This window comes from Lissotriton vulgaris, chromosome 7 (genome assembly GCF_964263255.1).
Source record: "Lissotriton vulgaris chromosome 7, aLisVul1.2, whole genome shotgun sequence".
Classification (NCBI taxonomy): Eukaryota; Metazoa; Chordata; class Amphibia; order Caudata; family Salamandridae; genus Lissotriton; species Lissotriton vulgaris.
This window is the reverse complement of record NC_141695.1, coordinates 144,175,963-144,248,051: the sequence shown is the minus strand read 5'-3', so window position 1 is coordinate 144,248,051 and position 72,089 is coordinate 144,175,963.

The following is a 72,089-nucleotide window of genomic DNA, read 5'->3' as shown; positions in this document are numbered from 1 at the left end:
TCCCATGAAGCACAGGGTCAGACTGATTTGCATATGGCCATGTCTGAACTGGGGTGGTGTGGAGTGCAAAACATGATGGATTTAGGCCCAGATCTCTGTACTGGGGTGAATGTATGACATTGTTCTGCATTCTGTCCATCAACTGTGGTTTTTGCATTTGCCACCCGAGTGGGATGGGTATGCTCGGACGAGAGTCCCATGCTCTCCACACCACTGGATTCAAGCAAGTTGGAATGAAGACGGCTGGAATGCCAGAAACCGGTCCTCGGAAGCTTGTTTCGGGTCCAGGGAAGGCATGGCTTGGCAGTTCGGGCTGGACTGTTCCCATGAGGAACAGGGTCAGACTGATTTGCTTATGGCCATGTCTGAACTGGGGTGGTGTGAGTGCAAAAAAACAATGGATTTGGGCCCAGATCTCTGTACTGGGGTGAATGTATGACATTGTTCTGCATTCTGTCCATCAACTGTGGTTTTTGCAATTGTCACCCCGAGTGGGATGGGTATGCTCAGACGTGAGTCCCATGCTCTCCACACCACTGGATTCAAGCAAGCCGGGCTGAAGACAGCTGGAATGCCAGATAATGGTCCAAGGAAGCTTGTTTCCGGTCCAGGAAAGGCATTGCTTGGCAGTTCGGGCTGGACTGTTCCCATGAGGCACAGGGTCAGACTGATTTGCATATGGCCATGTCTGAACTGGGGTGGTGTGGAGTGCAAAAAAACGATGGATTTAGGCCCAGATCTCTGTAGTGGGGTGAATGTATGACATTGTTCTGCATTCTGTCCATCAACTGTGGTCTTTGCATTTGTCACCCCTAGTGGTATGGGTATGCTCAGACGTGAGTTCCATGCTCTCCACACCACTGTATTCAAGCAAGCCGGGCTGAAGACGGCTGGAATGATAGAAACCTGTCCTCGGAAGCTTGTTTCCGGTCCAGGGAAGGCATGGCTTGGCAGTTCGGGCTGGACTGTTCCCATGAGGCACAGGGTCAGACTGATTTATATATGGCCTTATCTGAACTGGGGTGGTGTGGAGTGCAAAAAAAATGGATTTAGTCCCAAATCTCTGTACTGGGGTTAATGTATGACATTGTTCTGCATTCTGTCCATCAACTGTGGTTTTTGCATTTGTCACCCCGAGTGGGATGGGTATGCTTAGACGTGAGTCCCATGCTCTTCACACCACTGTATTCAAGCAAGCCGGGCTGAAGACGGCTGGAATGCTAGAAACCTGTCCTCGGAAGCTTGTTTCCGGTCCAGGGAAGGCATGGCTTGGCAGTTCGGGCTGGACTGTTCCCATGAAGCACAGGGTCAGACTGATTTACATATGGCCTTATCTGAACTGGGGTGGTGTGGAGTGCAAAAAAAATGAATTTAGGCCCAAATCTCTGTACTGGGGTTAATGCATGACATTGTTATGCTTTCTGTCCATCAACTGTGGTTTTTGCATTTGTCACCCCGAGTGCGATGGGTGTGAGAAGTTGGCCTGGTATATAATGCTCACTAATTCTAGTGATCACTTTGTACCATGCCAAGCAACCCTTATGATGATTGGTTGTAATTCAACCTTGTAGACCAGTTATCCTAGTGGTAACGTGGACAAAGCAGTCTTAGGCTAAACTCTGAAAGGCATGTGAAGCCAGCTGTAATACCATACACAACCCCCTTGAATACCAAATGAAAGGGACACCACACAGATATATATTGAAAATATATATTGATTTATTAACTATAAAATCCCCTGGACTCTTTATGAGCACAGAAGCACAAGCGTTAAATCACAAGACAGTTTAAAATACACAAAAGTTGCAAAATATGGATGAGCCCTAGGGGCCACCTAAACCATATACTAAGAAAGTGGTATAAGAGATACCAATGGGAAAGGGAACAGGCCTAGGGCCTTGGGAATCGCTGGAGCTATTCGAGACTAGCAGTGACTAAGTCGGGAAAGGCCCGCGGGACTCGGGTGCAGTGTTCAAAGTGCACGCACTTTCCAATGTAAAGTCTATGGTGCGTAAAAAGTACAAAGTTAAAGAGTTAGGAACCTTCCGAGTGACCTAGAACGCTGAAACTTAAGACACAGGCCCTTGAGATGTGTACCAGTGTAGGAACACCGGCGGAGCTGAGTTACCTCACCCACAGGAAGCGGGTGCACAGGGTCGAAGTAGTGTCGGGTTTCGTCACGCTTGTCGATGGTGCTTGGAGCTGAAGATGCTGCAGGCGGCTCGATATGAAGAGTTCCGGTGGATCCAAGGGTGGATCTGAAGATGTGAAGACCTGAAAGCAGAGGGGACAATGTTCAAAGTCACTAGCCAGTGACTACCGTGGAACCAGATTGGAACCAGGCGATGTCGGGTGCAAACAGGCGTTGTCGGGTAGCTTCTCTCTGCAGCCATGTGGATACCCGGGGTCGAGGACGTCCAGGAGTCGGTCATGAGCTGTCCCACGCAGGCTTCTCGCTGTTGGCGGTGTCGGCGACCTGATCGGAGCAAACAGGCCTTGGCTAATGCAAGCCATGCAGGAATCAAAAGATGCTTAACACTCGGAACAGCAAGGTCAGAGCGGGTGCTCCTTTTTACAGGAGCTTGGGTAGCTCTGGAGCAACCAGACCTGCTGTGTAAATCGTCGGTTTCGTCGCCAAGATGGCCGCTGACCACGTGGCTAGTGGCCGGGATGGCGCGTCGAGCGGCACAATGCAAAAGGGCCCCACGCAGATCGTGGAGATGCTGGGGGGCTGATCTTCAGTGCAAGGGCTGCTCGGTGGTGGGGGTTCTCAGTCCCCAAAGCACAACATCGAGGATGCCTCAGAAGCTGCGCAGTCAGCTTTTCAAGTGTCTTCCAAGAGGTCCGGTCCCACGTCACTCGGTGCCTCCACGGGTCCCTTCTTTGCAGGGACTGTGGATAGGGCTCTGAGAGGTCTGGGAGTCTGGTTCTTGTTGGGCTCTGGGCTCGGGCTCCGGCGGGAGGCAGCGGCAAAGCAGACGTCGAGTTGCTGGTTGGTGCCTGTGTTCACAGGGTGGCCACTCCTAGGCCACAAGGGAGATTCTCTTCAGTCTTCTGAGCAGCAGAATGTCGAAGTCCAGTCTTCTTCTGTATTTCAAGTTGATTCAGGATGATCTGCTGTGCAATGGCACTGCTCCCACTCTTATTCCCAATCTGAGGGGTGGATCACCTACTAGGTCCCTCCTCTGGGAGGAACCAGGAAGGGGGGCGGTTACACCCCCTTTGCTTTGTCCAGCTCCTCGCCAGCCCTGGGTCTGGAAAGTCCCAGGACCGGTTTGGACTGGCCTATGCACCGGGACACCTTGTGTGCCCCGGGCATGTCTGATTCTATTCAGCCCTGTCCTACCCAATACACAAAACCCTGTCTGGGGTGGTGCTCGCACCTCCCAAGGCAGGAAACCCTTTGTCCAGGCCACCATCTGCCGAGTTTCGGTCAGCAGCATGAGGCCAGACTCGTGTCTGTGGTGGCAGCATCCATTTTGTGATGCTGAGGCTCTGCTCAACTTTAACCGCGGTTAAGGCTACACACATGTCGTGTCACTCTAGAAGGGTGGAATGCTATCCCATCGACAGAACTGTCGAGGGGATAGTATTCCAATTCGTATGACAACTTACTCGACATGTTTTGATAAAGCCAAACCAAAGATAGCATTTAACCGCGAGGATTATAATGCACTTAAGAGTATATGGAATGGCAATATCCCGGAACAGCTTAGGGAGTGGTTCCCGACAGCTGCAGACAGGCTCAGCTCATGCTAGAGCACCATCTCACATATTTCCAAGCACTCTGCCTCCAGGATTGATGAGGCCTTCCATAGGAGTGGCTGATAGGAACATATGTGTCCAGTTTAGGGTTAGGCACAGGCATACTGTACCTAAGTAAGAGGTGATTACACCCACTTACCCCAGCTGAGTGATCAGCCAGTTGTGTCAAATATGGAGGCCAGGCCAGGGGTGGCACAATACATGCTGCAGCCCCTGGTAGGCCTTGGAAACACCTATGCCCTGGGTACCTAGGGTACACTAATACAGAGGCTAATAAGGTGAACCAGTTCCAATTCGTAATGCACCTAAAGTGCATTGGTAGTAATTTAGAGAGAGAACAGCAGGCTGTGGGTCTGATTAGCAGGCCCACAGCCACATTAAGTCATAAACCAGTGAAGCAAAAAGCAAAATTTTGGGGTGACCATAGGATAGCAGACCCTACTCTCCTACAATGGGTATGCTCAGACGTGAGTCCCATGCTCTTCACACCACTGGATTCAAGCAAGCCGGGCTGAAGACGGCTGGAATGCCAGATAATGGTCCATGGAAGCTTGTTTCCGGTCCAGGAAAGGCATTGCTTGGCAGTTCGGGCTGGACTGTTCCTATGAGGCTCAGGGTCAGACTGATTTGCATATAGCCATGTCTGAACTGGGGTGGTTTGGAGTGCAAAAAAACAATGGATTTAGGCCCAGATCTCTGTACTGGGGTGAATGTATGACATTGTTCTGCATTCTGTCCATCAACTGTGGTTTTTGCATTTGTCACCCCGAGTGGGATGGGTATGCTCAGACGTGAGTCCCATGCTCTACACACCACTGGATTCAAGCAAGCCGGGCAGAAGACGGCTGGAATGCCAGAAACCGGTCCTTGGAAGCTTGTTTCCGGTCCAGTGAAGGCATGGCTTGGCAGTTCGGGCTGGACTGTTCCCATGAAGCACAGAGTCAGACTGATTTGCATATGGCCATGTCTGAACTGGGGTGGTTTGGAGTGCAAAAAAACGATGGATTTAGGCCCAGATCTCTGTACTGGGGTGAATGTATGACATTGTTCTGCATTCTGTCCATCAACTGTGGTTTTGCATTTGTCACCCCGAGTGGGATGGGTATGCTCAGACGTGAGTCCCATGCTCTCCACACAACGGGATTCAAGCAAGCCGGGCTGAATGCGGCTGGAATGCCAGAAACCGTTCCTCTGAAGCTTGTTTCAGGTCCAGGGAAGGCCTGGCTTGGCAGTTCGGGCTGGACTGTTCTCATGAGGAACAGGGTCAAACTGATTTGCTTATGGCCATGTCTGAACTGGGGTGGTGTGGAGTGCAAAAAACGATGGATTTAGGCCAAGATCTCTGTACTGGAGTGAATGTATGACATTGTTCTGCATTCTGTCCATCAACTGTGGTTTTTGCATTTGCCACCCGAGTGGGATGGGTATGCTCAGACGAGAGTCCCATGCTCTCCACACCACTTGATTCAAGCAAGCCGGGCAGAAGATGGCTGGAATACCAGAAACCGGTCCTCGGAAGCTTGTTTCCGGTCCAGGGAAGGCATGGCTTGGCAGTTTGGGCTGGACTATTCCCATGAAGCACAGGGTCAGACTGATTTGCATATGGCCATGTCTGAACTGGGGTGGTGTGGAGTGCAAAAAATGATGGATTTAGGCCCAGATCTCTGTACTGGGGTGAATGTATGACATTGTTCTGCGTTCTGTCCATCAACTGTGGTTTTTGCATTTGTCACCCCGAGTAGGATGGGTATGCTCAGACGTGAGTCCCATGCTCTCCACACCACTGGATTCAAGCAAGCCGGGCTGAAGACACCTGGAATGCCAGAAACCGGGCCTCTGAAGCTTGTTTCCAGTCCAGATAAGGCATGTCTTGGCAGTTCGGGCTGGACTGTTCCCATGAGTCACAGGGTTAGACTGATTTGCATATGGCCATGTCTGAACTGGGATGGAGTGGAACGCAAAAAAACGATAGATTTAGGCCCGGACCTCTGTACTGGGGTGAATGTATGACATTGTTCTACATTCTGTCCATCAACTGTGGTTTTTGCATTTGCCACCCGAGTGGGATGGGTATGCTCAGACGAGAGTCCCATGCTCTCCACACCACTGGATTCAAGCAAGCCGGGCAGAAGACGGCTGGAATACCAGAAACCGGTCCTCGGAAGCTTGTTTCTGGTCCAGGGAAGGCATGGCTTGGCAGTTCGGGCTGGACTGTTCTCATGAGGAACAGGGTCAGACTGATTTGCTTATGGCCATGTCTGAACTGGGGTGGTGTGGAGTGCAAACAAACAATGGATTTAGGCCCAGATGTCTGTACTGGAGTGAATGTATGACATTGTTCTGCATTATGTCCATCAACTGTGGTTTTTGCATTTGCCACCCGAGTGGGATGGGTATGCTCAGACGAGAGTCCCATGCTCTCCACACCACTTGATTCAAGCAAGCCGGGCAGAAGATGGCTGGAATACCAGAAACCGGTCCTCGGAAGCTTGTTTCCGGTCCAGGGAAGGCATGGCTTGGCAGTTTGGGCTGGACTATTCCCATGAAGCACAGGGTCAGACTGATTTGCATATGGCCATGTCTGAACTGGGGTGGTGTGGAGTGCAAGAAATGATGGATTTAGGCCCAGATCTCTGTACTGGGGTGAATGTATGACATTGTTCTGCATTCTGTCCATCAACTGTGGTTTTTGCATTTGTCACCCCGAGTGGGATGGGTATGCTCAGACGTGAGTCCCATGCTCTCCACACCACTGGATTCAAGCAAGCCGGGCTGAAGACAGCTGGAATGCCAGATAATGGTCCAAGGAAGCTTGTTTCCGGTCCAGGAAAGGCATTGCTTGGCAGTTCGGGCTTGACTGTTCCCATGAGGCACAGGGTCAGACTGATTTGCATATGGCCATGTCTGAACTGGGGTGGTGTGGAGTGCAAAAAAAACGATGGATTTAGGCCCAGATCTCTGTAGTGGGGTGAATGTATGACATTGTTCTGCATTCTGTCCATCAACTGTGGTTTTTGCATTTGTCACCCCTAGTGGTATGGGTATGCTCAGACGTGAGTTCCATGCTCTCCACACCACTGTATTCAAGCAAGCCGGGCTGAAGACGGCTGGAATGATAGAAACCTGTCCTCGGAAGCTTGTTTCCGGTCCAGGGAAGGCATGGCTTGGCAGTTCGGGCTGGACTGTTCCCATGAGGCACAGGGTCAGACTGATTTACATATGGCCTTATCTGAACTGGGGTGGTGTGGAGTGCAAAAAAAATGGATTTAGGCCCAAATCTCTGTACTGGGGTTAATGTATGACATTGTTCTGCATTCTGTCCATCAACTGTGGTTTTTGCATTTGTCACCCCGAGTGGGATGGGTATGCTTAGACGTGAGTCCCATGCTCTTCAAACCACTGTATTCAAGCAAGCCGGGCTGAAGACGGCTGGAATGCTAGAAACCTGTCCTCGGAAGCTTGTTTCCGGTCCAGGGAAGGCATGGCTTGGCAGTTCGGGCTGGACTGTTCCCATGAAGCACAGGGTCAGACTGATTTACATATGGCCTTATCTGAACTGGGGTGGTGTGGAGTGCAACAAAAATGGATTTAGGCCCAAATCTCTGTACTGGGGTTAATGTATGACATTGTTATGCTTTCTGTCCATCAACTGTGGTTTTTGCATTTGTCACCCCGAGTGCGATGGGTGTGAGAAGTTGGCCTGGTATATAATGCTCACTAATTCTAGTGATCACTTTGTACCATGCCAAGCAACCCTTATGATGATTGGTTGTAATTCAACCTTGTAGACCAGTTATCCTAGTGGTAACGTGGACAAAGCAGTCTTAGGCTAAACTCTGAAAGGCATGTGAAGCCAGCTGTAATACCATACACAACCCCCTTGAATACCAAATGAAAGGGACACCACACAGATATATATTGAAAATATATATTGATTTATTAACTATAAAATCCCCTGGACTCTTTATGAGCACAGAAGCATAAGCGTTAAATCACAAGACAGTTTAAAATACACAAAAGTTGCAAAATATGGATGAGCCCTAGGGGCCACCTAAACCATATACTAAGAAAGTGGTATAAGAGATACCAATGGGAAAGGGAACAGGCCTAGGGCCTTGGGAATCGCTGGAGCTATTCGAGACTAGCAGTGACTATGTCGGGAAAGGCCCGCGGGACTCGGGTGCAGTGTTCAAAGTGCACGCACTTTCCAATGTAAAGTCTATGGTGCGTAAAAAGTACAAAGTTAAAGAGTTAGGAACCTTCCGAGTGACCTAGAACGCTGAAACTTAAGACACAGGCCCTTGAGATGTGTACCAGTGTAGGAACACCGGCGGAGCTGAGTTACCTCACCCACAGGAAGCGGGTGCACAGGGTCGAAGTAGTGTCGGGTTTCGTCACGCTGGTCGATGGTGCTTGGAGCTGAAGATGCTGCAGGCGGCTCGATATGAAGAGTTCCGGTGGATCCAAGGGTGGATCTGAAGATGTGAAGACCTGAAAGCAGAGGGGACAATGTTCAAAGTCACTAGCCAGTGACTACCGTGGAACCAGATTGGAACCAGGCGATGTCGGGTGCAAACAGGCGTTGTCGGGTAGCTTCTCTCTGCAGCCATGTGGATACCCGGGGTCGAGGACGTCCAGGAGTCGGTCATGAGCTGTCCCACGCAGGCTTCTCGCTGTTGGCGGTATCGGCGACCTGATCGGAGCAAACAGGCCTTGGCTAATGCAAGCCACGCAGGAATCAAAAGATGCTTAACACTCGGAACAGCAAGGTCAGAGCGGGTGCTCCTTTTTACAGGAGCTTGGGTAGCTCTGGAGCAACCAGACCTGCTGTGTAAATTGTCGGTTTCGTCGCCAAGATGGCCGCTGACCACGTGGCTAGTGGCCGGGATGGCGCGTCGAGCGGCACAATGCAAAAGGGCCCCACGCAGATCGTGGAGATGCTGGGGGGCTGATCTTCGGTGCAAGGGCTGCTCGGTGGTGGGGGTTCTCAGTCCCCAAAGCACAACATCGAGGATGCCTCAGAAGCTGCGCAGTCAGCTTTTCGAGTGTCTTCCAAGAGGTCCGGTCCCACGTCACTCGGTGCCTCCACGGGTCCCTTCTTTGCAGGGACTGTGGATAGGGCTCTGAGAGGTCTGGGAGTCTGGTTCTTGTTGGGCTCTGGGCTCGGGCTCCGGCGGGAGGCAGCGGCAAAGCAGACGTCGAGTTGCTGGTTGGTGCCTGTGTTCACAGGGTGGCCACTCCTAGGCCACAAGGGAGATTCTCTTCAGTCTTCTGAGCAGCAGAATGTCGAAGTCCAGTCTTCTTCTGTATTTCAAGTTGATTCAGGATGATCTGCTGTGCAATGGCACTGCTCCCACTCTTATTCCCAATCTGAGGGGTGGATCACCTACTAGGTCCCTCCTCTGGGAGGAACCAGGAAGGGGGGCGGTTACACCCCCTTTCCTTTGTCCAGCTCCTCGCCAGCCCTGGGTCTGGAAAGTCCCAGGACCGGTTTGGACTGGCCTATGCACCGGGACACCTTGTGTGCCCCGGGCATGTCTGATTCTATTCAGCCCTGTCCTACCCAATACACAAAACCCTGTCTGGGGTGGTGCTCGCACCTCCCAAGGCAGGAAACCCTTTGTCCAGGCCACCATCTGCCGAGTTTCGGTCAGCAGCAGGAGGCCAGACTCGTGTCTGTGGTGGCAGCATCCATTTTGTGATGCTGAGGCTCTGCTTAACTTTAACCGCGGTTAAGGCTACACACATGTCGTGTCACTCTAGAAGGGTGGAATGCTATCCCATCGACAGAACTGTCGAGGGGATAGTATTCCAATTCGTATGACAACTTACTCGACATGTTTTGATAAAGCCAAACCAAAGATAGCATTTAACCGCGAGGATTATAATGCACTTAAGAGTACATGGAATGGCAATATCCCGGAACAGCTTAGGGAGTGGTTCCCGACAGCTGCAGACAGGCTCAGCTCATGCTAGAGCACCATCTCACATATTTCCAAGCACTCTGCCTCCAGGATTGATGAGGCCTTCCATAGGAGTGGCTGATAGGAACATATGTGTCCAGTTTAGGGTTAGGCACAGGCATACTGTACCTAAGTAAGAGGTGATTACACCCACTTACCCCAGCTGAGTGATCAGCCAGGTGTGTCAAATATGGAGGCCAGGCCAGGGGTGGCACAATACATGCTGCAGCCCCTGGTAGGCCTTGGAAACACCTATGCCCTGGGTACCTAGGGTACACTACTACAGGGGCTAATAAGGTGAACCAGTTCCAATTCGTAATGCACCTAAAGTGCATTGGTAGTAATTTAGAGAGAGAACAGCAGGCTGTGGGTCTGATTAGCAGGCCCACAGCCACATTAAGTCATAAACCAGTGAAGCAAAAAGCAACATTTTGGGGTGACCATAGGTTAGCAGACCCTACTCTCCTACAATGGGTATGCTCAGACGTGAGTCCCATGCTCTCCACACCACTGGATTCAAGCAAGCCGGGCTGAAGACGGCTGGAATGCCAGATAATGGTCCATGGAAGCTTGTTTCCGGTCCAGGAAAGGCATTGCTTGGCAGTTCGGGCTGCACTGTTCCTATGAGGCTCAGGGTCAGACTGATTTGCATATAGCCATGTCTGAACTGGGGTGGTTTGGAGTGCAAAAAAACAATGGATTTAGGCCCAGATCTCTGTACTGGGGTGAATGTATGACATTGTTCTGCATTCTGTCCATCAACTGTGGTTTTTGCATTTGTCACCCCGAGTGGGATGGGTATGCTCAGACGTGAGTCCCATGCTCTCCACACCACTGGATTCAAGCAAGCCGGGCAGAAGACGGCTGGAATGCCAGAAACCGGTCCTTGGAAGCTTGTTTCCGGTCCAGTGAAGGCATGGCTTGGCAGTTCGGGCTGGACTATTCCCATGAAGCACAGAGTCAGACTGATTTGCATATGGCCATGTCTGAACTGGGGTGGTTTGGAGTGCAAAAAAACGATGGATTTAGGCCCAGATCTCTGTACTGGGGTGAATGTATGACATTGTTCTGCATTCTGTCCATCAACTGTGGTTTTGCATTTGTCACCCCGAGTGGGATGGGTATGCTCAGACGTGAGTCCCATGCTCTCCACACAACGGGATTCAAGCAAGCCGGGCTGAATGCGGCTGGAATGCCAGAAACCGTTCCTCCGAAGCTTGTTTCCGGTCCAGGAAAGGCATGGCTTGGCAGTTCGGGCTGGACTGTTCTCATGAGGAACAGGGTCAGACTGATTTGCTTATGGCCATGTCTGAACTGGGGTGGTGTGGAGTGCAAAAAACGATGGATTTAGGCCAAGATCTCTGTACTGGAGTGAATGTATGACATTGTTCTGCATTCTGTCCATCAACTGTGGTTTTTGCATTTGCCACCCGAGTGGGATGGGTATGCTCAGACGAGAGTCCCATGCTCTCCACACCACTTGATTCAAGCAAGCCGGGCAGAAGATGGCTGGAATACCAGAAACCGGTCCTCGGAAGCTTGTTTCCGGTCCAGGGAAGACATGGCTTGGCAGTTTGAGCTGGACTATTCCCATGAAGCACAGGGTCAGACTGATTTGCATATGGCCATGTCTGAACTGGGGTGGTGTGGAGTGCAAAAAATGATGGATTTAGGCCCAGATCTCTGTACTGGGGTGAATGTATGACATTGTTCTGCATTCTGTCCATCAACTGTGGTTTTTGCATTTGCCACCCGAGTGGGATGGGTGTGCTCAGACGAGAGTCCCATGCTCTCCACACCACTGGATTCAAGCAAGTTGGAATGAAGACGGCTGGAATGCCAGAAACCGGTCCTCGGAAGCTTGTTTCCTGTCCAGGGAAGGCATGGCTTGGCAGTTCGGGCTGGACTGTTCCCATGAGGAACAGGGTCAGACTGATTTGCTTATGGCCATGTCTGAACTGGGGTGGTGTGAGTGCAAAAAAACAATGGATTTGGGCCCAGATCTCTGTACTGGGGTGAATGTATGACATTGTTCTGCATTCTGTCCATCAACTGTGGTTTTTGCATTTGTCACCCCGAGTGGGATGGGTATGCTCAGACGTGAGTCCCATGCTCTCCACACCACTGGATTCAAGCAAGCCGGGCTGAAGACAGCTGGAATGCCAGATAATGGTCCAAGGAAGCTTGTTTCCGTTCCAGGAAAGGCATTGCTTGGCAGTTCGGGCTGGACTGTTCCCATGAGGCACAGGGTCAGACTGATTTGCATATGGCCATGTCTGAACTGGGGTGGTGTGGAGTGCAAAAAAACGATGGATTTAGGCCCAGATCTCTGTAGTGGGGTGAATGGATGACATTGTTCTGCATTCTGTCTATCAACTGTGGTTTTTGCATTTGTCACCCCTAGTGGGATGGGTATGCTCAGATGAGAATTCCATGCTCTCCACGCCACTGGATTCAAGCAAGCCGGACAGACGATGGCTGGAATACCAGAAACCGGTCCTCGGAAGCTTGTTTCCGGTCCAGGGAAGGCATGGCTTGGCAGTTCGGGCTTGACTATTCCCATGAAGCACAGGGTCAGACTGATTTGCATATGGCCATGTCTGAACTGGGGTGGTGTGGAGTGCAAAAAAACGATGGATTTAGGCCCAGATCTCTGTACTGGGGTGAATGTATGACATTGTTCTGCATTCTGTCCATTAACTGTGGTTTTTGCATTTGTCACCCCGAGTAGGATGGGTATGCTCAGATGTGAGTCCCATGCTCTCCACACCACTGGATTCAAGCAAGCTGGGCTGAAGACGGCTGGAATGCCTGAAACCGGTCCTCCGAAGCTTGTTTCTGGTCCAGGAAAGGCATGGCTTGGCAGTTCGGGCTGGACTGTTCTCATGAGGAACAGGGTCAGACTGATTTGCTTATGGTCATGTCTGAACTGGGGTGGTTTGGAGTGCAAAAAAACGATGGATTTAGGCCCAGATCTCTGTACTGGGGTGAATGTATGACATTGTTCTGCATTCTGTCCATCAACTGTGGTTTTTGCATTTGTCACCCCGAGTAGGATGGGTATGCTCAGACGTGAGTCCCATGCTCTCCACACCACTGGATTCAAGCAAGCCGGGCTGAAGACAGCTGGAATGCTAGAAACCGGGCCTCTGAAGCTTGTTTTCCAGTCCAGGTAAGGCATGTCTTGGCAGTTCGGGCTGGACTGTTCCCATGAGTCACAGGGTCAGACTGATTTGCATATGGCCATGTCTGAACTGGGATGGAGTGGAGCGCAAAAAAACGATAGATTTAGGCCCAGACCTTTGTACTGGGGTGAATGTATGACATTGTTCTACATTCTGTCCATCAACTGTGGTTTTTGCATTTGCCACCCGAGTGGGATGGGTATGCTCAGACGAGAGTCCCATGCTCTCCACACCACTGGATTCAAGCAAGCCGGGCAGAAGATGGCTGGAATACCAGAAACCGGTCCTCGGAAGCTTGTTTCTGGTCCAGGGAAGGCATGGCTTGGCAGTTCGGGCTGGACTGTTCTCATGAGGAACAGGGTCATACTGATTTGCTTATGGCCATGTCTGAACTGGGGTGGTGTGGAGTGCAAACAAACGATGGATTTAGGCCCAGATCTCTGTACTGGAGTGAATGTATGACATTGTTCTGCATTCTGTCCATCAACTGTGGTTTTTGCATTTGCCACCCGAGTGGGATGGGTATGCTCAGACGAGAGTCCCATGCTCTCCACACCACTTGATTCAAGCAAGCCGGGCAGAAGATGGCTGGAATACCAGAAACCGGTCCTCGGAAGCTTGTTTCCGGTCCAGGGAAGGCATGGCTTGGCAGTTTGGGCTGGACTATTCCCATGAAGCACAGGGTCAGACTGATTTGCATATGGCCATGTCTGAACTGGGGTGGTGTGGAGTGCAAAAAATGATGGATTTAGGCCCAGATCTCTGTACTGGGGTGAATGTATGACATTGTTCTGCATTCTGTCCATCAAATGTGGTTTTTGCATTTGCCACCCGAGTGGGATGGGTATGCTCAGACGAGAGTCCCATGCTCTCCACACCACTGGATTCAAGCAAGTTGGAATGAAGACGGCTGGAATGCCAGAAACCGGTCCTCTGAAGCTTGTTTCCGGTCCAGGGAAGGCATGGCTTGGCAGTTCGGGCTGAACTGTTCCCATGAGGAACAGGGTCAGACTGATTTGCTTATGGCCATGTCTGAACTGGGGTGGTTTGAGTGCAAAAAAACAATGGATTTGGGCCCAGATCTCTGTAGTGGGGTGAATGTATGACATTGTTCTGCATTCTGTCCATCAACTGTGGTTTTTGCATTTGTCACCCCTAGTGGTATGGGTATGCTCAGACGTGAGTTCCATGCTCTCCACACCACTGGATTCAAGCAAGCCGGGCTGAAGACAGCTGGAATGCCAGATAATGGTCCAAGGAAGCTTGTTTCCGGTCCTGGAAAGGCATTGCTTGGCAGTTCGGGCTGGACTGTTCCCATGAGGCACAGGGTCAGACTGATTTGCATATGGCCATGTCTGAACTGGGGTGGTGTGGAGTGCAAAAAAACAATGGATTTAGGCCCAGATCTCTGTAGTGGGGTGAATGTATGACATTGTTCTGCATTCTGTCCATCAACTGTGGTTTTTGCATTTGTCACCCCTAGTGGTATGGGTATGCTCAGACGTGAGTTCCATGCTCTCCACACCACTGTATTCAAGCAAGCCGGGCTGAAGACGGCTGGAATGATAGAAACCTGTCCTCGGAAGCTTGTTTCCGGTCCAGGGAAGGCATGGCTTGGCAGTTCGGGCTGGACTGTTCCCATGAGGCACAGGGTCAGACTGATTTACATATGGCCTTATCTGAACTGGGGTAGTGTGGAGTGCAAAAAAAATGGATTTAGGCCCAAATCTCTGTACTGGGGTTAATGTATGACATTGTTCTGCATTCTGTCCATCAACTGTGGTTTTTGCATTTGTCACCCCGAGTGGGATGGGTATGCTTAGACGTGAGTCCCATGCTCTTCACACCACTGTATTCAAGCAAGCCGGGCTGAAGACGGCTGGAATGCTAGAAACCTGTCCTCGGAAGCTTGTTTCCGGTCCAGGGAAGGCATGGCTTGGCAGTTCGGGCTGGACTGTTCCCATGAAGCACAGGGTCAGACTGATTTACATATGGCCTTATCTGAACTGGGGTGGTGTGGAGTGCAAAAAAAATGGATTTAGGCCCAAATCTCTGTACTGGGGTTAATGTATGACATTGTTATGCTTTCTGTCCATCAACTGTGGTTTTTGCATTTGTCACCCCGAGTGCGATGGGTGTGAGAAGTTGGCCTGGTATATAATGCTCACTAATTCTAGTGATCACTTTGTACCATGCCAAGCAACCCTTATGATGATTGGTTGTAATTCAACCTTGTAGACCAGTTATCCTAGTGGTAACGTGGACAAAGCAGTCTTAGGCTAAACTCTGAAAGGCATGTGAAGCCAGCTGTAATACCATACACAACCCCCTTGAATACCAAATGAAAGGGACACCACACAGATATATATTGAAAATATATATTGATTTATTAACTATAAAATCCCCTGGACTCTTTATGAGCACAGAAGCACAAGCGTTAAATCACAAGACAGTTTAAAATACACAAAAGTTGCAAAATATGGATGAGCCCTAGGGGCCACCTAAACCATATACTAAGAAAGTGGTATAAGAGATACCAATGGGAAAGGGAACAGGCCTAGGGCCTTGGGAATCGCTGGAGCTATTCGAGACTAGCAGTGACTAAGTCGGGAAAGGCCCGCGGGACTCGGGTGCAGTGTTCAAAGTGCACGCACTTTCCAATGTAAAGTCTATGGTGCGTAAAAAGTACAAAGTTAAAGAGTTAGGAACCTTCCGAGTGACCTAGAACGCTGAAACTTAAGACACAGGCCCTTGAGATGTGTACCAGTGTAGGAACACCGGCGGAGCTGAGTTACCTCACCCACAGGAAGCGGGTGCACAGGGTCGAAGTAGTGTCGGGTTTCGTCACGCTGGTCGATGGTGCTTGGAGCTGAAGATGCTGCAGGCGGCTCGATATGAAGAGTTCCGGTGGATCCAAGGGTGGATCTGAAGATGTGAAGACCTGAAAGCAGAGGGGACAATGTTCAAAGTCACTTGCCAGTGACTACCGTGGAACCAGATTGGAACCAGGCGATGTCGGGTGCAAACAGGCGTTGTCGGGTAGCTTCTCTCTGCAGCCATGTGGATACCCGGGGTCGAGGACGTCCAGGAGTCGGTCATGAGCTGTCGCACGCAGGCTTCTCGCTGTTGGCGGTGTCGGCGACCTGATCGGAGCAAACAGGCCTTGGCTAATGCAAGCCACGCAGGAATCAAAAGATGCTTAACACTCGGAACAGCAAGGTCAGAGCGGGTGCTCCTTTTTACAGGAGCTTGGGTAGCTCTGGAGCAACCAGACCTGCTGTGTAAATCGTCGGTTTCGTCGCCAAGATGGCCGCTGACCACGTGGCTAGTGGCCGGGATGGCGCGTCGAGCGGCACAATGCAAAAGGGCCCCACGCAGATCGTGGAGATGCTGGGGGGCTGATCTTTGGTGCAAGGGCTGCTCGGTGGTGGGGGTTCTCAGTCCCCAAAGCACAACATCGAGGATGCCTCAGAAGCTGCGCAGTCAGCTTTTCGAGTGTCTTCCAAGAGGTCCGGTCCCACGTCACTCGGTGCCTCCACGGGTCCCTTCTTTGCAGGGACTGTGGATAGGGCTCTGAGAGGTCTGGGAGTCTGGTTCTTGTTGGGCTCTGGGCTCGGGCTCCGGCGGGAGGCAGCGGCAAAGCAGATGTCGAGTTGCTGGTTGGTGCCTGTGTTCACAGGGTGGCCACTCCTAGGCCACAAGGGAGATTCTCTTCAGTCTTCTGAGCAGCAGAATGTCGAAGTCCAGTCTTCTTCTGTATTTCAAGTTGATTCAGGATGATCTGCTGTGCAATGGCACTGCTCCCACTCTTATTCCCAATCTGAGGGGTGGATCACCTACTAGGTCCCTCCTCTGGGAGGAACCAGGAAGGGGGGCGGTTACACCCCCTTTCCTTTGTCCAGCTCCTCTCCAGCCCTGGGTCTGGAAAGTCCCAGGACCGGTTTGGACTGGCCTATGCACGGGGACACCTTGTGTGCCCCGGGCATGTCTGATTCTATTCAGCCCTGTCCTACCCAATACACAAAACCCTGTCTGGGGTGGTGCTCGCACCTCCCAAGGCAGGAAACCCTTTGTCCAGGCCACCATCTGCCGAGTTTCGGTCAGCAGCAGGAGGCCAGACTCGTGTCTGTGGTGGCAGCATACATTTTGTGATGCTGAGGCTCTGCTTAACTTTAACCGCGGTTAAGGCTACACACATGTCGTGTCACTCTAGAAGGGTGGAATGCTATCCCATCGACAGAACTGTCGAGGGGATAGTATTCCAATTCGTATGACAACTTACTCGACATGTTTTGATAAAGCCAAACCAAAGATAGCATTTAACCGCGAGGATTATAATGCACTTAAGAGTATATGGAATGGCAATATCCCGGAACAGCTTAGGGAGTGGTTCCTGACAGCTGCAGACAGGCTCAGCTCATGCTAGAGCACCATCTCACATATTTCCAAGCACTCTGCCTCCAGGATTGATGAGGCCTTCCATAGGAGTGGCTGATAGGAACATATGTGTCCAGTTTAGGGTTAGGCACAGGCATACTGTACCTAAGTAAGAGGTGATTACACCCACTTACCCCAGCTGAGTGATCAGCCAGTTGTGTCAAATATGGAGGCCAGGCCAGGGGTGGCACAATACATGCTGCAGCCCCTGGTAGGCCTTGGAAACACCTATGCCCTGGGTACCTAGGGTACACTACTACAGGGGCTAATAAGGTGGACCAGTTCCAATTCGTAATGCACCTAAAGTGCATTGGTAGTAATTTAGAGAGAGAACAGCAGGCTGTGGGTCTGATTAGCAGGCCCACAGCCACATTAAGTCATAAACCAGTGAAGCAAAAAGCAAAATTTTGGGGTGACCATAGGATAGCAGACCCTACTCTCCTACAATGGGTATGCTCAGACGTGAGTCCCATGCTCTCCACACCACTGGATTCAAGCAAGCCGGGCTGAAGACGGCTGGAATGCCAGATAATGGTCCATGGAAGCTTGTTTCCGGTCCAGGAAAGGCATTGCTTGGCAGTTCGGGCTGGACTGTTCCTATGAGGCTCAGGGTCAGACTGATTTGCATATAGCCATGTCTGAACTGGGGTGGTGTGGAGTGCAAAAAAACAATGGATTTAGGCCCAGATCTCTGTACTGGGGTGAATGTATGACATTGTTCCGCATTCTGTCCATCAACTGTGGTTTTTGCATTTGTTACCCCGAGTAGGATGGGTATGCTCAGACTTGAGTCCCATGCTCTCCACACCACTGGATTCAAGCAAGCTGGGTTGAAGACGGCTGGAATACCAGAAACCGGTCCTCAGAAGCTTGTTTCCGGTCCAGGGAAGGCATTGCTTGGAATTTCGAGCTGGACTGTGCCCATGAGGCACAGGGTCAGACTGATTTGCATATGGCCATGTCTGAACTGGGGTGGTGTGGAGAGCAAAAAAACGATGGATTTACGCCCAGATCTCTGTACTGGGGTGAATGTATGACATTGTTCTACATTCTGTCCATCAACTGTGGTTTTTGCATTTGCCACCCCGAGTAGGATGGGTATGCTCAGATGTGAGTCCCATGCTCTCCACACCACTGGATTCAAGGAAGCTGGGCTGGAGACGGCTGAAACGCCTGAAACCGGTCCTCCGAAGCTTGTTTCTGGTCCAGGAAAGGCATGGCTTGGCAGTTCGGGCTGGACTGTTCTCATGAGGAACAGGGTCAGACTGATTTGCTTATGGTCATGTCTGAACTGGGGTGGTGTGGAGTGCAAAAAAACGATGGATTTAGGCCCAGATCTCTGTACTGGGGTGAATGTATGACATTGTTCTGCATTCTGTCCATCAACTGTGGTTTTTGCATTTGTCACCTCGAGTAGGATGGGTATGCTCAGACGTGAGTCCCATGCTCTCCACACCACTGGATTCAAGCAAGCCGGGCTGAAGACAGCTGGAATGCTAGAAACCGGGCCTCTGAAGCTTGTTTTCCAGTCCAGGTAAGGCATGTCTTGGCAGTTCGGGCTGGACTGTTCCCTTGAGTCACAGGGTCAGACTGATTTGCATATGGCCATGTCTGAACTGGGATGGAGTGGAGCGCAAAAAAACGATAGATTTAGGCCCAGACCTCTGTACTGGGGTGAATGTATGACATTGTTCTACATTCTGTCCATCAACTGTGGTTTTTGCATTTGCCACCCGAGTGGGATGGGTATGCTCAGACGAGAGTCCCATGCTCTCCACACCACTGGATTCAAGCAAGCCGGGCAGAAGATGGCTGGAATACCAGAAACCGGTCCTCGGAAGCTTGTTTCTGGTCCAGGGAAGGCATGGCTTGGCAGTTCGGGCTGGACTGTTCTCATGAGGAACAGGGACATACTGATTTGCTTATGGCCATGTCTGAACTGGGGTGGTGTGGAGTGCAAACAAATGATGGATTTAGGTCCAGATCTCTGTACTGGAGTGAATGTATGACATTGTTCTGCATTCTGTCCATCAACTGTGGTTTTTGCATTTGCCACCCGAGTGGGATGGGTATGCTCAGACGAGAGTCCCATGCTCTCCACACCACTTGATTCAAGCAAGCCGGGCAGAAGATGGCTGGAATACCAGAAACTGGTCCTCGGAAGCTTGTTTCCGGTCCAGGGAAGGCATGGCTTGGCAGTTTGGGCTGGACTATTCCCATGAAGCACAGGGTCAGACTGATTTGCATATGGCCATGTCTGAACTGGGGTGGTGTGGAGTGCAAAAAATGATGGATTTAGGCCCAGATCTCTGTACTGGGGTGAATGTATGACATTGTTCTGCATTCTGTCCATCAACTGTGGTTTTTGCATTTGCCACCCGAGTGGGATGGGTATGCTCAGACGAGAGTCCCATGCTCTCCACACCACTGGATTCAAGCAAGTTGGAATGAAGACGGATGGAATGCCAGAAACCGGTCCTCGGAAGCTTGTTTCCGGTCCAGGGAAGGCATGGCTTGGCAGTTCGGGCTGGACTGTTCCCATGAGGAACAGGGTCAGACTGATTTGCTTATGGCCATGTCTGAACTGGGGTGGTTTGAGTGCAAAAAAACAATGGATTTGGGCCCAGATCTCTGTACTGGGGTGAATGTATGACATTGTTCTGCATTCTGTCCATCAACTGTGGTTTTTGCATTCGTCACCCCGAGTGGGATGGGTATGCTCAGACGTGAGTCCCATGCTCTCCACACCACTGGATTCAAGCAAGCCGGGCTGAAGACAGCTGGAATGCCAGATAATGGTCTAAGGGAGCTTGTTTCCGGTCCAGGAAAGGCATTGCTTGGCAGTTCGGGCTGGACTGTTCCCATGAGACACAGGGTCAGACTGATTTGCATATGGCCATGTCTGAACTGGGGTGGTGTGGAGTGCAAAAAAACAATGGATTTAGGCCCAGATCTCTGTAGTGGGGTGAATGTATGACATTGTTCTGCATTCTGTCCATCAACTGTGGTTTTTGCATTTGTCACCCCTAGTGGTATGGGTATGCTCAGACGTGAGTCCCATGCTCTCCACACCACTGTATTCAAGCAAGCCGGGCTGAAGACGGCTGGAATGATAGAAACCTGTCCTCGGAAGCTTGTTTCCGGTCCAGGGAAGGCATGGCTTGGCAGTTCGGGCTGGACTGTTCCCATGAGGCACAGGGTCAGACTGATTTACATATGGCCTTATCTGAACTGGGGTGGTGTGGAGTGCAAAAAAAATGGATTTAGGCCCAAATCTCTGTACTGGGGTTAATGTATGACATTGTTCTGCATTCTGTCCATCAACTGTGGTTTTTGCATTTGTCACCCCGAGTGGGATGGGTATGCTTAGACGTGAGTCCCATGCTCTTCACACCACTGTATTCAAGCAAGCCGGGCTGAAGACGGCTGGAATGCTAGAAACCTGTCCTCGGAAGCTTGTTTCCGGTCCAGGGAAGGCATGGCTTGGCAGTTCGGGCTGGACTGTTCCCATGAAGCACAGGGTCAGACTGATTTACATATGGCCTTATCTGAACTGGGGTGGTGTGGAGTGCAAAAAAAATGGATTTAGGCCCAAATCTCTGTACTGGGCTTAATGTATGACATTGTTATGCTTTCTGTCCATCAACTGTGGTTTTTGCATTTGTCACCCCGAGTGCGATGGGTGTGAGAAGTTGGCCTGGTATATAATGCTCACTAATTCTAGTGATCACTTTGTACCATGCCAAGCAACCCTTATGATGATTGGTTGTAATTCAACCTTGTAGACCAGTTATCCTAGTGGTAATGTGGACAAAGCAGTCTTAGGCTAAACTCTGAAAGGCATGTGAAGCCAGCTGTAATACCATACACAACCCCCTTGAATACCAAATGAAAGGGACACCACACAGATATATATTGAAAATATATATTGATTTATTAACTATAAAATCCCCTGGACTCTTTATGAGCACAGAAGCACAAGCGTTAAATCACAAGACAGTTTAAAATACACAAAAGTTGCAAAATATGGATGAGCCCTAGGGGCCACCTAAACCATATACTAAGAAAGTGGTATAAGAGATACCAATGGGAAAGGGAACAGGCCTAGGGCCTTGGGAATCGCTGGAGCTATTCGAGACTAGCAGTGACTAAGTCGGGAAAGGCCCGCGGGACTCGGGTGCAGTGTTCAAAGTGCACGCACTTTCCAATGTAAAGTCTATGGTGCGTAAAAAGTACAAAGTTAAAGAGTTAGGAACCTTCCAAGTGACCTAGAATGCTGAAACTTAAGACACAGGCCCTTGAGATGTGTACCAGTGTAGGAACACTGGCGGAGCTGAGTTACCTCACCCACAGGAAGCGGGTGCACAGGGTCGAAGTAGTGTCGGGTTTCGTCAGGCTGGTCGATGGTGCTTGGAGCTGAAGATGCTGCAGGCGGCTCGATATGAAGAGTTCCGGTGGATCCAAGGGTGGATCTGAAGATGTGAAGACCTGAAAGCAGAGGGGACAATGTTCAAAGTCACTAGCCAGTGACTACCGTGGAACCAGATTGGAACCAGGCGATGTCGGGTGCAAACAGGCGTTGTCAGGTAGCTTCTCTCTGCAGCCATGTGGATACCCGGGGTCGAGGACGTCCAGGAGTCGGTCATGAGCTGTCCCACGCAGGCTTCTCGCTGTTGGCGGTGTCGGCGACCTGATCGGAGCAAACAGGCCTTGGCTAATGCAAGCCACGCAGGAATCAAAAGATGCTTAACACTCGGAACAGCAAGGTCAGAGCGGGTGCTCCTTTTTACAGGAGCTTGGGTAGCTCTGGAGCAACCAGACCTGCTGTGTAAATCGTCGGTTTCGTCGCCAAGATGGCCGCTGACTACGTGGCTAGTGGCCGGGATGGCGCGTCGAGCGGCACAATGCAAAAGGGCCCCACGCAGATCGTGGAGATGCTGGGGGGCTGATCTTCGGTGCAAGGGCTGCTCGGTGGTGGGGGTTCTCAGTCCCCAAAGCACAACATCGAGGATGCCTCAGAAGCTGCGCAGTCAGCTTTTCGAGTGTCTTCCAAGAGGTCCGGTCCCACGTCACTCGGTGCCTCCACGGGTCCCTTCTTTGCAGGGACTGTGGATAGAGCTCTGAGAGGTCTGGGAGTCTGGTTCTTGTTGGGCTCTGGGCTCGGGCTCTGGCGGGAGGCAGCGGCAAAGCAGACGTCGAGTTGCTGGTTGGTGCCTGTGTTCACAGGGTGGCCACTCCTAGGCCACAAGGGAGATTCTCTTCAGTCTTCTGAGCAGCAGAATGTCGAAGTCCAGTCTTCTTCTGTATTTCAAGTTGATTCAGGATGATCTGCTGTGCAATGGCACTGCTCCCACTCTTATTCCCAATCTGAGGGGTGGATCACCTACTAGGTCCCTCCTCTGGGAGGAACCAGGAAGGGGGGCGGTTACACCCCCTTTCCTTTGTCCAGCTCCTCGCCAGCCCTGGGTCTGGAAAGTCCCAGGACCGGTTTGGACTGGCCTATGCACGGGGACACCTTGTGTGCCCCGGGCATGTCTGATTCTATTCAGCCCTGTCCTACCCAATACACAAAACCCTGTCTGGGGTGGTGCTCGCACCTCCCAAGGCAGGAAACCCTTTGTCCAGGCCACCATCTGCCGAGTTTCGGTCAGCAGCAGGAGGCCAGACTCGTGTCTGTGGTGGCAGCATCCATTTTGTGATGCTGAGGCTCTGCTTAACTTTAACCGCGGTTAAGGCTACACACATGTCGTGTCACTCTAGAAGGGTGGAATGCTATCCCATCGACAGAACTGTCGAGGGGATAGTATTCCAATTCGTATGACAACTTACTCGACATGTTTTGATAAAGCCAAACCAAAGATAGCATTTAACCGCGAGGATTATAATGCACTTAAGAGTATATGGAATGGCAATATCCCGGAACAGCTTAGGTAGTGGTTCCTGACAGCTGCAGACTGGCTCAGCTCATGCTAGAGCACCATCTCGCATATTTCCAAGCACTCTGCCTCCAGGATTGATGAGGCCTTCCATAGGAGTGGCTGATAGGAACATATGTGTCCAGTTTAGGGTTAGGCACAGGCATACTGTACCTAAGTAAGAGGTGATTACACCCACTTACCCCAGCTGAGTGATCAGCCAGTTGTGTCAAATATGGAGGCCAGGCCAGGGGTGGCACAATACATGCTGCAGCCCCTGGTAGGCCTTGGAAACACCTATGCCCTGGGTACCTAGGGTACACTACTACAGGGGCTAATAAGGTGAACCAGTTCCAATTCGTAATGCACCTAAAGTGCATTGGTAGTAATTTAGAGAGAGAACAGCAGGCTGTGGGTCTGATTAGCAGGCCCACAGCCACATTAAGTCATAAACCAGTGAAGCAAAAAGCAAAATTTTGGGGTGACCATAGGATAGCAGACCCTACTCTCCTACAATGGGTATGCTCAGACGTGAGTCCCATGCTCTCCACACCACTGGATTCAAGCAAGCCGGGCTGAAGACGGCTGGAATGCCAGATAATGGTCCATGGAAGCTTGTTTCCGGTCCAGGAAAGGCATTGCTTGGCAGTTCGGGCTGGACTGTTCCTATGAGGCTATGGGTCAGACTGATTTGCATATAGCCATGTCTGAACTGGGGTGGTGTGGAGTGCAAAAAAACAATGGATTTAGGCCCAGATCTCTGTACTGGGGTGAATGTATGACATTGTTCCGCATTCTGTCCATCAACTGTGGTTTTTGCATTTGTTACCCCGAGTAGGATGGGTATGCTCAGACTTGAGTCCCATGCTCTCCACACCACTGGATTCAAGCAAGCTGGGTTGAAGACGGCTGGAATACCAGAAACCGGTCCTCAGAAGCTTGTTTCCGGTCCAGGGAAGGCATTGCTTGGAATTTCGAGCTGGACTGTGCCCATGAGGCACAGGGTCAGACTGATTTGCATATGGCCATGTCTGAACTGGGGTGGTGTGGAGAGCAAAAAAACGATGGATTTACGCCCAGATCTCTGTACTGGGGTGAATGTATGACATTGTTCTACATTCTGTCCATCAACTGTGGTTTTTGCATTTGCCACCCCGAGTGGGATGTGTATGCTCAGATGAGAGTCCCATGCTCTCCACACCACTGGATTCAAGCAAGCCGGGCAGAAGACAGCTGGAATGCCAGATAGTGGTCCAAGGAAGCATGTTTCCGGTCCAGGAAAGGCATTGCTTGGCAGTTCGGGCTGGACTGTTCCCAGCGGGCGCGCCGATTGTGCGCCGAAGGCGCGCCAAAGGTAAGCCCGTCTGCGCCCGTCCGCGACCGGATCGCGACCAGCGCCAGGACCCCTGGCCCCCGAAGACCCCGACCGACCCGCCTGATGTACTCCGCCGCCACCCTCATCGCTCTCAACTCCGGCCGACTCCCAGAATGCCTTCAAGCAACCCCACGACGCACCCACGGACCTTTCAGCTGCCACGCCTGCAAGTTCACCTGCATCTGGACCTGCCCAGCACCCGCCAAGTCGAACACCAGCAGCACCCACCTCAAGTGCATCCTGCTCAACACCCGCTCCATCCACAGACACGCCATCGAACTCTGGAACCTCCTAGACGCCACAGCCCCTGACGTCGCCTTCCTCACAGAGACCTGGATGAACGCCTCCTCAGCTCCCGACATCGCCATCGCTATCCCAGAGGGCTACAAGATCGTCCGGAGGGACCGCAACGCCAACCAGATGGGAGGAGGCATCGCCATCATCCACAAGAACACCATCCGTCTCACGACCAGCACCGACAACACCCTGACCACCGCCGAACACCTGCACTTCCAGATCCACACCAACCCGAACACCACCCTCAGAGGCACCCTGATCTACCGACCCCCTGGACCACGCACACAATTCAGCGAGGACATCGCCGACTTCGTCAGCCCGCTTGCCCTCCCCTCCTCTGACTACATCCTCCTGGGGGACCTCAACTTCCACCTGGAGAACAACAACGACCGCAACACCACCACCCTACTGGACAACCTCGCCAACCTGGGACTCAAGCAACTGGTGTCCACCCCCACCCACCTCGCCGGACACACACTCGACGCAGTCTTCTCATCCAGCACAGACATCGACTTCAGCCACGCCACAGAGCTTCAATGGACGGACCACAGCTGCGTCCACTTCACCTTCAAGAGAACGACGACCCACCACCACCAGCAACAGGCCGCCCGCAGAAGCTGGAACAAGATCACAGCAGACCAGCTCGCCACCTCCCTGAGCCAGCACCCTCCTGCCAGCTCAGCGGACCCCAGCCAGGCCGCCGACAACCTCACGAAGTGGATCACCATCTGCGCGGACGAGCTCGCCCCGCTGAGGACCCCGCCCAGCAGACCCGGCAGCAAGAAAGCCCCTTGGTTCACCGACGAACTCAAGAGCTCCAAGAAGAACTGCCGAGCCCTCGAGAAAATCTGGAGAAGGGAACCTACACCGGACAACAGGACCTCCTTCAAGCTTGCCACCCGGAAGCACCACCAGCTGATCCGCGCCGCCAAGAAAACAGCATTCAAGGAACGGCTGGACAACAACGCACACAACTGCAAGGAACTCTTCAACATCGTGAAAGAGCTCTCCAACCCCAGCGCAGGAAACAACGACATCACCCCATCGCAAGACCTCTGCAACTCCCTCACTTCATACTTCCACAACAAGATCGCGGACATACACAACAGCTTCAACAACCATCCAACGCACACCATGACCGAACAATCACCCCCCACCACCACCCTCCACGCCTGGACCCCGATCAGCACCGAAGACACCATCCGCACGATGAACTCCATCCACTCCGGATCACCACCGACCCCTGCCCTCACCACGTCTTCAACAAGGCCGACGCTGTCATCGTACCCCACCTGCGAGACATCATCAACACATCCTTCGACACCGCCACCTTCCCTGAGAGCTGGAAACACGCCGAACTCAGCGCTCTACTCAAGAAACCAACAGCGGACCCCACCGAACTCAAGAACTACCGCCCCATCTCGCTCCTCCCGTTTCCAGCCAAAGTCATCGAGAAGACCGTCAACAAGCAGATGGCCGCCTTCCTCGAGACGAACGGATCCCTCGACCCCTCACAGTCCGGCTTCCGAGCCAATCACAGCACCGAGACCGCCCTCATCGCCGCCACTGATGACATCCGAGCCCTGATGGACAATGGAGAAACAGCAGCCCTCATCCTCCTAGACCTCTCCGCGGCCTTCGACACGGTCTGCCACAGCACCCTAGTACAGCGCCTCAGCAACATCGGAATCCAGGACAAGGCGCTGGAATGGATCATCTCCTTCCTCGACGGAAGAACACAGAGAGTCCGCCTACCACCGTACAAGTCAGAGGCCTCCGAAGTCATCTGCGGCGTCCCTCAAGGATCATCTCTGAGCCCCACTCTCTTCAACGTCTACATGAGCCCCCTCGCGGCCATCGTACGCAAACACAACCTCAGCATAATCTCCTACGCCGACGACACCCAGCTGATCCTCTCCCTGACCAACGACCCCGCCTCCGCCAGAGCCAACCTGCACAAAGGGATGAGAGAGGTAGCAGAGTGGATGACGACCAGCCGCCTAAAACTGAACTCGGACAAGACGGAGGTCCTCATCCTGGGCTCTTCCCCCTCCGCCTGGGACGACTCCTGGTGGCCCCCCGCCCTGGGCACCGCACCCAAACCGACAGACCATGCACGCAACCTGGGCTTCATCCTGGACTCCTCCCTCTCCATGACCAGACAAGTCAACAACGTCTCCTCGGCGTGCTTCAACATCCTACGCATGCTACGGAAGATTTTCCGGTGGATCCCCACCGAGACCAGGAAGACCGTCACCCAAGCCCTTGTCACCAGCCGACTGGACTACGGCAACGCCCTCTACGCCGGTACCACCGCCAAGCTCCAGAAGAGACTCCAGCGGATCCAGAACGCCTCAGCCAGACTCATCCTCGACATCCCACGAACCAGCCACATCACCGGACATCTGAGAGACCTTCACTGGCTCCCCGTCAACAAAAGAATCACCTTCCGCCTCCTCACCCACGCACACAAAGCCCTACACGACCAAGGCCCGAGCTACCTCAATAGCCGGATCAACTTCTACGCACCCAAACGCCACCTCCGATCAGCCAACCACGACCTCGCCGCCGTCCCCCGCATCCGAAGAGCGACTACAGGAGGAAGGTCCTTCTCCTACCTGGCCGCCAAGACCTGGAACTCCCTCCCGACCGACCTGCGCCTGACCCAAGACCACCTCTCCTTCAGGAAGAAGCTGAAGACCTGGCTGTTCGAGCAGTAGCTGCACCCCCCCCCCCCCCCCAGCGCCTTGAGACCCTACGGGTATGTAGCGCGCTCTACAAGTGTCACTGATTGATTGATTGATTGATGAGGCACAGGGTCAGACTGATTTGCATATGGCCATGTCTGAACTGAGGTGGTGTGGAGTGCAAAAAAACGATGGATTTAGGCCCAGATCTCTGTACTGGGGTGAATGTATGACATTGTTCTGCATTCTGTCCATCAATTGTTGTTTTTGCATTTGTCACCCCGAGTGGGATGGGTATGCTCAGACGTGAGTCCCATGCTCTCCACACCACTGGATTCAAGCAAGCCGGGCTGAAGACGGCTGGAATGCCAGAAACCTGGCCTCGGAAGCTTGTTTCCGGTCCAGGGAAGGCATGGCTTGGCAGTTCGGGCTGGACTGTTCCCATGAGGCACAGGGTCAGACTGATTTGCATATGGCCATTTCTGAACTGGGGTGGTGTGGAGTGCAAAAAATGATGGATTTAGGCCCAGATCTCTGTACTGGGGTGAATGTATGACATTGTTCCGCATTCTGTCACTAACTGTGGTTTTTGCATTTGTCACCCCGAGTGGGATGGTATAACGACTGGATTTTCGGATAAGATAGAATCAGCTCAACAAGACACCACCAACCCAGCCGAAACATAACCACCTCCCTCCTCAGGACCTACTTACCAAGGCACCTGGGTACCTACCTGAGGATGGGGAATTAGCAAAATACAAGCTCATGTCATCAAAAACACCACTAAATCTATAGGATTACTAGGAATACTCAATATTTACTAAGGAATTCCATATTCCACACCACACTCATACCTTATAGTCTAGCGGCAACGTAGGCCCAGACTAGGCTACCCTAGGGCAGTTCCGATTACTTACCATTACACACTGACCACAATCAGTGCTCACACAAGCCACAATCCTGTGGGTATAGGCACCGTATCCTTCCGGTGCTCTCACTCTCTCACACAAGCCACAATCCTGTGGGTATACACATTGATCACAATCAATGCTCTCACTAACGCCGTTACACAACGACGATCTCACTCAAGCCACTATCCTGTGGGTATTTATTTACTCAACCCACAATCCTGTGGGTATACACATTGATCACAATCAATGCTCTCACTAACGCCGTTACACAACGACGATCACTATCCTATTGATACCTTTAACTCTCTCTCTCTCTGTTGGGAAGTTTCATCATATACCACTGGGAATATCTCATATAGTTTAATCCTTTCACACAAGAATGGCCGAATTACGATATGCAAAGGTTATTTCCTGATTCAAGTGCTCCCTGCTCCCTTGCTCAGTTACTTCTTACCCGGACGGGAAACGCATCCGTCCACATAACAGCATCTGACTAGAAGAAAGGTTAACTTTATGAAGAAACAACAGTTACACAATGGTTCACTAAGAACTGGGGTCCCTTTATTACGCAATAACAAATTATAACAACAATATAATACTGCAATATAACATATAGCCTGAAAAGCAAAGAAAGGAATTAGAATGTGTGTGCATGCTAATTAGAAAGGGTCGACGTCACCTTATGAGTACGAATTCTGGACTCAGTTGTCATCTGGGTTCCCTTCTCGTCTGTGCCTTGGCTCATCTTAGGATCACCCCTGCAGTCACGGATACACGTCTGCACCGCTATGCTCTGTCTCCTCTGCTCCCCTCCAAGACACTGGAACCTCCCTCTTGTTCTCTGTTTCGTCTGTCTCACTCTCGTTGTTCTGCACTACTCCTCTCTCCTCTCGATCACGGGCTATCTTCACCTTCCAACTTCGACCTTATAAATCAGTTTCTGCCGCTCTAGTATTCGTTCGCTCCGCTAACTGCTTCACTCTGCATGCTCTGATCTTAATGTCAAAGCTCACCAGCTGCTCCAACTAAAATAACTTCAATCTTTCTGAGAGGTTATCAGCCTTTGGTCTTCTACGGATTTCAAAATGGCGACTGTCTGATTTAAGTTTATTTAACTGCAATGATGCTAACGACTAGCTGCTGTCTACTAACTGACTCTCTGACCTCTCCGTACTTTTGCTAATATAGAACCTTGTTCATGCATGGAATATTCCAGCCAGTAACCAGCCACCCACCAAATTCTTGTGCCACCCCTTGCCAAGGACATGCTCTCAGTCGGCTGACCTGATGTTGCGTCTTCGACACAAAGAAAAATGCAGTCTTTCGATAAGGGTCGGCCTGAGCTGGTTCTCTCCAAGTGAACAACACCTTATAACTAAAAGATTACATTTGACCTAAAAGCATCTCAAGCAGCCGAGGCAGAAAGAAAGATGGAGTCTCTCCCGTTCAAGGCCTACAAGGCCCGAAATAAGCATAACTCTATCAGAAATATATTAGCAACCGTACAAAAGGACAGATTAATACTAATACTAAGGAATCTATCCCTTAACATAAACTTATAGGCCCTAGAATAGAGAAAAGAATAGGGAATTATATCAAACAGATGGGTATGCTCAGACGTGACTCCCATGCTCTCCACACCACTGGAGTCAAGCAAGCCGGGCTGAAGACGGCTGGAATGCCAGCAACCGGTCCTCGGAAGCTTTTTTCCGGTCCAGGGAATGCATGGCTTGGCAGTTCAGGCTGAACTGTTCCCATGAGGCACAGGGTCAGACTGATTTGCAAATGGCCATGTCTGAACTGGGGTGGTGTGGAGTGCAAAAAAATGATGGATTTAGGCCCAGATCTCTGTACTGGGGTGAATGTATGACATTGTTCTGCATTCTGTCCATCAACTGTGATTTTTGCATTTGTCACCCCGAGTGAGATGAGTATGCTCAGACGTGGGTCCCATGCTCTCCACACCACTAGATTCAAGCAAGCCGGGCTGAAGACGGCTGAAATGCCAGAAACCTGTCCTCGGAAGCTTGTTTCCGGTCCAGGGAAGGCATGGCTTGGCAGTTCGGGCTGGACTGTTCCCATGAGGCACTTGGGTCAGACTGATTTGCATATGGCCATGTCTGAACTGGGTTGGTTTGGAGTACAAAAAAACGATGGATTTAGGCCCAGATCTCTGTACCGGGGTGAATGTATGACATTGTTCGGCATTCTGTCCATCAACTGGGGTTTTTGCATTTGTCACCCCGAGTGGGATGGGTATGCTCAGGCGTGAGTTCCATGCTCTCCACAGCACTGGATTCAAGCAAGCCGGGCTGAAGACGGCTGAAAGGCCAGAAACCCGTCCTCGGAAGCTTGTTTCCGGTCCAGGGAAGGCATGGCTTAGCAGTTCGGAATGGACTGTTTCCATGAGGCACAGGGTCAGACTGATTTGCATATCAGGCCATGTCTGAACTGGGGTGGTGTGGAGTGCAAAAAAACGATGGATTTGGGCCCAGATCTCTGTACTGGGGTGAATATATGACATTGTTCTGCATTCTGTCCATCAACTGTGGTTTTTGCATCTGTTACCCCGAGTGGGATGGGTATGCTCAGGCGTGAGTCCCATGCTCTCCACACCACTGGATTCAAGTAAGCCGGGCTGAAGACGGCTGCAATGCCAGAAACCGGTCCTCGGAAGCTTGTTTCCGGTCTAGGGAAAGCATGGCTTGGCATTTCGGGCTGGACTGTTCCCATGAGGCACAGGGTAAGACTGATCTGCATGTTTTTTTTTTTTTAGTTTTAAAATATTTGTAAAGCGCTCATACACCTGCAGTTTCTTGGCGCTAGAACAAACAAGGTCCAGGGCTAAAAGACGGGGGAAACTGTTGGGGATTTAGTCAAAAGACTTTGAGAACAAGTGGGCCTCAGATGCTTGCGAAATTGAGGGTTCAGAGTGATGGTACGGAGTTCCAGGGGAAGGGAGTTCCAGAGTATCGGGCAAGGGTGGCAAATTTTGAGCCTCCCCACTTCTTAGTTCGGTAGCGAGGGATGGTGAGGAGGGACTGGGAGGACGAGCGAAGTTCCCTGGTGGGTACGTAGGGGGTGATCTCTGAGGAGATAAATGCTGGAGCCAGGCCCAGTCGGGCCAAGAAGGTGATGGAGGCGAGCTTGAATTGGGTCCGGGCTCGCACAGGGAGCCAGTGTAGGGATTTCAAGAGGGGGGAAGAACGGTGAAATTTAGGAAGATTGAAGACCAGGCGGGCTGCCTGGTTTTGTATCTGCTGCAAACGCCGTAAGCTGTATGCAGGGATACCTGCATATAGGGCGTTGCCGTAGTCCAGGCGGGACACCACCATGGCTAAGATGATGAGTTTAAGAGCAGAGAAAGTGAAGAAACGGGACACCCTGCATATAGTGCGCAGTGAAAGGAAAGAGGAAGATACCACAGAGCTAACCTGGGAGTGAAGGGTGAGTTGGGAATTGAGTTTTATGCCGAGGGTTTTAACAGAGGTAGTGGGTTCAGGAGAGGGGCCAAGAGAGGGGGGCCAGAAGAGAGAGGACCAGGGGCTGGATGAGCCACCCGTCAACACCAACTCGGTTTTATCGGGGTTGAGTTTAAGGTGGTTGTGGTTCATCCAGTCCCGGATATGGAGCATGACAGATAGGAAATTAAGGACAGAAGCGGGAGAAGAAGAGAGGTTAAAGACAAGCTGGAGGTCATCCGCATAATTAAATACGGCGACCTCCATTTGCTGAAGAGAAAAGATAAGAGGGGCGACATAGAGATTGAACAAGAGGGGGGAAAGGGAGGAGCCTTGGGGGACCCCGCACTGGATGTCAGGGCCTGCTCCGCAGAATCCGATTGATGAACAAAGGGGTCCACCTCCTGATGTTACCAACACCCTGAATGTGTACACAGGGGGTTCGAACCATCAGGCGAGGGATAAATAATGAAAAGAGACCGGGGACGGGAAGGGGTCAGCAGGGACAAGGGATCTGAAACGACAGAGCATACGTTTATAACACCAATCAAATATCAAGGCTACTCTCAGTAATACTCTCTCAAACTCTGAATACCTTGCAGGGCTGTGCACTTTCCTCCAACAAGTTTAAATGAGATATCAGTTCAACTTCCTGAAAGGAAACACAATGGTTATCATAACATATAACACACAGGTGTAAGATCTAGCAGCAGTGTACCCTTTGTAATACACACCGTGTTATGCGGAGAAAGAACCTTTGTAATAGACCCCCCCCAGGTAAAAATGACTTGTTCCTCTAAATTAGTCTTTGAGATAATGCACAAGTCTATCTTCCGGATTAATTCTAAAAGAGTTTGTGGTATAATCCCCCACGTTGTCACTCCATTAAGCACAGTACTGTCCCTTGAATTCGCATATGATATCTTTAAGCCCAAAAGATGCGATACGTTGGTGTACACTTATGTAGTAACAAGAGTCTTTTAAACCATATAACGGCAGTGTGTGGTTGCGACCACCACCACACTCCGCTATTAGAATCTGATTCAGATCAAACAAAAACAACTAGCCGGCAGTAGGTAGTGGAATACCACTCTACTCCGGACATTGCAGGACAAGAAATGATCCTTCCACGGTAACTTGCAGCAGCCGCCGCCAAGCTCCGGGAACAGAAAACCCAGTAGAGCCGGGTTTGGAAATGGCACACACAAGACGGTGCTTTCCTTAGCCAAGGAAACAAAGTAGCAATTCTCACAATGCTGGCAAGCGCCCGTGAACAGGGCTCCCAGCTGATACAACGTTACAATGCCGGCAAGCGCCCGGACAGGGCTCCCAGCTGATACAATGTTGCAAAGCCGGCAAGCGCCCGGACAGGGCTCCCAGCTGATACAATGTTGCAATACCTCAATGCCGGGAAATCTTGATCAGCGCTCTCACTTCACAAAACTCTGAAGCAGCTCGATAGACGCTGTCTTCTCCCAGGAACTCGAAAACACAAAGAAAGGACACAAAATTACGAGCAACTCTCTTCCTGGAAACACCTCCCTTATACTTCCTCCCTACAAGGATCATGGTAGATGTAGTTCCCTAAAGATTGGGTAGGCGCGGTGCTGCAGGAACCTGACAGTATGCCCTCCCTCCTAGCGCCTCCTAGGCCCCGGCTTGGCAGGATGTCTTCGGTGAAATGACCTAACAGCAACAGGAGCATGCACATTCGTAGATGGCTCCCAGGAGTCGTCCTCAGCCGAGTAACCCTTCCAGGCCACCAAGTACCACAATGTGCCTCTGCGACGTTTAGAGTCTTTTATGCAGCGTACCACATACTCCAGTCCATCGTTGCACAGCACTGGAGGAGGAGCCCTCCGTCGAGCAGACAAGGCCGGTTTCAACAAACTACAGTGAAAAACCGGGTGGATTCGAAGCGAGGCAGGAAGTTTCAGTTTATACGCCACAGGGTTCACCTGTTTCACAACAACGTACGGACCAATATATTTAGGATGGAACACCGAACGGAGTTTGAACCTGATGTTTTTGGTGGACAACCACACCCTGTCCCCCACCTGGTAAACAGGACCCACACCTCGATGCTTATCAGCCCATGTCTTGTACTCTTGTTTGGCTCGAACCAAATGTTTGGACACTTTCTTTTGGACCGCATGCAAACGTTGGACCGAACCCAACACCGAAGGTTGATTACCCACTTCTTCAGGAATGGTGATAGGCAAGGCCCGGGCATCGAATCCGTAATTAGCATAGAAAGGGGACACCCCCAACGAACTATGCCAGGCATTATTATAGGCAAATTCAGCTAGCCACAACAGGGACACCCAGGAATCATGAGCCTCAGTAGCATAGCATCGTAGATATTTCTTCAATGTCTGATTGAGCCTTTCAGTCTGACCATCTGTCTGGGGATGGAAACTGGTTGACAAAGAGGCTTTGATCTTCAACGCCAAACACCACGACTTCCAAAAGCTCGCAATGAACTGAGGTCCCCTGTCTGAAATGATGACTTCAGGAATCCCATGGAAACGGAAGACATTAGACAAAAGCAGCTGTGCTGTTTGACCAGCCGTCGGGAGGTTCCTACATGGTATAAAATGTCCCATTTTCGTGAGGCTGTCTACCACCACTAGCACAGCTGTATGTCCATGATCAGAAGGCAACCCTGTGATAAAGTCCATACTGATACTCTGCCATGGTTTCTTTGGGGTGGGCAATGGCATAAGTTTTCCCTTGCTCTGACTCTGCAATGTCTTGGCCCGTGCACACTCCTCACACTGACCCACCCAAAGTGTTACGTCTCTGGACAAGGTATCCCACCAGAACTGTCTTTGAACCAAGAGCACTGATTTCTTTATGCCTTGATGACCTGACATTGGTGAAGAGTGACACCACTCAAAAGCCTTTTTCCTGCTTTCCATGGGGTCTTTTGTCCCTTGATTGTCATTGGAGGTAAAGGCCGATCCTCCAATGGATGCCATCATTGAACCTAGTAAAGTGATCTGTGTTCTTAATGCTGATGTCTTCCTAGAGACAATCAAGGGACAAAAGACCGAGGCTGCCTGGAGGTCATGGAGTAGCAAAGACACCAGACGATCCCTCGTCCGTGGTCTGCCCTTCGTAGAAAACAAACTATTTTTGCCTACCATGGAAAGCAGGAAAAAGGCTTTTGAGTGGTGTCACTCTTCACCAATGTCAGGTCATCAAGGCATAAAGAAATCAGTGCTCTTGGTTCAAAGACAGTTCTGGTGGGATACCTTGTCCAGAGACGTAACACTTTGGGTGGGTCAGTGTGAGGAGTGTGCACGGGCCAAGACATTGCAGAGTCAGAGCAAGGGAAAACTTATGCCATTGCCCACCCCAAAGAAACCATGGCAGAGTATCAGTATGGACTTTATCACAGGGTTGCCTTCTGATCATGGACATACAGCTGTGCTAGTGGTGGTAGACAGCCTCACGAAAATGGGACATTTTATACCATGTAGGAACCTCCCGACGGCTGGTCAAACAGCACAGCTGCTTTTGTCTAATGTCTTCCGTTTCCATGGGATTCCTGAAGTCATCATTTCAGACAGGGGACCTCAGTTCATTGCGAGCTTTTGGAAGTCGTGGTGTTTGGCGTTGAAGATCAAAGCCTCTTTGTCAACCAGTTTCCATCCCCAGACAGATGGTCAGACTGAAAGGCTCAATCAGACATTGAAGAAATATCTACGATGCTATGCTACTGAGGCTCATGATTCCTGGGTGTCCCTGTTGTGGCTAGCTGAATTTGCCTATAATAATGCCTGGCATAGTTCGTTGGGGGTGTCCCCTTTCTATGCTAATTACGGATTCGATGCCCGGGCCTTGCCTATCACCATTCCTGAAGAAGTGGGTAATCAACCTTCGGTGTTGGGTTCGGTCCAACGTTTGCATGCGGTCCAAAAGAAAGTGTCCAAACATTTGGTTCGAGCCAAACAAGAGTACAAGACATGGGCTGATAAGCATCGAGGTGTGGGTCCTGTTTACCAGGTGGGGGACAGGGTGTGGTTGTCCACCAAAAACATCAGGTTCAAACTCCGTTCGGTGTTCCATCCTAAATATATTGGTCCGTACGTTGTTGTGAAACAGGTGAACCCTGTGGCGTATAAACTGAAACTTCCTGCCTCGCTTCGAATCCACCCGGTTTTTCACTGTAGTTTGTTGAAACCGGCCTTGTCTGCTCGACGGAGGGCTCCTCCTCCAGTGCTGTGCAACGATGGACTGGAGTATGTGGTACGCTGCATAAAAGACTCTAAACGTCGCAGAGGCACATTGTGGTACTTGGTGGCCTGGAAGGGTTACTCGGCTGAGGACGACTCCTGGGAGCCATCTACGAATGTGCATGCTCCTGTTGCTGTTAGGTCATTTCACCGAAGACATCCTGCCAAGCCGGGGCCTAGGAGGCGCTAGGAGGGAGGGCATACTGTCAGGTTCCTGCAGCACCGCGCCTACCCAATCTTTAGGGAACTACATCTACCATGATCCTTGTAGGGAGGAAGTATAAGGGAGGTGTTTCCAGGAAGAGAGTTGCTCGTAATTTTGTGTCCTTTCTTTGTGTTTTCGAGTTCCTGGGAGAAGACAGCGTCTATCGAGCTGCTTCAGAGTTTTGTGAAGTGAGAGCGCTGATCAAGATTTCCCGGCATTGAGGTATTGCAACATTGTATCAGCTGGGAGCCCTGTCCGGGCGCTTGCCGGCTTTGCAACATTGTATCAGCTGGGAGCCCTGTCCGGGCGCTTGCCGGCATTGTAACATTGTATCAGCTGGGAGCCCTGTTCACGGGCGCTTGCCAGCATTGTGAGAATTGCTACTTTGTTTCCTTGGCTAAGGAAAGCACCGTCTTGTGTGTGCCATTTCCAAACCCGGCTCTACTGGGTTTTCTGTTCCCGGAGCTTGGCGGCGGCTGCTGCAAGTTACCGTGGAAGGATCATTTCTTGTCCTGCAATGTCCGGAGTAGAGTGGTATTCCACTACCTACTGCCGGCTAGTTGTTTTTGTTTGATCTGAATCAGATTCTAATAGCGGAGTGTGGTGGTGGTCGCAACCACACACTGCCGTTATATGGTTTAAAAGACTCTTGTTACTACATAAGTGTACACCAACGTATCGCATCTTTTGGGCTTAAAGATATCATATGCGAATTCAAGGGACAGTACTGTGCTTAATAGAGTGACAACGTGGGGGATTATACCACAAACTCTTTTAGAATAAATCCGGAAGATAGACTTGTGCATTATCTCAAAGACTAATTTAGAGGAACAAGTCATTTTTACCTGGGGGGGGTCTATTACAAAGGTTCTTTCTCCGCATAACACGGTGTGTATTACAAAGGGTACACTGCTGCTAGATCTTACACCTGTGTGTTATATGTTATGATAACCATTGTGTTTCCTTTCAGGAAGTTGAACTGATATCTCATTTAAACTTGTTGGAGGAAAGTGCACAGCCCTGCAAGGTATTCAGAGTTTGAGAGAGTATTACTGAGAGTAGCCTTGATATTTGATTGGTGTTATAAACGTATGCTCTGTCATTTCAGATCCCTTGTCCCTGCTGACCCCTTCCCGTCCCCGGTCTCTTTTCATTATTTATCCCTCGCCTGATGGTTCGAACCCCCTGTGTACACATTCAGGGTGTTGGTAACATCAGGAGGTGGACCCCTTTGTTCATCAATCGGATTCTGCGGAGCAGGCCCTGACACTGGACTTTCCGGACGTCCGCTGTAAAATCACCCAGGCGGACGGCCTGGGCGCGGTCGCTCAGGAAGGAGGATAGCCAGACCAGAGCAGTCCCCCCGATCCCCTCCGCCCTGACACGGGACAGCAAGATGGTGTGATCCACCGTGTCAAAGGCGGCTGAGAGATCGAGGAGCACTAAGGCCTGGCGCTGGTTGGTATCCATACCCTCCCTGAGGTTGTCTAAGACCGAGATGACAACGGACTCCGTAGAGTGTGCGGGGCGGAAGCCGGCCTGGCAGGGAGCGAGAGCTCCATGGGTCTCTACAAAGGAGCTCAGAGCGCAGGTGACATGGCGCTCGAGCACCTTTGCCAGAAAGGGTAGAAGGGAAATCGGGCGGAAATTGGCAGGGACAGAAGGATCTGCCCCAGGTTTTTTGAGAATCGGCACAATAACCGCGGACTTCAGGGGGGGTGGTACCACACCTTGAGCCAGAGAACTGTTGAGGAGATGAAGTGGGGGGTCCGGGCAGGTAACAAAGATATGGCGGAGAATGTGAGCAGGGCACGGGTCAAGTGGAGAGCCAGATTTAACCAAGGGTACTAAGGAGGACAGGGCTTCCTTAGATATGGGGGGGAGGGCAGTGAGTTGTCCCTTGGAGGGGGGACATTGGGGGTCCACAAAGGAGGGAGAGGGGGGCGGGATGTTGGCTTTAATGGTCTCAATTTTTTGGATGAAGTAGTTGTTGAGGGAGTGGCAAAGTTCCTCTGAGGGGGCGGGTTTGAGATTTGTTCTGTCCGAGAACGCTAGGTTATGGACAATCGTAAAGATCTCCTTGGGCTGGTTTTCTGCGGCAAGGATTTTGGAGGAGAAGTATGCGGTTTTAGCCTCCAAGATGTCTTTTTTATACTGGGTAAGGATGTTGGTGTACTCCAGTTTTAGGGTGGGGCAATAATTTCTCCTCCAAGCCCGCTCCGCGCGGGGTACAGTAAGTTTGGTGGCCTTAAGCTCTGCGTTGAACCACCGGTTGGCATCCTTATCCCGCTTGGAGGTAATACGTTTGAGCGGGGCAACAGAGTCACTGCCAGCGGAGAGCCACTGATCTATGGTCTCAACCTGGGAAAGGGTAGAGAGGCCTTGTAGGGAAGGGAGGGAGGTGGTAAGCAGGGAAGAGAGGTCTTCCGGGTTGACACGGCCCCATGCTCGGACCCAGGTGTTTTTGGGGCGAGGGGGCTTGGCTGGGGGGTGAATGGGTAGGGAGAAAGATATCAGGTGATGGTCGGACCATGTGTAGGGCGAGATAGAGAGGGAGTCCACGGGACAGTTCAGGGACCAGATCTGGTCTAGCGTGTGACCTTTGATGTGGGTGGGGGAGTGGACATGGGGGGTGAAGTTGAGGGATTGGAGGGTTTCAGAAAATTCTTTTGAGGACGAACATTCAGCTGGGTCGGAGGGCCAAAAGTTGAAGTCGCCGAGGAGTAGGATAGAAGAATTATTGACTGAGATGGTGGCCAAGACTTTCAAGAAGTCAGAGAGAAACTGTAAAGGGGATTGAGGAGGACGGTAAGTGAGAAAACAGGTCAGAGGAGGAGTGATGGAGGTAGTGCGGATAACCAGATATTCGGAGGTCGCAATGTCATATGGCCAAGACTGAACTGGGTTGGTGTGGAGTTCAAAAAAACGATGAATTAAGGCCCAGATCTCTGTACTGGGGTGAATGTATGACATTGTTCTGCATTCTGTCCATCAACTGTGGTTTTTACATCTCACCTGGAGCAGATAAAACTTAGTCCCAGAGGAAGACCACTACTGCAGCATGTGCTTGCTCTTCGCAGGAAACACTGTCTTCATGCCTCCGCTGATAAAGACAGTCTTTGTTATCAACGAGTTATGCAGTACCCCTTCTTCCTAACAACTGTATACTGCAAGTCACTCTGCCTTGATGCTCTCTTAGTGTAGCAGTAGAAGTAGATGTTAGGGGGTTAGGTTCTAGATGACATTTTAGCTATGTTAGAAATGTAAAAAATGTTCTCATTATTTATAATATGCCTTCTTACTGTTTTTATAATATTTTGTGTAACTGTTTTAGACCTACTGAGACACAGGTTGTTCCTGTAGTAATACACATTTTCACTTAAAAGTGTGCCTTTTTTGTATTTTTTGTTTGTAGAGCAGAGCATGAAGGCAATACAAACATTATAATATAATTGATCGTCAGGAGTAAAAATCGACAATATACAATAAAACACATTCTTATTCATTTGTCAGATGGAACCTACATAGATTAAATAGTCATTCCTATTCATCAAAGTACTTAAAATGACAAAAGGAGTCTAGCTAAACCATACAATGATTTAAAAATACAATATGATCTTACTACCTTAGGGGCATATTATCAAGGGGGTTTATCTCCGCTTTTTTGGCTTTAAAAGCCAAGAAAGCGGAAATAAAATTATCTCCCTATTACCTAGCTGTCGCTAACAACAGTTAGCGACAGCTAGTAGGAGATAGCGACCATCTTGGGCCCCGCTTTGCATGTCAGTGATATTTATCACTAATGACATGCAAAGTGGGCGTGCCAAGATGTTATTGACTGGAAACAGTCGCTAACATTGCTATCTCCTAATACCAACTTTTGGAGATATTCGCGGTAAGCTAACGCCTGCCCAGAGCAGTTCTTAGCCATGTTATCCAATGGTAGGTGGATAACATGGCTAAGAGCATTAGCTCGGTAATGCATGAATATCGGGGACTTTTCAGCGATATTCATGCATTTCGGCGGATTTTTATCGCTTAGGAGATAAACCTTGTTAATAGCAAGGTTCCTAAGCGATAAAAATCGCCGCAGCTCGGCAATAAAAATATTGACGCTAAGCTAACATAGCGATAATTATCGCTAGTTGTTGGTTAGATTTTTTCTAAAGTGCTAAAGTGTAAAAAAATATCTCCGAGTGAGCATGGTTACAAACATTATTTACATTTTTACATAACTTCAAGATCACTAATAATTGATTACATTTGTTTGCTTCTACCCTTGATTCTAAAGTGCAAGCAAGCAAACAATCAGATAGATCCCTAAATGAGTGGTGAAAGCCTTATATCCATGCTCAAAACGGTGACATTAAAGTGTAAACGTGCCTTCCCTTAAATATAGAAACACAAAGTGCAGTGTGCTAAAGTGCTAAGTTTCTATCCCGGTTTCTATCAAAAGTGTGCATTTTTCTCGTGCAGTGTGTGTGTGATATTATAAATAATAAAATAGGTTTGTTACTGTTACCACAGTTTCCTTAATCAATTCATGTGGATTATTAGCAACCCAAAAAGCAATAACTCTATGTCAATACCACATTGAGTACTTTTCTGCGCACTGTATGAACCTGTCTTTTACCTTAATTGTTGGTGCATTGAACCCAGTTCCCCTGTGTGACCCGTGGGTGGGGAAACACACCTTGTAGAACTATACCAGAGTCGTAGTTTATGCAACGGAGTCTGACTTGGGAGTTCATTGCACACCAGATGAGCTTTCCTGTAATGAAGGGTCCGTGACAAATATTCAATTAAAAATAACTCATTGGCATTACCATAACAGGTGCAACTGTGAACAAGGTTGGGACTGGTAGCTGGCTGGACCATAGAACTAAATCTGCTGGTTGGTCATGTGGACCTGGAAGCTACTTTGAATCCTGCAATTGGACTTGAGGCTGAGCAAGGGTGAACTCTAAACTTCAATTTTTCACCTAAAGCATCCTGAAAGCTGCCTCTGAGGCAAAAAAGTAGCCTAATCAGAGAGGCGCATGGAGGTGATTATAGATGCTTGAATCCAATCTGAATGCAGGTAAGTCTACAATTCTTGTGGTAGCATTTTTAGCAGGACCCCTGAGTGGATAGACCATGGTAATTAGAAAGGCTGTGACAAAACAAATGGTACCTACTTCTAGGAAGAGAAACAACAGAGAAGGAAGAAGGGCACATATCCTAGTGTTGTCATGTGTTCAGTGTGGCAAGCACAGTTATCAATGGTTTATATCAGCTTGTACTTTTGCCTGCAGGAAAAGCTGGAATAAAGGCTGATATGCATAAGTGCTGGAAAAGGGCTATCACCTCTATTTGTCTTTTGCTAATGCTCTGGGACCGCAGACTGTGTGACACTGGCACACAGGCGTCAGGATACTGACAACAGGGGTCCCGCAGGGCTCAAGTTTGAGCCCTACACTATTCAACCTTTATATGGTCCCCCTTATCAAACTTATCTCCACGGTTGGTATTGACTCAATAGCTTACGCTGACGACACCCAGTTAATCCTAACATTGGATAAAAATATGACGAATGCAGAAAACACCTTGAAAGAATGCCTCTCTGCAGTATTCGCATGGATGACTAACAATCATCTAAAATGTAATTCTGCCAAAACAGAAATAATACCTTTCGGCCCTAACAACTGCTTCTCCCCTCAATCCTGGTGGCCTAAGGAGGCAGAGGCTCCACCAAATACTATCAATGCTGCAAGAAATCTAGGGGTTACATTTGACAACACTCTGTCTTTTAACCAACACACCAGAGAGGTAGCTGGAAATTGTTTTAATATTATCAGAGGCCTAAGAATTTTTTTCAAACTGCTCCCTCTAAGTGACAGACGGACTGTTGCAGTGGCACTGATCACATCCCGGATAGACTACTGCAACAGTCTGTATGCAGGGCTCAATAAATCTGCCATCCACAGACTGCAGATGGTACAGCATGCCGCAGCTAGACTTGTTCTAGGCTGGGCAAGAACATCCTCGGCCTCTGCTGCGCTAGATACATTACACTGGCTCCCAATTCAAAAGCGCATTCTGTTCAAAGTCCTGACAATCTCCTTCAAAGCTTTCCACCACCAAGGCCCAGCCTACCTCCAAAAATATTTTAAACAATATCATCCTGCACGCGAACTAAGATCATCTTCATTAAATCTGCTCACCGTCCCAAAGTTCAGGCTGACGACTAAAGGTGGTAAATCCTTATCAGTGATTGGATCGAGAGCATGGAACAAACTCCCCCAATCTGTCCGTGCTGCCAACACAGAAATAAGCTTCAGGAAACAACTAAAGACCTGGATTTACTCACTACCGGACACAGTATGTCGAACCCTTATATGATCCTCTCCATCTCTCGAACGGTCTAGACCTTGTCATCTACTAGACACAGGAAGTTTAAGCGCCAAGAAACTCCTCGGAGTGATAGTGCACTCTATAAGAACCCAATCACATCACTCTCTTCCTCAACTTCCACCTTCACAGTGTGAGTGGTGGACTGAAGCACATAAGTGGAACAGTCACGACAGGGCCTGATGAGACTGGAATTGCAGCACAGGCTGCCCACAGGAGGAGATGCAGAGCTCAGCTCCCCAGTGCTACTCTTGGGTGTAACTGAAGTGTAGACCTTAAATGATGACCTGCAGCAGGAATTGAGCTATTCTACAATGCCATTTCCAAAAGAAGAAATTTGCAGTTCACATTCTATCCTTGGACTGTGAGAATAGGAGCACACATCAGGTTTTCTGACAATGGGAAAATAGTCTTGCAAATAGGTTTCTTACCTATCCTTATGTTAGCACCTCACTTGCATAGGGCCAAAGATGGAGATTGGTGCATGCAATAAGGAAAGTCACTAGGTGCTAATGCCCAATATTTATCACCTGATTCTCCAAATGCTCTCTTTAGGATTTACCACAGCCTTACGCCTTATGTAATTTAAGTGGTTTAGGAGAAACCTTTTACCAATGATAGCATATAGGGCACATTTCACTGGAATATTTTTCACCAAGCATAAGGTTCTGTGAACTACATGCTGGCAATAGCCAACGACAATGCACATGGCCTAAAGCCTGTAACACTCTACCTCTCCACCTCCGACAGACACCTTCACTCGCCATGTTTATGAGGAGAGTCAACACCTGGTTCTTCGACGAAGCACCGTAACATCCTAGAGCCGCACATCTGCCTCCGCCTCCCGTGCCTTGGTACCCTTTCGGGTGAGTAGTTATTATTAATTATTATTTTTTATTATTAAAGGGGTTTGTAAAGCGCCTGGTGACGCCTCCCGGCGTGTCCCCGCGCTGTGGAGAGAGAGTCTTTGGAGGATGGGGACAGATAAAGAACAAGCAACTAGAGAGTGAAGAGATAGGTTTTCAACAATGTTCTGAAGGAGGCCTCATTTTTTTCTTGTCTGATGTTCATGGGGAGGGTGTTCCACTTTTTAGCTGCAAGAGTGCGGAAGGACCTGCCTCCCATTCTAGCTTTTTTTGGGAGCGATGTTTTAAGCAGACCTATTCCCTTGGAACGTAAGGATCTGTTGGGCTCGTAGAGAGAAGCTAGATCAGACATGTAGGAGGGGGCTTTTTGATGAATAATCCTGTGGCACCAGAGGAGTGTTTTGAATAGTATCCTCTTACTGATAGGCAGCCAGTGGAGAGTAGCCAGGGAAGGTCTGGAAGGAGCTCTGCGGGGGAGTCTTAACACTAGGCGTGCGGCTGAGTTTTGCAAGACTTGTAGTCTTCTGATGTTTTTTTCCGAAGTGCCCAACAGCAGCACGTTGCCATAGTCTATTCGGGAGGTAATGAGTGCCTGAGTCATGGTACGCCTGGAGTTCAACGGGAGCAAGTCTAGGGTACGATTAAGGATTTTCATGACTCCAAAGCACTTACCTACTGTTTTTTTGACATGGCTGTCATAGGAGAGCTTGTTGTCTATCCAGACACCCAAGTTCTTAGCTTCCTGACTGGGAATAGGTAAGGGTCCCAGACAGGTAGGCCACCAGTCTTTAGTCCATTTTGTGTCTTTCCCTCCTATTATGAGCACCTCAGTTTTTGTGCCATTTAATTTGAGGCAGTGTTCGGTCATCCAGGCAGCAAGCTTGCACATGCAAGATTTGAAATTGTCAGCCTCGGAGGAGGGAGCTTGAGACAGGGAGATCAGGAGTTGAGTATCGTCGGCGTTAAGAGACAAGCTTTACGCCGAACGATTGGACCACCTCTGCCAACGGAGCCATGTACAGGTTGAACAGGGTTGGACTCAGGGCAGAGCCCTGAGGTACCCCCTGTTCTAGTGTCATGCTGTCCAAGAGGAAAGTCCCTCTTTGGACCTGAAAACTCCTGTTGGTAAGGAAGGCCTTCAGCCATCCCAGAGCCTCTTTAGTGACCCCCGCTCTGTTTAGACACTGTAGCAAGATGGAATGTGCTACAGTGTCAAACGCGGCGCTGAGGTCCAGCATGATCAAAGCCATGGTTTTACCCTCGTCGGCTCCTGCCCGCAGAGTTTCAGTTGCTCTCGCGAGTGCTGTCTCTGTGGAGAAGCTAGATCTGAAGCCCGACTGCGATGTGTGAAAGGCACTTTGGGCTTCAAGATGGGCCATAAGTTGGACATTCGCTACTTTCTCTGCTAGTTTAGCGAGATAGGGTAGCAGGGAAATTGGGAGTAGGTTCTCCAATATGTCCTGACTCATGTTAGGTTTTTTTTTGATGGGGAGCACTATGGCTTTTTTCCATTCTGCAGGTAAACAGGCCGTGGAAAACGATATTTGGAGTATATGTCTGAAGTGGGGCTCTAAGACCGAGAGGCTAGCAGCTAAAATTTTGGGTGGCGCGGGATTTCGTGGTGAGCCGGATTTGATGCTTTTGCAAATTTTTACCAGTGTTTCAGCGGCAGGAACAGAAAAAACACATAGACAGGATTGTGTACGTATGTGGTCTTCATTCTCTATAAAGTCAGTGCCAGGTTTTATATTGCTAGAAAAATTCGCATATATGTTAGTGATTTTACCAGAGAAATACTTAGCAATTTTATTGCAGGTTTCCACTGAGTCATTGTGGGAAGTGGAATTGGAGTCGATTATTGAAATTTCTTTGTAGATCTGGAAGAGCTCCTTCGGGGAGTTTTCAGCTTCCAGGATCCGGTTATTATAGTGAGATGCCTTGGACATGCGTATCATTTTATTATATTCTTTTTGCGCTGCTTTATATCGGGTTTTGATTTCAGGGCAGAAGTTAAGACACCATTCTCTTTCGAGCTTTTTACACGCAGTTTTAGCAAGCTGGAGCTCCTGACTGAACCACGGGGCTGTTTTTTTTAGTTCTCGTGGCATTAGTTACAGTGCGAATAGGAGCAGTAATGTCCAGTGCTTTCGTGATGCAGTCTTGTAGGTGTTCATATGCTGTCTCACAATCGGATCCTTTAGGAGGCCCCGCATCATGGACGATTTTTATAAAAGAGTCAGTAGAGAAATTTTTCCATTTCCTGCGTTTATATCGCTGTGAGCTTTGTTTGTGATGCTCAGTACCATCTAGTTGGAGTTGTATAGGGATAATGAAATGATCAGACCAAGGTACTGGCTGGGGAGATAGGGTCTGAACTCCCTTCTAGTTTCCAAATACAGGGTCCAATAAATGTCCTTGTTGGTGTGACGGATCGTTGTTTTTTAACTCTAGTTGTAGGGAGAGTAGCTCGGATTTGATGTCTACCGCCTCCTTGTCGAGGGGGTCGTCAAAATGGACATTTAAGTCACCTAGCACTAATATTCGTGTTTTCCTAAGTGCTAGATGGGTTAAGGCCTCCATAAGAGTAGGAGTAAAATCATAGAGCCTTCCGGGGGGACGGTACACAAGGATACCTGAAAGAGAGTGGTTCGGTCCAGTAGTGATGGTAAAAGAGCCAGCTTCACTATGGTCAACCGAGATAGGATAGAGGGTACATTCTAGAGGAGCTTTAGTAACAATGGCAATACCCCCACCTCTACCATCCTTCCTATCCAGTCTGGAGAGGGAGTATCCGGGAGGTAGGGCCTGAATAATGTCGGGGTCTGAGTATTCGTCCAGCCATGTTTCCGTAAGAAACAGGATGTTAATATTGTCATCTTCGAGTAAGTGAAAGATTTCTACACGATGTTTTCGAAGGGATCTGCAGTTAAGCAGGGCTGCTTTTGTTGAGCTTATCGCACTGTTAGTAGTTACATTATTATCTGGGGCAAATGTACATGTGGTACAGTTTTTTTGCGATATAGCATGCATAGAGTGTTTGCAGCATGAGGGCGTATTGGGCTGGATATCCAACAGTTCTTGTCTGCCTTATCTTCTGATGGTGGATGTAGGAGAGCCAGGGTTTATGGCCCCGCGCCCCGTCCGGTCGCGGACCGGCGCAGACGGGCTTGACTTTGGCTCGACTTCGGCGCGCTTCCGGCGCGCCCGCTGCACGCGTCCGCTGCGCGGTCGCTGACCAAAGCACCTTTATATCGTAGGGAGGGGTCGCTAGAGCGCTGACCTGTGATCCCTGAGCCCGGAAGTGCAAGGCTCCTCCTCACCCTCCGCATCAAACGCCCATGATTGGACGCGGCGGACCGGGGCGGGAGTGGGCGGAATACAAACAGCCTGAAAGGTGTGGTGCAGAGATAACAAGTGCAGTCAGGTAAACAAACACTGAACGTATTTAAAATAGCCTTAATCGCTAAGTTAAAACAACTGCTATAAGAACAGCGCGTGCAGTGTGACTGACAGCAGTTAAGCGCTAAGTGGGTAGAGCTCGCCTCTGCCACCAGCAACACTCTTCTCCACAGCGAGAACTAATACAGCTGACCTTTAAGTAGACTTCCACTCAGTTGCGCTTTACAAACCCTTGATTGATTGGTGGATTGTAGCATGGCGTGGATGGGCCGCCGATGGAATAGGATGCACCTCGCGGTGTCTTCGCTTCCCCGCGGCCGGCCTATATTTATTGATGGCATAGGGACCTGGTGGTACATAGCGGACCAAGTGCTGACCAGCAGCTTGTTGCCTGCTGTGCCTTGTGAGTACCCAGGTCCCCTGGGGGTGAATCACCTAAATGTAGCATCGAGCATGAAACAGCTGGGTTCTCCATCTTGAAACCAGAAGAAGGCGGAGACGACAAGTTCCCGAGGGCCGGGAGCTGATCTTGGAAGTGCATCGGACCCTCCACCCAGAGCATAGATGTCTGTCCGGGCTCGGATGGGGCCTGTACTGCTGCTGCCATCCTGAGATGCAGATGCGGCCCACGCGGCAGAGAGTGAGACCGCCATCTTGGGGGCCTAGTTCTTGACGGTGACCTCGACTGCCTGGCTCCATGGGGGCTGGGAGCCTCATTCCTCTGGCCCTGGCAGGATATTGCGGGCTGGGTCAGGCCCAGTAGGCGCCACTACATCCTGAATCAGACCGTATATCAGACCCCCTGTTGCGCGCCTACGTGCACCCTGGGGGGTGGTCCATACTCGGCTTCCCCCGCGGTGTCCTGGCCTGGCTGCATGGTGCGGCAGGGGAGCGGCAGTGAGCCTGCAGGCCTCCTGAGTGTGCCTGTGTCAGGGTCCGTGGATGGCCTGCATACCCCACCCCTGAGGCTGATACTGGGACCAAGGGGGTTCGGCATATTGATGAGAGACTCTATTGGCATTTCATATCTGTCGCTGTTTGCAACATGGGAATGCCGGTGCCTGGGGGTATTAGCTGCATTATCGGGCGGTGGGTGTTCCTCCGGCCACCCACTGAGTGACTGAGGGTGCTGAGGTCTGCTACTTGGGCCAATAAGCCACTCTCTATGATCGGACCTACCCTGGGCTGCCACCCATTGGAGAGACTGTCTTGGCTTCTTCTTTGTCTCTACCCCTGCGGCACAACTGGCAATTCTCTGCCTTGCCTTGCTGTTGGGCCCTCCTGGATTGAGTCAGCCACGGCGAGCACTTTGTAGGGATTCTTTGCAGTTTGGCTGCCGGTGGGGGCTACCTGGAATGGGGCGGGGTGATTGGCCATGCTGTCAGGTGGCGAATGCTCACCCCCACTGCCTAGGCGCAGATGGAGGACCACTGCTTGACCCCAGAACCGTAGTGGAGAGACAGGTCTTCTTGGAGCCCACACACACATACCGGAAAGACCAACCTGGAGCCTGTCTCCCACTTTTATCCCTCATCTGGCCAGTGGTTCTTGCTGCTCAGCTTCCCCTTTTGAGGGGCCCTTGGCATACTAGTCTATCCTTTGGCCAGACCTGGACCACCCTGTAAGACCTCTCACCTACCTTCCCCCCACCTTAATACCTGGGGTGCCACTGGGACTCACTCCTTGAATGCTTTTGGGTACTCTAAGACATCTTTTCCTGAGGAGAGGGACCTTTGGAAGTAGTGGCCCCCCTACTCCTTGGCTCCAAGAGACATTGGATCTGTCAGCTCCTGGCACTCCGGTGGTGGAATGGTGACACCTGCCCCAGCCACTGTCACCCATCGCTGGATACCCCATAGGAACATGCCACACACCAAGGCCAGAAAGCAGACATCTGCTGCTTCATCCTGAGGCGCTACTGTTCCATCCTTGTGGATGACATCGGGCCCCTCTACCTGAGCTCCACTGTACCCCCTGCTGGCCTACTCCCCTGGGGACCCAGGTTTGAATCCTCTCACATAGGCCTTCGTGACTAACTTTCTACAGGAAAGAAAGATGGAGATTGTCTTACTTAAGTCAGACTTTCAAGCCTGCCTTAAGCATGATGTGGTGGAAATCAGGGGCAGGGTTGTTGATCTCAAATGTACACTGGACTCACAAATGGAGAACCAGGAGGACCTATAGCGCAGGATGAATGCCTTGGAAGGGCAACATAGAGAGCAAATCAAGCAGGAAGACCTGGAAAACAGGAGCAGGAGGAACAACCTTAATATCGGGGTATCCCAAGGGGTGCAGAGGGGTCAGACATTATGACGTGCATGGTGGACCTCCTCCAGGCAATTAGAAGAGATGCGCCGCCTAGCCACCAGCCATAGACAGGGCCCACAGGGTTACGGCTCCACGGGGCAGCCCGGACCTCATGCTGGACATTCTCACCCAGGTGCACTGCTTCATGAAGGAGGCAATCTGTGCTGCCAGGGACAAGGCAGAGCTGACCTACAATGGGCATCGTATTCAGATCTCAATGCAGTAAACAAAAGTAGTAAACAAAATGAAATCCCCCTGCCACAGACACCTAAAAGTGGACAGGCTTGCTCTTCAATGGGACAGATGCTAATATGCGTAGATGTATAGAAATATGCTGAAGTAATACAAAATATTTTCAATACATATAATATCCTTTAAATAAATACAATATAGTCTACAGCTAATACTGAATCAATAATATGAAAAGAAAACAAAAGAAACAACAATTCTTAACCTCTACTAAAACAACATTTACACCTCCTCAGTCATTCCTACTCATGTATCTAATCTCTCACACCATGCATGACTGCGCGCGGCTGGCCAGGCAAGCTGGGTGATATCGCTCCTTAGCGCAGAGCACTCTTGTGTCTTTTTAGAAATACTTTTAACCTTTTTTTTAAATATCTTGTGTGTACCTGCTAATTTGCACTTCTTGTCCCACACTGCTCCTTGGTCCACTGCGGTTTATCCCCTTTGTAGTAGAGGGAGTACCGGCAACTTTCACTTCCCTCTTCCAGGTCGCAGACAGGAGGGGGAGGAGCTCTAGAAATATTTAAACCCATGCCCATTCTCCCATGCAGCGGACGGGCGCGGCTGGCCAGGCAAGTTGGGTGATATCACTCCTTAGCACAGAGCACTCTAGTGACTTTACTTTCTTTAAAATACTTTGAACATTTTTAAAAAAATATCTTGTGTGTACCTGCTAATTTACACTTCTTGTCCAGCATTGCTCCCTGGTCCACCACGGATTATCCCATTTGTAGTGGAGGGAGTACCGGGAACTTTCACTTCCCTCTTCGGGTTGCAGACCAAAGTGAGAGGAGCTATAGAAAACATTTAAACCCATGCCCATTCTCCTGCCCAGTGGACGCGCGCGGCTGTCCAGGCAAGCTGGGTGATATCGCTCCTTAGTGCAGAGCAATCTCTTGACTTTACTTTTTTAGAAATACTTTTAACCTTTTAAAAAAATATCTTGTGTGTACCTTCTAATTTGCACTTCGTTTTCAGCACTGCTCCCCAGTCCTCCGCGGGTTATTCCGTTTGTAGTGGAGGGAGTACTGGCAACTTTTACTTCCCTCTTCCGGGTTGCAGACCGAAGGGGGGGAGCTCAAGAAATATTTCAACCCATGCCCATTCTCCAGCGTAGCGGGCGCACCGGCGGCGCGCCAAAGGCAAGCCCGTCTGCGCCTGTCCGCACACGGCCGGGACCAGGGTAAACGACCCCTGCTCATTTTCAGATAAAGTCTATACCTTACAGTGCCCAGGATCTTTTCTCACTTAGAAGAGAACCCAATAATCCATGTCGGCACTCTTTAAATCCTATCAAGGCCGACTCTCACTGCCACTACTGCGGTTTCTCGCTGCAGCCATCCGAAAAAACCGCAACCTCTTCAGCCACATTATCGCCACTAAAAATGTTTCTTTTAAACTGCAGATCACATTCAAAACATTTAACAGAATTGTCAATATTATTGCAATATTTAAAACCTCATACACTGTTTTTGACGGAAACGTGGCTCCACAATGATTCCTACCCTATTCTTATTCAAACTCTCCCTTCCGACTATCTGATACACAGGGTAGATCAAAAAAGTGGTAGAGGTGGAGGAATAGGTGTTATTGTCAATAATAAAGTCAATTGCTGTATCACACCAGACCCTTTGCCGGACTGCGAAAGTCTAATTTTTGCGATTGACGTCTCACCGACTAGCACCTTTTTCGAACCTCCTAATCTACCGCCTGCCAGGCGCTCCTAGACATTTCCTTGATGTCCTCCCTACCACCATCGCTAATCTAGCCTTTGATCCTTCCAATTTTACAGTGCTTGGAGACCTTAATCTTCATCTAGATGATCCATCTAATAAAACGGCCAATGAACTGTCCGAGAATCTCCTGGCACATCAGTTTAGTGAGAAAGTGAGAAAACACACTCATTTCTAAAGGCTATTTATGGGACCCTGTTTTCAGCAACTGTAACAAACTCAGCGCAGGAATTCCTGTCCCGCTCCCGTTGTTCGATCATTTTTTGATCCTGTTAATCGGGGAATGCCCGGACCATCTCTTCCCCCTAGTGCAATCTCTGTTCAGGAACGGAACTGACCCAAACTTCCCACGAATCAGTGTAAACACGTCCTGGAAGTCACTAGACCAGCCAATGACCCTAATCTCCACCAGGTCATCGAGAAGTTTAACCACTGGATTCAGGGCTCATTGGACGCAGTTCTTCTATAAACGTCAAAAAATAAATTAAGCAGGCAGAATGTTGCACCATGGTTCTCCCCTGAGTTGAGAGATATGAAACAATCCGTCAGAAGGCTTGAAAGGAAATGGAGAAGAGGCTATTCAGACCTCGCTAAATCAGAATACAGGGAGGCAATTAGATCCTATAAACTTGAAATAAAAATTTCCCAAGCTGTCTTTTAAGAAGGAAATATTAACCTCGCCGCTAACTCTCACAAAGAAATTTTTCGTTTTGCTAAAACCCTCACCAAAATGCCCCCGAAACAGCCCTCGCCGGATGGTGCTCTCTGACGTTGTAATAGCCTGGCTGAATACTTTTTTCAGAAAGTCCAAAAATGTTATTTATCATTTCCATCCTCACAGAACCCTCCTGCTGTGCTATGTATGATAGATCCACAAACTGGAACCCAAATTTCTCTTGAACAATTCCCTCCCCTTGATCTTGCACTGTTGAGTCCAATTATGACCAAACTCAAATCTGGCTCCCCGCAGATCCTTACTTTAGCCACCGATATTGTTTGGCCTGTTATCCTTGACCTTGTGAATGCCTCCTTCTCATCGGGCATAGTTCCCCCAGCCTGGAAATGTGCCATGGTCAAAGCCCTCCCAAAGAAACCTAATTTAAATAAGGATGATCTTTCCAACTACCGGCCCATTTCTCTGCTCCCCTGGGTGAGCAAGATTCTCGAGAAACACATTAAAACTACCTTTGTGGACTTCTTTGAATCAAACAATCTACTCCATTCTTCCCAGACTGGCTTTCGGCCCCAATTTGGGACTGAAACCACCCTTCTCACAGCAACTGAGGAGGCCAGGAGGATCTTGGATGGCAGAGGTAATGCTGCAATTATCATCCTCAACCTCAATGCCACTTTTGACACTGTAAATTATAACACCCTCATCCTCCGACTCAAAAACCTGGGAGTATCCGGTACTGCTTTAACCTGGGTGCAATTCTTTTTGAACGAGCGATCATTTAAGGTCTTCGAAGGTGATGTTGTCTCCAATCAATAGCCCCTTAGTTGTGGGGTGCCTCAGGGCTCCTCCTAGAGCCCTACACTGTTTAACGTGTATATGAGGCCCCTGGCAGAGATTGTCCATCCATTTGGCATAAAAATCAGCACCTATGCAGATGACACTCAGCTGCCTAGAGGAGGTTGCCAGATGGATGGGGGTCCCTTGCCTTAAACTTAATGGGGATAAGATGGAGTTCATGCTCCTGGGAAATTTCTTTTCATTCATCTCTGCCTTGCTTTGGCCCAACTGCCTTGGACACGCACCAGCCCCAAAAGACCAGATTAATAGCCTGGGCATATGGCTTGACTGTTCCCTTAAATTCAATCATCAGGCAGCGAACCTTTCAGCCACATGCATTGGCCTACTTAGGATGCTGCGAAAGATACTTCCACTCCTCCCTTTTCAAGCCAGGAGAATCATGTTCCAGGCCCTCATCCTCTCCCACCTGGACTATGGGAATGTTCTCTATCTGGGTGCCCCAAAATATACCATCAGGATACTCCAGATTATCCAAAATTGTGCTGCCCGTCTCCTCTTGCAGTTCCCCCACCAACAGTCTGCAAAACCAGCCTTGGAGATCCTGCACTGGCTGCCAATTAGGGAAAGGATCCAGTTTAAAGCCATGTGTCTGGCCCACAAAGCTTTCTGGGAGAAAGGTCCTGCCGTCATCCAATCCCTGAACACCCCCATACCAACCTAGGAGGAACTTCCGCTCAACTACTGCCTATCTTCTCCTACCACCTAAAATTAGAAGAGCCAGATGCGGCGGACGATCCTTCACCTATAACTCGGCCACCCTCTGGAACATTCTCCCACTTTCTCTTCGCCAGGAGGCTAATCTGCTGGCTTTCCGAAGACTTCTGAAAACATGGCTCTTTAGGAACCGCATCTAATCCCTCTTGCTGACCACTGGTTGTTGCCATCACGCTTTATAAATTTCATTTCATTCATTCATTCATTCATAACCAACTATCATCACTTATCCACTCCTCGCTCCTGCCTCGAGTGGTCGCTCCCCTGCCTGCTTGCTGCTAAAAGGCGGTATCGTACTGCAAAGCTGCTTTTGACGAAGTGTTGCTCATTTATTTATTTATTTAAAGAGCGCCAGAACTTCATAGCATTTCAGTGTTGTTTTTCTTATCTATTTACATAGCGCAAGGATTCCATAGCGTTTCAGCGTTTATTTATTAATTTAAACAGCGCCAGGACTCATTAGCGTTTTTCACCGCCTGGTCACTGCTTTACCGGATGCTTGCTTGCTCGCTCCAATATTTACATGCGCATTGTGTAATTGACCTCGTGTATTATCCCCCGGCGCCCTGCTCTGCCCTCCCCTCCATTTTGATTCTGTTGTTGTTGTTGTTCCCTTGAGCCCGCCACGCCTCCCAGCTGAGCCGCCCTCCCACTAGCAATATAGAGCGCCCTCTGACCTCACAGCGACGTGATCCACTCCTCGCTCCTGCCTCGAGTGGTCGCTCCCCTGCCTGCTTGCTGCTAAAAGGCGGTATCGTACTGCAAAGCTGCTTTTGACGAAGTGTTGCTCATTTATTTATTTATTTATTTAAAGAGCGCCAGAACTTCATAGCATTTCAGTGTTGTTTTTCTTATCTATTTACATAGCGCAAGGATTCCATAGCGTTTCAGCGTTTATTTATTAATTTAAACAGCGCCAGGACTCATTAGCGTTTTTCACCGCCTGGTCACTGCTTTACCGGATGCTTGCTTGCTCGCTCCAATATTTACATGCGCATTGTGTAATTGACCTCGTGTATTATCCCCCGGCGCCCTGCTCTGCCCTCCCCTCCATTTTGATTCTGTTGTTGTTGTTGTTCCCTTGAGCCCGCCACGCCTCCCAGCTGAGCCGCCCTCGCCCCTCCCCCTCCACTATCCATATATGACAGTTCTTCCCACGCGCAGCGTTAACGCGCAGCGACCGCGCCCAATCCGCGCCGAAGGTGCGCCAAAGGTAAGCCCGTCTACGCCCGTCCGCGCCTGGACCGCGCCCAGCACCAGACCCCCTGCCCCTTGCGCTGCCCAGCCCTCCCGCATTACCTACGATGCCGCCACCCTCCTAGCCCTTAACCCCGGTCGCGCCCCCAACTGCGTCCAAGCCGCTCCTGGACACACCCATGGACCTTTCTCCTGCTACTCCTGCAAATTCATCGGCACCGACAACATCTCCGCTACGACCACAACACAGATTCCTGACCCCAACCACCTACAGTGCATCCTTCTCAACACTCGATCGGTCCACAGACACGCCATTGACCTATGGAATCTACTAGACACCATCTCTCCAGACGTCGCCTTCCTAACAGAAACTTGGATGAACGCTTCCTCCGCCCCAGACATCACCATTGCCATCCCTGAAGACTATAAGATCACACGCAAGGACCGTACCGGCCACACAGGAGGAGGAATCGCTATCGTCCATAAGAAATCAATCCGCATCTCAACCAGCTCTGACGCCAACCTCGCTAACTCCGAACACCTTCACTTCCAGATCCACATCGACCCCAAGACCACACTCAGAGGCACCCTCCTCTACAGACCACCAGGACCCCGTGCAAAATTCAGTGAAGACATCACGGACTTCATCACTCCTCACGCGCTCCCCTCCAAAGACTACATCCTTCTGGAAGACCTCAACTTTCACCTTGAAAAGATCAACGACCGCAACACCACCACCCTCTTGGACAATCTCGCCAACCTCGGACTTAAACAACTGGTCACTTCCCCCACCCACATCGCAGGTCACACACTCGACCCCATCTTCACCTCCAGCAATCATGTCTCCTTCAGCCACACTACGGATCTCCTCTGGACTGACCACAGCTGCGTTCACTTCACCTACAACAAACCAAAACCCACCAACCACCTCCAACCAACTCTGCAAAGAAACTGGAACAAAATCACCACGGACCAGATCTCCGCATCGCTCCTTCTAAACACCCCAGCCCACTCTTCTAACGCAAACGAAGCCGCCGCCAACCTCACCCTATGGTTATCCAACACCGCCGACACCTTAGCACCACTGAAGAAACGTCAAAGCAAACCTGGCAGCAAAAAGGCCTCATGGTTCAACGATGATCTTAAGAAGCCCAAGAAACTCTGCCGCTCCCTTGAAAAGGCCTGGAAAAAAGACCCAACCACTAGCACCAAGGACGCCTTCAAACACGCCACCCGCACTCACCACCAACTAATCCGAAAGGCCAGGAAAACAGCATTCAAGGATCGACTTGACAACAACGCCCACAACAGCAAGGAACTTTTCAACATCGTCAAGGAATTTTCCAATCCCTCGGCCAACTCCAACGACATCACCCCCTCTCAAGCCCTCTGCGACTCCCTAGCCTCATTCTTCCACAACAAGATTGCAGACATCCACAACAGCTTCGACAACCAACCCGGAAACCAGCCCACCCTACCATTTGCTGAACATTCTCCCCCCGTGAACACCCTTAACGACTGGAACCCAATCTCCACTGAGGACACAATCCGCCTGATGAATTCCATCCACTCAGGATCCCCCACAGACCCATGTCCTCACCACATCTTCAACAAAGCAGACTCCGTCATAGCACCGCACCTCCGAGAAGTCATCAACTGCTCCTTCGACTCCGCCACCTTCCCGGAAGACTGGAAACACGCTGAACTCACCGCCCTTCTGAAAAAACCCACAGCGGACCCCACCGAACTCAAAAATTACCGCCCCATCTCGCTCCTTCCATTCCCGGCCAAAGTCATCAAGAAAGCTGTCAACAACCAGCTCGCCGCCTTCCTCGAAGCCAACAAATCCCTCGACTCCTCACAATCTGGCTTCCGAGCAAAACACAGCACTTAGACCGCCCTCATCGCAGCAACAGACGACATTCGAACTCTACTGGACAATGGAGACACAGTCGCCCTCATCCTCCTCGACCTCTCTGCAGCATTCGATACAGTCTGCCACAGCACCCTTTTACAACGCCTCAATAACATCGGATTCCAAGGAAAAGCACTTGAATGGATCACCTCGTTCCTCACCGGAAGAACCCAGAGAGTCCGCCTCCCACCATTCAAGTCCGAGGCCACTGAAGTCATCTGTGGCGTACCACAAGGATCCTCTCTCAGCCCCACCCTCTTCAACGTATACATGAGCCCCCTCGCGGCCATCGCCCGCCAACACAACCTCAACATCATCTCTTACGCGGATGACACTCAACTAATCCTTTCTCTCACCAATGACCCCAGCACCGCCAAAACTAACCTACACGAAGGAATGAAAGAAGTTGCCGAATGGATGAAACAAAGCCGTCTGAAACTGAACTCAGACAAAACAGAAGTCCTCATCTTAGGTACATCCCCCTCTGCATGGGACGACTCCTGGTGGCCGGAAGCCCTCGGAAAAGCACCCATCCCGACAGACCACGCACGGAACCTAGGCGTCATCCTGGATTCTTCACTCTCAATGAACAGACAAGTCAGCGCCCTATCCTCTTCCTGCTTCAACATTCTTCGCATGCTCAGAAAAACATTTCGCTGGATCCCCACCGAAACAAGGAAAACAGTCACCCATGCTCTGGTCACGAGCCGACTGGACTACGGAAACACCCTCTACGCAGGCACTACCGCTAAACTCCAGAAGAAACTCCAACGAATCCAAAACGCCTCAGCCAGGATCATATTAGACATCCCACGCAACGAACACATCTCTGGTCACCTTAAAGACCTCCACTGGCTACCCGTCAATAAGAGGATCACTTTCCGACTGCTAACCCACGCACACAAATCACTCTACGACATCGGACCAGAATGCCTCAACTCACGACTGTCCTTCTACACCCCCTCCCGCCAACTACGTTCTTCCAGCCAAGCCCTCGCCACTGTACCTCGCATCAACAAGACCACCATGGGAGGCAGATCCTTCTCATACCTGGCTGCTAAAACATGGAACTCACTCCCCGCTTACCTTCGCCTTACCCAGAACCACCTAGCATTCAGAAAGCAACTTAAAACGTGGATATTTGACAAGTAATACTCCTCCCCTTTCTAAGCGCCTTGAGACCCTCTGGGTATGTAGTGCGCTATATAAATTATCTGACTTGACTTGACTTGACACATCCTTCATAATATTCTTTTAAGTGTCCACAGTGTAAATACAAAGAAACAAGTAACATACAGCCGGAGCAGCATGAAGATAGTAAATCCAAGTATCATAGTGTAGTGAAGACTATGTACATCAGTATAAATTCTCCAATACATTCAAAATATTCATACTAATGCAGGTGCCTTAATAAGTCCATAATTATAACCATTTGGCAAAGGTTTCTTAGTACACCATTGGCATCCTTATGCTCCTGTTGTGATAGGCGCCGACACTTGTTTCAGTTACTCCCTCAAGAGGGGTTACACCTTCATCAGGGTGCTCAGATAAGATGATCCAAAAAAACAATGGTGGAATGAAGTGTGGGGCAAAGCTGAAAGCACGTATATATAAGCTGAAGATGGAACCGCAAAAATATCAATGGGCATGGGGAAGGCACACCCCTTTGGTCCGTCTGGGTGAAGGCACCCACCATCTCAGGACTAACAGCTGCTTTCCTAGTCCGCAGGGGCGATGTTAGCAACATTGAAGAGGGACATTATGGCCCTAGGCCTGGTAGATGAATTGCGCTATAAGTCCTCTGAAGCACAAGACTACCCTTTCTTTTCCCATATCCACCGCTTGTATTTACGCTTTGACTATATTCTCCTATCCTATTCACTTGTCTGATCCTTTGAAGCGGGGAGCATTTCCGATATCCTTATCTCGGACCATGCACACCTTGAGATGACCCTGTCGGTGTTGGGGCAGCACCCCATTTTGCACAGCACTGGCGGCTCCCCCCCACATTCTACACGAGAGGGTAAATATCCTAGAAATCCAGCATGAGATCCAAACTTATTTTGAGACAAATGATCTCCCTGACACTGATGGGCATGCCTTATGGAATGCCTTTAAAGGTGACCATCTACTGTACTATCACCCCAATCGTAATTACTAGTACCTGGTAGGCCCAGCTGGTACCAGGCTATCTAGGGAGATCAGGGTCCTGGAATGCTTGGATCATGCCGTACCTTTGCAACGGCACAAAAAGCAGCTGGTCTTGCTATGCAGCCAAGTTCAGGTGTTGAGGGTAAACAAAGCGGAGAGCCCACTCCTTACATTGAAAAATACTATGAAGGAGGGAACAAGGTCAGCTCCCTTCTGGCCAACCGAATTTGTACCCAAATCTCTTGCACCCAGATCCCTAAGGTAAAAAATGAGGATGGCACATTGGTCGCCTCCAAAAATGACAAAGAGCGGGCATTCCATGGATTCTATTCTGCCCTATTTAGCTAAGAGGATACGTCCCAGGGAAAGGTGAGCTCCTTTCTTGCTTCGTGTCCATGGCTGCCTCTGGACCAGGCCCACACTTCCAGTCTTGAGGAACTGTTTACACTGACAGACCCTCCGGTGGGCAGAGCCCCAGGCCCAGGTGGTCTTATGGTGTCTTTCTACTGCTTATTTCTGCCCCAATTACAAAACCACCTCCTTAACGTTTACAAATCCTTCTTCGATACCACTAACCTGATGCCTACAATGACCATGGCTGAGATAGTTCTAATGCCCAAGCCGGGGAAGAACTCGTTGCTCTGCGCATCATACAGCCATATCTCCCTCCGTAATACGGATGCCAAAATATACACCAAGCTGGAGCCATATCTACTGGGTTTAGTCGACCCAGACCATGTCAGGTTCATTCGGCAGCATCAGGTGGCAGAGAACATCCGGCGCCTGGCCCACTTGGTGGAGAAGGTCCAGCGACAAGACATCCCGACATGCCTCCTCTCCCTGGATGCTGAGAAAGCTTTTGATAGGGTGAATTGGGCCTTTCTCAGAGCGCTCCTGCTGAAAATTGGGCTCTGCCCTATCATGCTATCCCGGATAATGGCAGCCTATTTTGCTCCTACAGCGCAAATCCAGGTCAACAGTCTTCTCTCCCCCTAATGCACATCTGTAGAGGCACCCGACAAGGATGCTCACAATCCCCCCTACTCTTTGCCCAGCAGTGGTGATAGCCATTAGTTGGGTGCCCAACATTAAAGGCATCCCTTTTTTTTAGGCGGCCTGCCCAAAGTCGCGTTATTTGCGGATGATCTTTTGCTCATTTTGACCAATCCCAGTGATTCATTTTCTGCCCTGCTCTTGCTCCTTTGTACATTCAAACAAATCTCGGGCCTCAAGATCAACACAAACAAATGGCAAGCACTGAATGTAACACTTCTGCCACAGGAGGCCCTGCAGTTGCAGTCACTCACCCCGTTCCAATGGGCAATCCACTTGATACAATATCTGGGCATTAACGTGACTCCAACGCTGGGCAAGTTGTCCCAAGCTAACTGGCCGAAAATGTCGGCGCTTTGTCTTAGAGAACCTGAGACGATGTAGAACATTCCCTATGTCGTGTCTTAACAGAGTGAAGATGTCACTACCGACAAAAGTGCTTTCTCTTTTTCAAACACTTCCTATGCCCATTCCCCAAATAGCTATCACAGGCCTCCAGAGGGAAGTGAACGCCTTTATCTGGGAAAAAGGTCGTCCACGGTTCTCCAACAAGATACTCATGCTATTGCGAGATCGCGGGGACTTGCGTGCCCCAATCTTCCTGTTTACGATTGGGTGGCGCACCTTTGCTATATCTAGGAATGGGTGGTTCGTGAAAGCAAAAAAACATTGGTTTCATATGGACAGGGCGGTGGCATGCAGACCTCTTTGGGATCTGTCCTGGTTGCCGAAAAAGGCGAAAACAATGCAGAGCCTACATTGCCACCCACACATAAATGGTTCGGGAGATATGGGACAAACTTGATGTTGCCAGGGGCCTCACCTCTTTATCTCCCCCCAACAGCCCATTGCTTTAGAATACTGACTTCCCTCTGGCATTGCAACCCCACTCCTTCTTAGACTGGGGGAATGGGGAATGTCGCACAATCAGCGATCTTTTTGAGGGAGAAACCTTTCAGACTTTCAGCCAATGCACATGAGACTTCCACCTCCCCGCCACAATACGGCTACCATTTCTCCATCTCAGACATCGGCTGTACGAACCCAATAATACACAAGGGGCCACCTTACTGCTCACCTCCTTTGATACACTTGCGCGTTCCTTTGAGGGCTTACGAGGGCTTATTTCGTGTACGTATCAGGCCTTACAACACTCCAACCCTGCGCCCCTCCATCCTTACCAGACGCAGTGGCATTCAGACATTCCAGACATCATCGGCATGGAGCAGTGGGAACAGCTCTGGCGCGAAATCCCTAGGATCTATCGAAGCATTTCTCAGCGTAAAACTGTCTATAAATTTATGACCCACAGGGACTAAAGGCTTTTCTGGTTGCAGACAATGTTTCCTCCATCCTCACCTTTGTGATGGCGATGCAGCTCTGCTACAGGCTCCTTCCTCAATATTTGGTGGTCCTGTCCACTCGTTACTCTTTTTTGGAAGGAGGTACTGAGTAACATCAAAAACACAATGGGGTTTCCCATATCAAGTATGCCACAGGTATCCATTCTAGGCACCCCGCCTCAATCTCTCGAAGCTATGACACACATTAACTGGTGCCTGATCCTACAAATGCTGGGGGCAGCAAAACAAACTATTGAATTGCAGTGGAAAAAGCCCCCAACCCTACCTACCTCATTATGGTTCACCCAGCTATGGCACATTATGGCAATGGAGCTCCTAACCTGTTGCATCATGCACTCTGAAATCAAATTTACACATGTACGGAAACCACTGCTTGACCAACTTTCCAAACTAGAAAACTGCCACGTTATCCTCCGGCCTCCGAGATCGCTAGCTATTTGAAGATATCCTTCTGCCAAGAGGGTTTGATCCCTCATAATGCACCAGGCCTCCCTAACATAGAACAAAATATCCTCTGTCTTTAAGTGATGACCTCCTTGGGCTCCTCCCCTTTTTTCCCTCTTTTCCCCCTTTTCTTCACCCTAGTTTTCTTTATTATTCTATTCTATGTGGTACAATCAGAATTCGATCTCTAGATTGCAGCCCCCTCTTTAGCCAAGGTGGTGCAACCACAATATATGCTGTATACTGTGTAACGCTTTGATTTATATTCAGTCAGTCAATTACTTTATTCGATACTTATAATGCAAGATCATAAATGTGCAGATGAATACTATTTAAAAACAACAAAATACAGATAAATACAATTTAAAAATCATCAATCAATCAGTACAAAAAGAGAAGGCTATACATATCAGTATGGAAGTAGAATAACCAAGTAAAAGCAATGATGATTAGGAACTATTTAAAAATTAATTCAGTGGTGTTGTGCTGCCGCCTATTCTTCCACGATTGACTTAAAAAGGACTCCCCTGATAAGAAAACCAAGGGGTTAGGCAGGGATTGTAAAAAGAACATTGCTACACGACATTGTTTGAAACGAAATTTGCACATCAGGGGGTCCCTATAAAATTTACAGAAGAATCAAATATGTAAATTTGATTGTGCAGAAGTACTGTCACAAGGGCAGAAGGGCAAGTCATTTATAGAATAGATACCTGCAGAGTGTGCTAACATGCCCAGTATAAGATTCAGTCGGAATCTAATTAGAAAGAATCTATGACACGCGTTTGACACAGTAAATAGGAATGACTTTATCGAGATACAGTTTTACCAATACCTTTGCTCAGTGAGGACCTCCTTGGGCCCCTTCCCTTCTTTACCCTCTTTCCCCCTTTTCTTCTCCCAAGTTTTCTTTATTATTCAGTTCTATGTGGCACAATCAGAATCTCTAGATTGCAGCTCCCTCTTTAACCAAGGTGGTGCGCCCACAATATATCCTGTATACTGTGTAACGCTTTGATTTATATTCATAACTCTTTGTAACATGGAGCACTGGTATGAGTCCAAGGGAAATTCTTATATGTCTATAAGCACTGCACTGTGATAAGACCACTCAGGGGCATTTTGGCAGCTAGAGGCATGTTGATAGGATCCGCCAAGTTATTAACTTACTGCACAATGAATAAAAATGTATGTGTGATAAAAGTGCTCAAACTCATTTGATGATAATAAAACAGATTTCAACCCAAAAGCAGGTGACCGTCCTGACAGCAGGTGAGAGGGATACCCATAGGTTAAGAAAGAATAGAAAAGAGTCAGAAAAAATGAGTAAGAAGGCTCCTTTGTTATGTAATTATAAAACAAACGGGATGGAATATTGCGAGGTGGAGACAAAGATAAACAGTTACTTTCAGGTGGATACTCTGTCTAGCTGCAGGTGCCTCATCTCTTGAATCGCTTAGATGTGCCAAACTAGATCTAGATAATAATAGTAGCTAAAAACAGGACTAGGAACATCTTTCTTGGGAACAAGTAAGCAGTGGAAGTAGAAACCCTGCTTGAGCTTGTTCTCTGTGACCAATTCCATGTCTCCTTTGCTCCACAAAGTGATAACGTCCTACTACAAAATGTGGCAAGGTGGTCTGATGTGACCAAGTTAAAAGGGAGGGAGTTTGAGGAAGAAAGTCCTGGAAGGGAAGGACTCAGCTTTGCTCAATAATCTGAAGGATCGCACTTTCCATTGTGATGGACTGCTAGCTTTCAAGTGAAAAGCCATCCTCCCCTAAAAGACCTACTGTTCTCCCCTGGATAAATTAGAGTAATGTTATAGAGGGGCTTGGAAGAAGAGGAGGAAGACCGTGGCTCTAGCTGATGACACCTCAGGAACAATCTCATCCCCTGTAGTTGCAAAAGAGCTTGTTCTGTTGCTGAACAGATTGTGAGGGTTGGCGAGGGTAAGGGGGCGAAAAGGCAGTCCCTTGGAATAGCTCAAGCAATACTGCTGATGAAGATGGTGATGGAAAGGATGTACATGGGTAATCGGTCTCAAGGATTAGGTGCAACAGGGCTGAAAAGATAAACTCTGCCAAAGGCCATACCTTCACAGCTGCAAAAAAACAAATGTATGTCTAAAACAGCTACACAGAATATTATGAAAACAATAAGAAGGAATGTTAGAATTAATGAGAGAAAATGAGCATTTCTAACATGGTTAAAATTAATCTAAAACCTAATATCCACACATCTACTTCTATGTGCTACACTAAGAGAGCATGGAAGGCAGAGCAACTTGGAGTGCAGAGTTTCATAAGGAGAAGGGGTATGGCATAATTGTTGATAGCAAAAGCTGTGTTTATCAGCGGGGGTGTGGAGACAGTAGTGTTTCCTGCGGAGGGCAAGCACAGGCTGCAGTAGCAGTCTCCTTCCAGGACTCAGTTTTATCTACTTCAGGCGAGATGTAGCATCTGCAAAGTGTGTTGTCAGTAGGTGAGACATCCCTGGCAGAATCTTGCACAATACTCACCACACACAGCAACACAGTACAATGACATTATTAATTATGCATGCACTCTACACTGCACTCTATTAATATTTCCACCACATCCGCTATGTAAGAATACAACACAGCATTAAATCACAAACATAGTGAAAGATCAGTACTCCAAGGAAGGCATAAACAGTGGAGCGACTAACAAGCAACACATTGAAAGCAGAGGATTCCATATACATTGACAACGCAGCCAACCAATAGGAAATGAGAATGTGGCTGCTAAAGTATAAAATACATTGAAGCCTGCAACGGTGAACAAACAGCTGTCTGTGACACAATCCTAATAAAATGGGATCTGCTGGGCAGGTCTTTCCAATACATTTCTACTGAGTATCGCTCTCAAACCAGGGAAGGATACTCAGCAAGTATGTTGCAGTAGAACAATGGAGGTGGTGTTTTTCCATATGCAAACAAGCGACCACTCATAAGTCTTCTTCTGTGCTTCTCATATCTCTAAAAGGTTCAGCTCTCTCCACTGAATTTGACCTTGACATCAGTTTTCAAACAATTTATTTAAGTACAGAAATGGACAGAACTTAAGTCATTCACAGTACTAATGCCCGCTGTAGCAAAACAAAACCTATGCAACTGGGTACAAATGGAAAAATTGAAAAGTACTTTACAAAGGTAAGACTCTAAAATTCTAAAATGAGGGACCATCATCAGTTGTATACAATCCAATTTAAAAGATAAAATTGCAGTAGGCTTGAGACTTATATGAGGGTGTACACACGAAGGTGAGTGGAGGTTTAAGGATGCATGGCCAAGGTAGAGTGTTTGACAACCCCCGGCACAACATAGGGTATATTTCTGAGGCTTATTTATGAAGTACAACAATGACACTACAGTAATCTTCTGGATCTGGTGTAATTCTCGCTGCTTCGTTCAGTTCTCTTGATAGAACTGATTTAAGTCAATCACTGTCACTCTACCACAGCAACGCCTGCCACAAGAAGTTAATGGAACAGCCAAAAACACGTTGTGTAATGTTTTTTTCTTTACTATCCGATTATCTTGTGCATCTTGCAATCAGATTTTCAGGAGGCTGTTTTTTGGCAAACAGTTCAGTGTGTTCTTGACTCCAGTTGGATCTTCTATGGCAGTCATGCTCTGACTGACGGTGGTCAGGATAGACTACCACATTCCGACTGCAGAAACTCTTCTCTAGTTCATGCACAGGCAGTGATTAACAGTAGAGGAGTGAACATATGATTATCAGGGTCAATCACAGCAAGCTGTGCACCTGCACAGGGCCGCCAAACCCCAGGGTCAGCTATGCCAATATATATCCTTAATATAATAATCCTCTGAGAATGGATACATATTTGCGTGGTGGCCCCAGTGGCAGGGATTTGGCGGCCTCCGGCTTTGTTCCTTTTCCAAACACCCTGACCCCCTTCCTAAGCTCCGGGGGACTCCGCCCCACCCGGACCCCCTCTTCGGGGGGCCCCCTACCTACGCTCCCTGCCCAGGGCCGCCATGAGCCTAGAGCCGCCCCTGATCACAGTATGGCTGAGTTACAGGAACAACATAAGCTAGGTATGGTCCTTCCTTTCTCTGAGCAAAATGAGAGATTACTTTACTCTGCTTAGAGTTGGCGGAAGGGCTGTTCTTCCAACAGTGGTGCCTTAGCTGGATCTGCTATATAAAACTTCTGACATTGCGGGCCCCTCTGCAAAAGGGCTGCCTGGTCAAAGTTATCGTTGTGTCCCCTATAAATGGATGTGCAGCTGTCACGCGTTTTACATGCCCATATCTGTCATTAGAAGTCTGGTGGAATTTTTAACTTGTATATAAACTTGCCCCACAAGCTGGCAGAAAACTCATTGCACGTCAGGGCCATTTACTTTTTGTACTAAGGAAAGACACTCCCACTTCAGGAGTTTATTTTCTCAATACAAAAACGTTTGCAAAGTGGACGTTGAAAATGTCACCTAAAGCGCAAACCTTCACTGCTGTCTACTGCAGCAGTGACTCGTCACTGCCCAGGGATACTGGAGTTCTGGACTTTTTGGTTCCGTCCAGAGGTGTCAGGGTACAACACCCAAAGACCCCGGAGTCCCACCTGCCTTGGTGCACAAATGAACAGAAACACGGGCTTCTCGATGGTGGCGTCAAAGACCAAAGGTTTATTACTGCAGGGACACAGAAATCACAGAATCTACACACGGGCAGAATCTAGGAGACTGTTCGATTTGTACAAAGTGGGTTGCTCCTTATATACCAAAAATTGTGCTCTAGGCAAATATTTCACATGTCGGTACATTCCCAAACCTTTGTGTCTCTAAACAATAAATATTTGGCGTTACACAGGAACTGTCGATAATATCTGATACCAAACATCACGAAGAGGGGTTCCCACCAGTCCATCACAATCCCTTGTCAATATTGCATTCAAGACCCGGACCGCCTCATCGTAAAGTTCGTTACCTCCCCCTAATAAAGGCCCAGAAGGAAAGGAGCAGAGCCAGGTGCAGAAGATAGAAAAGCGGGATAAGAGATGTTTGTGGGTTGTAAATGGGCAAGGCTACCGGCTTCGGCCGCCTAATCATGATCAGGTACAATGGACAGGAAAACCAGTTCAGGTGGGCTGGCCTCGGGCAGAGGAGGCAGCCTTTGTCGAGTCATGCAGCTTCAGCGTGATCTGGTTTAAGGTGCACGTGTCACGTAAGAGGTGAATCTCCGGCTAAGGCTACGTGTCCTTAATCAAAGTGAAGTGAATGAAATGATCAGAGGCTATTGCATATGTGAGGGCAAGGAACCACAAAATGGCGGCCACGATCTAAGATGGATGCCGTGGGTATATCAGAAATATGTCAATGGAAGGAGTGCTCTTGCTCGTAGCGTAGCGAAAACACCAGGATATGCTAAATGGATCATTTGCGGTTCGCTGATACTAATTTTATGTATTTCCGACAAACTTGAAAACACGGGTTCAAATCGTCACGGAACCTCAGACCCTCCTTTTGCCCTTACATAGGCAATTACTCAGTCTATGTCAGAGTCTAATTCTATGCTCATCAGGTCAGTGACATGCTGTTGTATCATCATCCTTTCTCGTGTCTTTTCTCCAAACGCAGGTGGTTTCCTAAAACAGGTTGTAGCACAAAGACTACACAGAGCAGGACCACACTGGATAATCAGACAACATGAGAATAGGAATACTAGGATGACACCAATGACCATTAGAACCTTCCATCCCCACGCTGAGATCAGAGTCCAAAACCACTCCATGAAGGACCAGTTTCCCTCATCTACATGTATGGAGTCCGAAATCTTGTGCAACTTAGAGATCGCCTCGTAAACTGTTGGAGCATTATTAGGAATAAAGACACAGCAGCTCGATTGGATCATTCTGCATACCCCACCTCGATCTGCAAGTATAACATCTAGAACCATACGGTTCTGCAATGTCATGAGCCTATCCGCCTGAAGCTCAGCTGTCAGATTGCTAAGGGCACCAGCAGTTTCGGTAATAGTAGATTCAACTACCCGTGTTAGCTGACGTATGTTTCTACTATTGGCCATAGGCCCCCAGAACGGAAGGAAGCCTTTGAAGAAGTCTCCAGCTTCCTGACCAGCGGTATCTTCCTTGCTGAAGACACCTCTTGCTACTCTTGTTCTGTGGTAATCAGGTGAAGCAGTGTATGTCGGAGGCAATAATCGAGCAATATAACATGATCCTGAGAAGTCGGCAGGCAACCATGTATAAGCTCTGTCTCGACAAATGAAGTAGGTACCCCTAGCAGTAAGGAAGGCAGGGGAAGAGTTAGCCGGAAACACATAAGTCTCTACGCACTCACTCCTCCCTAGCTGAGCTCTCGGATTTCTCCCATTACCTTGCAAACAGACCTGACCTCGGTGAGGTACGACCCAGATTGGAGTTGAGCTTTTACGCTTGCTTTCTCCTAAACTAAGGCGATACTCTGAAGTATTCCAACTTAAATATACTCGCAATTCGTCTCTAGGGTATGATGGAGTATTATTGACGTCTTTGACCATGTCAATAATTCCCTGGACTAAAGCTTTGTTGGCAGAGTTATATTTAGTGGAACGTGGTGGACGTGGAGGATAGGTCTCAAGAGCATAAGCAAAGATGGTTTGAAGGGCCTGAAATGATCCATTGTAGCTGAAAGGCAAAACCAGATAGGGAATACCTTTATCCATAGTGTGGGGTATCAAGCCACACACCCAACAGTCTGTCGTGTTAACTACCAGTTGGTGTTGGTGCAAGAGCTGTACAAAAGTATTATTAATGAATTCTGAGCGTCGAGCTTGCTCATGTTCCGGAAACGAGTGAAAAGAGTGTATAGAAGAAACAGTAGAAATAGCAGGATCAAGGGGAGGTACTGTAGATACTGGCACAAAAATCAAATTTATGCTAAAGACAATTCCACCCACCAATGTTGCTAAAACAATCAAAAATGTAATGGCACATTGCATCAAGAAACATTTGCTATGAAGAATTCTATTTAGTCTGTTTCTGCGAACGTAAATCACATTTTCTCGTTGCAGCGCAGGAAGTTCCATCTTCTACAATCCGCTCGCGACCACTGATGATGTGTACGTAGATGAAAATGCCTCTGTCAGCCCTGGGAGTTCCCAGTACTAACAGAAAGATCGACCTTGTGTCAGACCCCTGCAAATTCAAACTAGGCACACAGCCACGACCCTACGGCTACCCAGACGGCAAGGCAATTTTAAAAACAATAAACAATAACAAACTTCCTGGCTGAAGGCAAAAGTTCAAAATATATATATATATATATCAAAATCACAGTATGCAGTTGCCTGCTTTATTAGTCCTTTTTATGGCTTCTAAGGTTGTATTTCTGCTTCGCTGGTACTGTCTGATCGGAGAATAGTGTATCACTAGCAGCTGTTGCAGAGTTTACGTTCGCAGATGGCAAAGTTTCTTCTGATGCTGGAGACAAATTTTCAATGTTCAAAGCAGTCTTTTCAAGAGGAGAGTCACGTTTCAAAGTGTCAGAAATCAAATCGGCATCGCTGAAAGGGACAAATTTCGGAGTTGTTTCAGCTTCGGAGGCACCAATTCCCTTCTTCACCCAGTCGTCGTAGGGCAGCGGCAGTGGAACACGCTTTACGTGAGAAGCGTGGATCCAGTGCTTGCGACCAGCAACACGTACAGCTGTCCTCGTCGCCAGCAGGATTTGGAAGGGGCCGATGTAGTGAGGCTGAAGATTCTTTGTCCTCGCAAAATTTCTGACCACCACGTGGTCGCCGGGTTTCAGCTGATGCCCTGGACTCTCCGGAGGTTTTGGCAAAGCATCAAAGACCTGTTGATGAATAAGACTTAATTTAGCAGTCAAGTCGTAAAGATAGTCTATCAACATAGGATATTCAATGGAGCAGAATTGTTTAGGCCTTGGCACACCCCAGACATTTGCCGGGCGGCCAAATACAATCTCATATGGAGAAAGCCCTATTCTAGAATGCACTGTTGTTCTCGTTGATAACAAGGCCAAAGGAAGTGCGTCTGGCCAAGCCAAACCTGTGGATGCTTGAATTTTGGCTATTTTAAGCTTGAGGGTGCCATTGTAACCCTCGACTAAACCAGCAGACTGGGGATGGTTCGCACTATGAAATTTTTGTTTCAATCCTAGACCAGCACACACACTCTGCATAACTTTCCCTATAAACTCACTTCCGTTATCTGACCATACAATCCGTGGCATTCCAAACCTAGGGAAAAATTCTTTGAGAAGAATTTTGGCAGTTGATAAAGCAGTGTTGTCCTTTAGTGGGTATGCTTCTATCCACCTGGAAAAAGCACAAACCACCACCAGGACGTATTTTAAATTGTTGCAGCGTTCCATGTGAATGAAGTCTAACTGTATTACTTCAAAGGGACAGGAAGGAGGAGCAAAATGACCAGCTGGAGTTGGAGTTCCCTTGCCAGGATTATGCATCAAGCACACCATACAATTTTTCACCACTCTCTCTGCACACTTACTGATTCCCTCATTCTTCCAAACCGGAGCTAACATCTTACATATCCCTTTAGAACTTATGTGCGCCACTCCATGCGCCATCGTCACTACTGCAAGCACATACGCATCAGGCAACATCCAACGCTGCTGTTCTGTCAAATCGATCCAACATCCATTCGAGTCCAATTTGCCCGTACTTTCTCTCCATACGCGTTTCTCTTCCTCAGTCGCTTCTTTCTGAATCTCTTTCACACTTTCCATTGTGTCCTCACACATTCCAGACTCAGCAATCCATCTTGCAGACGTAGCAACATACATTCTACTCATCATGTCTCTAGCTGTCTGTTTAGCTGTTTCATCAGCAAAGGCATTTCCCCGACCAACATCATCCGTGATTGCTTTATGAGCACTGCACTTCACAATCGCAACTTCAGTCGGTAAGGTTAGAGATTCTAACAAGTCGTTAACTAGCTGACCATGTTGAATCTTAGTCCCATGGGACGTAATGAAACCCCTTTCTCTCCACAACCGGCCAAAACTATGGGCCACGCCAAATGCGTACTGACTATCTGTAAACACATTCACTCTCTTTCCCTCAGCTAAAACACACGCTCTCGTAAGAGCTATTAACTCTGCAGCTTGGGCAGAATTCTGACTCACTCTTGCAGTCTCCACAATCGTCTTCAAAGTCGTTACCGCGTAGGCAGCAGTCACATCACCATTCTCCAATTTAAAACATGACCCGTCCACATACAGCGTACCATCTGGGTCGGATAGAGGAGTATCTCTCAAGTCGATACGACCTTTTGTCTCTTCCTCCGTTTTGAAATAACAGTCATGTGGCTCAGAATCACTCGACTCTTGATCAGTCGGCAACAATGTTGCTGGATTCAATACATTGCATCTTTTGATCTGAATATGACTCGCTAATAACGTCAGCTCGTAACCAGATAATCTCGCATTAGTAAGGTGTTGTGTCTTCGTTCGGTTCATGAGTGTGTCCACTGCATGAGGAACCATGACCACTAGCATATTGTTCATCACCAAACCAGCAGATTGTCGAATGGAAGCTGCAGCTGCCGCTGTAGCCCTCAAACAACTAGGCAATGCTCTAGCTACCGGATCTAATGTTGATGAGAAATACGCACAAGGGCGTTGTTTATCACCAAACTTCTGTGTCAAGACACTCAACGCGCAACCTTCTCTTTCGTGAACGTAGAGCGTGAATGGCTTACTGTAATCAGGTGTGCCCAATACAGGAGCTGAACACAAAGCTTTTCGTAATTCAGCAAAACTCTCTTGACATTCATCAGACCATGGCACCGGACTCGGAACATTTTTCCCAGTCAAAGCTACCAACGGCTTTGCTAAAAGTGAAAAATTTGGAATCCATTGCCTACAGTAAGAGGTAATACCTAGAAAGGCACGTACTTCCCTCTGTGTGCGTGGAACACTCATCTGCGTAATTGCTTTTATTCTTTCTGGGGTCAACTTCCTTCCCTCCTTTGATAAGAGGTGACCTAGGTAGGTTACTTCTTGGCAGCAATATTGCATTTTGGAAGGTGACACCTTATGATTCAAATTAGACAAATGATGCAATAGTGAAATTGTAGCTGCCTTGCAAGTTTCCTTGTCATCGGCAGCCACCAAAAGATCGTCTACGTACTGTACTAGGGCAGAACCTGGAGGAAGGACAAAAGAATCTAATTGGCTTTTTAAAGCTTGACTGTAAATAGATGGACTTTCACAATAGCCTTGTGGAGCGCGTTTAAATCTGAAACTCCGACCTCCTAAACAGAAGCCAAAAATATCTCTGCTTTCCTCGGCTATCG